Raw genomic sequence first — 72,089 nt, forward strand, 5'->3', positions numbered from 1 at the left:
ACAGACGAAGCTTGCTTTCATGTATTGCAGAAGGTCAACCGGCACAATGTGAGGATCAGGGGCTCTGAAAACCCCCACGTGATCATTGAACACAAACGAGACAGTCCAAAGGTCAATGTGTGGCGTGACCTTCTCTATGACCACTTGGTGGGTCCGTTTTTCTTTGCGGAGGATACAGTGACCTCAACAATTTACTGTTGGAAGGATTTGCCTTCCCATAGATTGAGGACCTGCAACCCGATATCATTTTTCAACAGGACGGCGCTCCCCCTCATTGGGCCTTAGTCGTTCGAGCCGTCCTGAATGAAAATTTTCCAGGTCGCTGGATTGGCCGAGATGTACCAACCGCCTGGCCCCCACGATCACCTGACACAATGCCTCTTGATTTTTTTCTGAGGGTTTGTCAAAGATGTTGACTGCAACATCAAGGTGGCGAACCTGCAGGATCTTCGGTATGGGATCACAGCCGCATGCCCACTGGTGGCCTCAAACATGCAGAGCAGAGCCGAACATGGCAAGAACTCGTCGTGTACCACCTTGATATCCTGTGCGCGACAAACCGAGCTCACATTGAAATGTATTGATGGTGTGCACTTGTACTCCAAGATGGCGGATCGCAAATGTGATGACGTCACACGCACACCCTCAATTTAGAATGGTGTGGCGGACACAAAAGCCCACTGGCGTGGTGACATCATTCCACGCACCAAGTGGGCGGTGGCCACGCCCGAGGGGTAGGCGTGGCCTCATGATATACCCCGGGCGACCAGCCCGGAGGAGTACAGTGTTACAGTGTAGTCTTACAATAAAGACGTTTATATGTTACCGCTTGTCCGCTTCCTCCTTGCTCACAAGCAGCGCGCGTAACGCCGCGCTTTACTGGTGACCCTCGACGTTGGATCTGCCGGAGCGATCCTTCCACACGCGACGCCATCGCCATGGCCGCCTTCGTCAAACTTCCGGAATTTTGGGAGGCTCAGGCCGAAGTCTGGTTCGTCCAGGCCGAAGCCCAATTTCAGCTTCGGCACCTCACCGGCGATGACACGCGCTACTGCCACGTCGTCGCCTCCCTCGGGCCCGGCACGGCCGCTCGAGTTGTGTCCGTCCTTCGCCACCCACCGGATGGCCACAAGTACGAGGCACTCAAGCGGCTACTCCTAGCCACGTTCAGCCTCACGGACGACGCACGGGCCGACCGCCTCCTGGATCTCCCCGAGCTCGGTGAGACGCGCCCGTCGGTCCGAATGGACCATATGCTGTCACTGTTGGGCGACGAAGCCCCCGGTTCGCTATTCCGGGCGCTTTTCCGTCGCCAACTTCCAGCGCAGGTTCGCCTCGCGTTGGCCGGGACCGGGCTAACGGAACCCCGAGCATTGGCGGCCGAGGCGGACAAGTACTTCGCCACTTCGGACACGCGGGCGAGCGTTGGCGTGGCCGTCACGGCCTTCGACGCTGCTGTTCCACAGCATCATCTTCTACAGCACGCTGAGTTTCAGCAGCATGCTGATACGCACCTCGTGAACGCCGCCACGCCCCGCCCACCGCCGCGGCGAAAACCGCCACCGCGGGGAAACCCGTCGACTCCACCGGCCTGGCGGAGCCAGCCGCGCTCCTCCAGCTCCACCACCTGGTGCTGGTTCCACGCCAAGTTCGGCCACGAAGCTCGGCGGTGTCATCCGCCGTGCTCCTTCAACGGGTCGGGAAACGCCCGGGCCGGCGCTCAATTGTGGCGATGAGCGCCGGCCGTTCGAGCAGCCTGCTGTTCATAACGGACACCTTCTCCGGGCGCCGTTACCTGTGCGACACGGGAGCACAGGTGAGTGTCATTCCCGCCGGCACGTCAGACAAGCACGCCGCGGGTGGGGGCCCCGCGCTGCTTGCCGCAAACGGGACGCCCATCCGTACGTACGGAAAACGCTGCCTCTCTCTGCGGTTTGGAGGGCAGGTTTTCCGATGGACGTTCGTCACCGCCGACGTGCCCATGGCACTGCTTGGCGCGGACTTCCTGTGCGCTAATGGGCTCCTGGTCGACGTCAAGCGCAGACGGCTTGTCCAGGCCGAGACGTTCAGCTCGCTCGCATGTGCGTTGCCCAGCTCAACGAGCGGCTTGCCAAGCGGCTTGCCGAACGATTCGGTTCCGGCCACGTTGGTCTGTACGCTTCCGGCAGCGGACGCATTCACCCGCCTCCTCGCCGGCTTCCCGGCCCTCACGCGGCCCACCTTCTCGGCGGGGGCCGTCAAGCACGGGGTGGCCCATCACATCCCCACCGTCGGGCCACCGGTCTACGCCCGGGCACGCCGCCTCGAGCCGACGAAGCTGGCGGTGGCAAAAGCGGAGTTCGCTACCCTGGAGCGACTCGGCATCGTTCGGCGCTCAGAGAGCGCTTGGGCGTCGCCGCTGCACATCGTGCCGAAGCCCGGCGGGGGATGGCGACCGTGCGGGGACTATCGCCGTCTCAATGACGCCACGACTCCCGACCGCTACCCCGTCCCCCACATTCAGGACTTTTCCGCCCGTTTGGCGGGCAGGTCCTTCTTCTCGAAGGTGGACCTCATACGCGGCTACCATCAGGTCCCCGTCAGGCCGGAGGACGTCCCGAAGACGGCGGTCATCACGCCATTCGGACTCTTCGAGTTCCTGCGCATGCCCTTCGGTCTGAAGAATGCGGCTCAGGCGTTCCAGCGACTGATGGACAGCGTCCTGCGCGACTTGGATTTTGTCTACGTCTACCTGGACGATATCCTCGTCGCCAGCGCGTCCCGCGAAGAGCACCTACGCCACCTCCGCACGCTCTTCGAACGCCTGGGCCAGCATGGCCTGATTGTGAACCCCGCAAAGTGCCGGTTCGGCGCCGCCACAATCGATTTTCTGGGGCACCGTGTCACCAGGCACGGAGCCGTCCCCCTGCCGGCCAAGGTGGAGGCGGTGAAGGGGTTTCCGCGCCCCCGCACGATCAGAGGGCTGCAGGAGTTCCTGGGCATGGTGAACTTTTACCATCGGTTCCTGCCCCGTATCGCCCAGCTCCTGCGCCCCCTGCACGAAGCTCTCCGAGGTAAGCCGGGCAAAGGCGACGTTACCTGGACCGAGCAGATGGACACGGCGTTCACGGGCGCGAAGCTCGCCTTGGCTAACGCCACCATGCTCGCGCACCCGGCGCCCGATGCACCGATCGCCCTCACCACCGATGCCTCGGACTACGCGGTGGGCGCGGTGCACGAGCAATGGGTGCGTGGAGCTTGGCAACCGCTGGCGTTCTTTAGCCGGCAGCTTCGCCCGCCCGAACGCCGTTACAGTACCTTCGACCGCGAGTTGCTCGGACTTCACTTGGCGGACAGGCACTTCCGCCATCTGCTCGAGGGCCGGGCGTTCACTGCCTTCGTCGACCACAAGCCGCTGATCTTCGCGATGGGCAAGGTCACCGAGCCGTGGTCGGCCCGGCAGCAGCGTCACCTCTCGGCCGTGTCCGAGTACACGACGGACATCCAGCACGTCGCGGGGAAGGACAACCCGGTGGCGGATTGCCTTTCCCGGGCCGTCGCCCACGCAGTCCACCTCGGCATCGACTATGCCCGGATGGCAGCGGACCAGGCCGCTGACCCCGACGTCCAGGCCTTGCGGACCGCCGTCACGGGCCTCCGCGTCACCGAGGTGCCGTTCGACGGCGCGGGCGCGGCCCTCTTGTGCGACGTCTCCCTCGGGCGTCCCCGCCCCATTGTGCCCGCGGGCTGGCAGCGCCAGGTGTTTGACGCCATCCACGGCCTGTCCCACCCGGGCGCGAGGGCCTCCCAAAGGCTGATCTCCGACAAGTTCGTCTGGCATGGCCTCCGGAAGGCCGTCCGCGGCTGGGCCAGGACATGCCTCGCGTGCCAGCGCGCCAAGGTGCACCGGCACACCCAGGCCCCGTTGGCCCCGTTCACGGTGCCGGAACGCCGGTTTGACCACGTCCACGTGGACCTGGTGGGACCTCTGCCCCCCTCGCGGGGTTTCACCCACGTCCTCACCATGGTGGACCGCACCACCCGGTGGCCGGAGGCCGTGCCGTTGGCGTCCACAACGGCGGCCGATGTCGCGCAGGCTTTCATCGCCACCTGGGTCGCCCGGTTCGGCGCCCCCTCAGACATCTCATCCGACCGCGGCCCCCAGTTCACCTCGGAGCTCTGGGGGGCGGTTGCGCAGGGGCTCGGGGTCCGGCTGCACCGAACCACGGCCTACCACCCCCAGGCTAACGGCCTGTGTGAGCGATTTCACCGCTCATTGAAGGCCGCGCTCCGGGCCACCCTCCGCGACGGCGGCTGGGTCGACAGGCTCCCCTGGGTCCTGCTGGGCCTCCGGACGGCGCCCAAGGAGGACCTGCGCGCATCCGCGGCGGAGTTGGTCTTCGGGCAACCGCTGCGGGTGCCGGGCGAGTTCCTCCCCGACTCCACGGCACCATGGTCCACGGCACCAGCGCTCCGCTCTGCAAGAGACCGCCCAGAGGTTCGCCCCGGTGCCAACGGCATGCCACGGGCACCCACCGACGCACGTCGCCCCGGAGCTTCGCACGGCGGAGTACGTCTTCGTCCGCCACGATGCCCATCGGACACCACTGCGGCCCCCGTACGACGGGCCTTTCCGCGTGCTGGAGACCGGGGCGAAGCACTTCACCCTGGACATCGGCGGTACTCCTGACCGCGTTTCGGTAGACCGCCTCAAGCCGGCCCACCTCGATGTGGACCATCCACCGCCAGTGGCCCGACCCCCACGTCGGGGCCGCCCTCCTGCGGGCGGACCCCCGGCACCGCCCAGCCCCGCCGCCACGCCGCCCCCCGGTCCTGCACCCATCCCAGGAGCAGCCAGGGGCATCCCACCTGGCATCCCTGCACCCCGGACGCCGCCGATCGCCAGGGGGCGCTTCGGCCGGGTCATTCGTCTGCCCCGCAAACTGGCCCTCCAGGTGCGTGGGAATTCTGGGGGGGCGCGTGTGGCGGACACAAAAGCCCACTGGCGTGGTGACATCATTCCACGCACCAAGTGGGCGGTGGCCACGCCCGAGGGGTAGGCGTGGCCTCATGATATACCCCGGGCGACCAGCCCGGAGGAGTACAGTGTTACAGTGTAGTCTTACAATAAAGACGTTTATATGTTACCGCTTGTCCGCTTCCTCCTTGCTCACAAGCAGCGCGCGTAACGCCGCGCTTTAATGGATGCATTTTCCAAATTACAGGCTTAATTACATCATGTTTAACGAAGTATAATTGAACAAAACCATTTAACTTTGTAATAACCAGAACACATTAACCACTACGAACCGCTGTTCAACCAATGTGAAGGAAAAAAATGGGACTTTTTATTTTATTTATCATTTCGTACCTTTCCTGGAATAAGGAAACTGGAGATTAGGGAGGGGAGAGTTTAAACTTGAGGGGAGCGGGTTTCCTCCATGAACTCAAAAATCACGAAATGAAGAACAAATTCGCTACCGTAATCATCTTTGGAGATGACGTGACGAACGTGGAGAATCTGCCGCTTTGAAACCGTGAATAAGGTCGTTTGGAGAAGTAACGCGTCACGTGGTTCACTTTCACCGGAGTCCGGAATAATTCACGGTCGCCACTCGTGTGTCAAAGTGTACGCTACGACACTCCACCTTACAGTCCTCTCCGATGCGCCATGAACGAAGATCTCTCCGGTGATCACAGATCGAACCCCCCGGGATCCACGAGCGGTTCCGATGGAGGAAACTCGGTCGTTCCGGGAGATTCTCCCTCAGATCGCGGGTCCAGGGTCGGTCCACCCGAGGATGAGGACCCGGGACCCGGTACGTATCTTTCTCTCCGCACCTTGCTCTTCACGTTACCGAGTCTGGTTCGTGCTGTGTACTATTTGAGAAACTCACTTAACTCACTGAAATGTGGAATCTCATTATGGCCTGTGTCCGGGAAACTGAGGTAAAAATAAAAGGGTACAGAGATTACCGTGTCATACTGATGTAAAACTAAAAGGGTACAGAGGTTACCGTGTAATACTGTGATAAAAGAGCACTGCGATTACCGTGTAATACTGATGTAAAACTAAAAGGGTACAGGGGTTACCGTGTAATACTGTGGTAAACGAGTACCGAGATTACCGTGTAATGTCGATATAAAAGGGTACTGAGATTACCGTGTAATACTGAGGTAAAAGGGTACAGAGATTACAATGTCATACTGAGGTAAAATGGTACAGAGATTACAATGTCATACTGAGGTAACAGGGTGCAGAGATTACCACGTAAAACCGAGGTTAAAGGGTACAGAGATTACCATGTAATACTGAGGTTAAAGGGTACAGAGATTACCATGTAATACTGAGGTTAAAGGGTACAGAGATTACCATGTAATACTGAGGTTAAAGGGTACAGAGATTACCATGTACTACCGAGGTTAAAGGGTACAGAGATTACCATGCAATACTGAGGTTAAAGGGTACAGAGATTACCATGTAATACCGAGGTTAAAGGGTACAGAGATTACCATGTAATACCGAGGTTAAAGGGTACAGAGATTACCATGTAATACCGAGGTTAAAGGGCACAGAGATTACCATGTAATACCGAGGTTAAAGGGTACAGAGATTACCATGTAATACCGAGGTTAAAGGGTACAGAGATTACCATGTAATACTGAGGTAACATGGTGCAGAGATTACCATGTAATACCGAGGTAAAAGGGTACAGAGATTACCATGTAATACTGAGGTAACATGGTGCAGAGATTACCATGTAATACCGAGGTAAAAGGGTACAGAGATTACCATGTAATACTGAGGTAACATGGTGCAGAGATTACCATGTAATACCGAGGTAAAAGGGTACAGAGATTACCATGTAATACTGAGGTTAAAGGGTACAGAGATTACCATGTAATACCGAGGTTAAAGGGTACAGAGATTACCATGTAATACTGAGGTAACAGGGTGCAGAGATTACCATGCAATACTGAGGTAAAAGGGTACAGAGATTACCATGTAATACTGAGGTAAAAGGGTACAGAGATTACCATGTAATGCCGAGGTTAAAGGGTACAGAGATTACCATGTAATACCGAGGTTAAAGGGTACAGAGATTACAATGTCATACTGAGGTAAAATGGTACAGAGATTACCATGTAATACTGAGGTAACAGGGTGCGGAGATTACCATGTAATACCGTGGTTAAAGGGTTACAGAGATTACCATGTAATACTGAGGTTAAAGGGTACAGAGATTACCATGTAATACCGAGGTTAAAGTGTACAGAGATTACAATGTCATACTGAGGTAACAGGGTACAGAGATTACCATGTAATACTGACGTAACAGAGTGTGGAGATTACCATGTAATACCGAGGTAAAAGGGTACAGAGATTACCATGTAATACCGAGGTAAAAGGGTACAGAGATTACCATGTAATACTGAGGTTAAAGGGTACAGAGATTACCATGTAATACTGAGGTTAAAGGGTACAGAGATTACCATGTAATACTGAGGTTAAAGGGTACAGAGATTACCATGTAATACTGAGGTTAAAGGGTACAGAGATTACCATGTAATACCGAGGTAAAAGGGTACTGAGATTACCATGTAATACCGAGGTAAAAGGGTAGAGAGATTACCATGTAATACCGAGGTAAAAGGGTACAGAGATTACCATGTAATACTGAGGTTAAAGGGTACAGAGATTACCATGTTATACCGAGGTTAAAGGGTAGGCTGGTGTTGGCTTTGCGGTTAGGGTGCCGGCTTGGGATCCTCGGATCCTGGGTTTGAATCCCGGTCGATCACTGAATTAACGCCAGGGGGGTTGACTCAGCCTGTTCATCCTTCCGAGGTCGGCAAATTGAGTACCAGTTCACTGGTAATTCGCTGTGTGCCGCAAGAGGTGACTAACAGGGTTGGTGGCAGGAAGGGCATCCGGCCATAAAACATTGCTTCAACAAAGGGGACCATGGTGCCCAAAAAAGACCAACCCCTGCTCTGCGGGGAAAAATGGCCTCTAAAGGTGGTACTGGTACCGAGGTTAAAGGGTACAGAGATTACCGTGTTGTGCTGATTTCAATGCAGTGAGTCATTCCTTGTCACTGTCCTTCAACTTTGTGAATGAGGATGATTTTCTGTCTCCTCGAACTGCTCTCCAGTGCTTGTCCGAGTCTACATCAGATTGCAAATCGACAGCACCTTTATGTACCACAGAGACAGATCTGCCAGGTCTACATTCCAGGCATTCATTTTCCCATTCTTCTCAACCACTCCGAAAACATGGGAATTTTGTCTTTATTTCTGCAGTGAATTTGCACTTTCGCTTTGTCATTGTGAAGAAGAAGATCAAACATGTACAAGTATAACGATACGGACTGAGAAAAGACACCGACTGAGCACGCCGCTGGACTCTCTCACTGCGAGGTTGGACAGGAAGCGTACGCATGTTGTTTGAACACGTCCATTACGACATGACAGAGTAGTGCAGACCTGTACCAAGCTGTTGTCGTCTAAATATTACATAACCACATTTTATCACCATAAGAAAATGTACAAAAATGGTTGAACTGTTTAAATAAGACAAAATAAGTATCCCAAATCTTAAAATTGATCCCTTCGAAAATGCAAAAGCACGGCGAAAAATGGCAAAGGCGAAGGCTTTATGTTGTCTTTGAATTTGCATATTAGGTCACATAATTAATTCACCAATCAAAAGCGAGAAAAGGATTTATTTATTTTCGATCAAAAGATCAAAGGTTAAGGCTGCATCAGATTTATCAATTTTCATTTTGTATCTTTTTAAAACGGTTTTCGTCATGTTTCGCTAATGGGAGAAGACGTCTGAATACAAACGGATGTGGATGGACTTGCTTTCTAGTTTGATTTTGGGGTCAAGAGGTCAAAGGTCAGAGTGAGTCTACAATAGCAACTACAGACAATCAGCAACTACAATCAGTCTATAGTGCAACTACAGACCAATCAGCTTGCTCCCAATAATCAGCAAGGTCATGGAATCAATCATCGCATCTGACGTCAAATCCTTTCTCTTCTCCAATGGCTTGATCTCTGATCATCAATTTGGGTTCAGACCAGGTCACTCTACTCTGGACATGAAATATTCCTACAGGTAGCACAAGATCTGCCTGCAACCCTCTTATGGTTAAACTGCCAAAATCAAGACTCTCTGCTCACCTTCACTCCTTCATTCCTCTTTTCTCCCGCCTCTAGAACAAACTCCCTCACTCTCTTCAATCCCACTCCTCCCTCCAGGTCTTTAAAACAGCTGTTCACCACCATCTCTTATCTTCCCCCATCCAAAATTTTGATCTTTTCTACCCCCGTTAATTCACCCCAGAGCCACTTTTTTGAAATACCAACTTCTTTCCTGTTTTCCTTCTCAAATGCTCTACTTGTGTGCTTCCCTCTCTCTCCCCATCTTGTCTTCCGCTCCCTTTATCTTATGTTTTATGTGTCGGTTTGTCTTTTTGTGATTAATGTTAGTTCTTACACGAGCCTCGATCTTGTATTCAAAAAAAAAAAAAAAAAAAAAAGGGTTTATAACTTGAGAACGGCTGAAGGGATCCAAGTCAATCTTGGTACAGGCATGTATAATGATGGAAAGATGAACTGATTAGATTTTGGGGTCAAAGGTCAGAGGTCATGTTCAGTAAAAAAAAATCATGTTACCGTGATAACTTGAAATAAAGATTTTTTTTAAAACAGTGATTTGGATTTTGACCAAATTTGGTACAAGTACGTATTATGATATGCCTGGTGTTTGCTTAACAGTTAAGGTGGCTGTCTTGAAATCTCAGGGTCTTGAGTTCAGGCCCCTGTCATGCCATTGAATTAACACCAGTTGGGTTGACTCAGCCTGTCATCCTTCTGAGGTCGACAAAATGAGTACCAGCTTGCTGGGATGAATGAGCCATTCGAGTATCCTGCATCAGAGTGGCGACCTGTCCAGGATTGTGCCCAATAGTCTAGGAAACTGCTGACAGCACTATGCATCATCACGATGCAAAAAGGAGTGGTCATGTATTATCCTGGAGTTGGCCAAATGGTTAGGGCGGCGGGCTTGTGATCCTAAGGTCCTGAGTTCGAATCCCATTCAGCTGTTGAATTAATACCAGGTGGGGTTGACTCAGCCTGTCACCCTTCCGAGGTTGGCCAAATGAGTACCAGGGTACTGTGTCCTCTCTCAAGGAGGTTGGTGGCAGGATTTGCACTCTGGCTGCCGTAAAAAAAAACACCTCTTTCCATAGCACACACAGTGGTGTGTGTCGGGATGGTGCTGAGGAGTCGTCCAAGGACGCAGTGACGTTCTGATCCAGCATACGCTCCCATATACGAGGTGTGTTCAAAAAGTATCCGACCTTTGTTCATAAAAAATACTCGTATCCAGATACAACAAACTTACACTAATCTCCTTCAAAGTAGTCCCCTTGGGCTGCCACACACTTCTCCCAACGGTTCTGCCACTGTCGGAAGCAGCGCTGGAACGCCTCTTTTGGGATGGCGCGCAGCTGGTCCGTCGCATTCCGCATGATGTCTTCTTTGGACTGAAATCTGGTCCCTTTCAGGGGCATTTTCAGCTTGGAGAAAAGCCAGAAGTCACACGGAGCCATGTCGGGAGAGTAGGGAGCCTGACGAAGCACAGGTGTGTTGTGTTTGGCCAAGAAACTCTGTATCAAATGTGAATAATGGGCGGGTGCGTTATCGTGATGGAGCTGCCAATTGCCCGCTGCCCACAGGTCCGGCCGTTTGCGTCGCACAGCGTCACGAAGGCGACGCAGAACCTCTTGGTAATACTCCTTGGTGTAGTGATGGTTGTGCCGTGTGGTGCGTACTCGTGGTGAACCACGCCACTGGAGTCGAAGAAGACGGTCAGCATGACTTTGACATTGCTGCGGACCTGCCTTGCTTTTTTTGGCCTCGGGGATGTTGGATGCTTCCATTGTGATGACTGCAACTTGGTTTCTGGGTCGTACCCATAAACCCAGGACTCATCGCCAGTGATCACAGTGTTGAGGAAGCTGGGATCGCTGTTCACAGTCTCCAGCATGTCCTGTGCGATCTCCAAACGGAGTTGCTTCTGCTCAATCGTTAGCAGCTTTGGTACGAACTTCGCTGAGATTCTCCTGAAGCCCAAATCCTCCTTCATAATGGAAGGAACGGATCCAATGCTGACGCCCACCTCGTCTGCAAGTTCTCTGATCGTGATTCGACGATCCTGCATCACCAGGGTCCTCAATTGGTCAATGACAATCTCATTTCGGGATGTTGAGGGCCTACCCAAACGTGCTTCACTCTCCACTGATGTGCGGCCATCTTTGAAGCGGTTGTACCACTCCTTTATCTGTGTGGTGCTCATTGCTTCGTCCCCGAAGGCCTGTTGAATCTTGCGGATCGTTTCCACTTGGGAATCGCCAAGCTTTACACAAAATTTGATGCAGTAGCGTTGTTCAAGTTTTTCCGTCATTTTGTCAAAAACGAAAATCCGACGGCGCTCACTTACACTTCCTCACTCATCGGCGGTCTGCCGTCGAATGACGGCTTCTGCAGGTGGGAAAAAATTCACGCGTGCGCATTAGGATCGCCTACATATGTGCACCAATCAACGCCTCCCTAGCTTAATTTGTTTACGCACGACAAATTAAGGTCGCATACTTTTTGAACACACCTCGTATATATATGATGACATAATGTGACATCGGCCATGATAAAGCTCGCGGTGTTAAGTGTGGAAAAGTTCTGAGGAGATTGCGGCTGGCGCATTAGCGCAATGGGCTGATGACGCGTTATCAACGGAGGTCCATGGTTCGAGCCCCGCATTGAGTCAGAATTTTTTCACACTTAGCCCCTCGCAGGAATTTGATTCCTGTTTATAAAATTGTATATGAATTAATCTCCAATGCATTTTTTTTTTTTTTTTTTTTTTTTTTTTTTTGTATACTGAATCGAGGCTCGTGAAAGAGCTAACATTTACTTCACAAACAAATCAACCAGACAAACAAAATATATAAAAAGAGGGAGCGGAAAACAAGATGGGGAGAGAAGGTGAAGCACACAAACACAACATTTGAGAGCAGGGAGATGTGTGGAAGGGAGAGGGCTTGGGGGGAGGAGGCATGGGAAGGGAGGGGGGGGTGGAGGGAGAAGTATAAAACACAAGGACACCAATGACTTCCAGGACAGAAGTTGGTATTTCAAAAAAGTGGAATTGGGGTGAAATTAGCGGGGGTAGAAAAGATCAAGGTTTTGGATGGGGGAAGATAAGAGATGGTGGTGAACAGCTGTTTTAAAGACCTGGAGGGTGGAGTGGGATTGAAGAGAGTGAGGGAGTTTGTTCCAGAGGCGGGAGAAAAGAGGAATGAAGGAGTGAAGGTGAGCAGAGAGTCTTGATTTTGGCAGTTTGACCATAAGAGGGTTGCAGGCAGATCTTGTGCGACCTGTAGGAATATTTGCGGGACAGAGCCCAGAGAGAGCTGGGGGGGCAAGGCCAGAGAGGAGTCGGTAGAAGATGGAAAGACCACCAACCTGCCTGCGGTGAGTGAGTGAGAGGCCCTTGGAGTTAGCTTCATCGCGGGAGATTCCAATGATTCTGAATGCTTTGGTTTCAACAGCGTGAAGACGAGCTAGGTGTGAAGCAGGAGCACCAGCCCAGAGGGGAGAGCAGTATTCCATTGAGCTGCGGATGAAAGCCTTGTATGTGGTGAGGAGCTCAGGTGTGCCAAGGAAGGACTTCGCACGACGGAGGATGCCCAGTCGGCGACTGGCTTTGGAGGCCAGATTTGAAATGTGGTTTTCCCAGGAAAGATCATGGCAGATAGTGAGACCCAAAAGCTTGAGTGACAGAACTTCTTGGAGAGGATTATTCAGAAAGTGGATGGGAGGGTTGTCCAGTCGGTCTTTTCGGAGAGACATCGTAAGAGTGTGAGATTTGTCAGGATTGAAAGACATGTTCCACTTGTTTGCCCAGTCTGTGATTTTGTCCAGGTCTGCAGAGAGTGAGGAGGCAGCAGACTGCCGATCTGAGGGATGAAGAATGGAGCGACAGAGAGTAGAGTCATCAGCAAAGAGATACAGAGGATTTTCAAGAGAGTCAGAGAGATCATTGATGAAGACCAGAAAAAGGACAGGGCCTAGAACACTGCCTTGTGGAACTCCAGCCTGAACAGGAAGAGGAGATGAGAGAAACCCATTCAGGGCCACACGTTGACTACGACTAGAGAGGAAGTCCGCCAGCCATGCGTGGAGATTTCCATGGATACCAAAAGAGGAGAGTTTGGTGAGCAGAGCGGGGTGCCAGACCGTAACGAAGGCACGTGATATGTCAAGGGAGACTGCTCTAATTTCCTGTTTGGCATTGAGGACCTCCATCCATTGTTGAGAAAGCAGAAGCAGCATGTCCAGAGTAGAGTGTCCAGGTCTGAAACCAAATTGATGATCAGAGATCAAGCCATTGGAGAAGAGGAAAGATTTCATATCTGAAGCAATGATGGATTCCATGACTTTGCTGATAATTGGGAGAAGGCTGATTGGTCTGTAGTTGCTGGGATCTGTTTTTGCACCTTTTTTGTGCAAAGCGGTGATGTTGGCAGATTTCCAAGCAGATGGAAGATGACCTTGAGCAAAAGAGAGGGTGAAGAGAACAGAGAGAGGGAGTGAAAGAGCGGAAGAACAGGATTTTAGGACCCGTGGGCTGATGCCGTCAGGTCCAGTTGCAGAATCCGAGTCGAGGGTTGACAGAAACTTTTCCACCTTGTCAGGAGGAAAGGACACAGAGTCCAGGAGCAGCTGGGTACGACTGGGTACGGTGGGTACAGAGAGGGATGGGTTTGGGACACAGGATTTAGAGGCAAACACAGAGTTGAGGCATTCAGCTTTTTCGCGTGCGGAGTCAGCCGTGTGGCCATTTGAGGTGAGGGAGGGGATGGAGGGGGAACAAACACCAGAAACAGATTTGACCAGACGCCACCAGGATTTGGAAGAGGGAGACAGATAAGAGAGTTCGGTCCTGAGAACGGAGAGATATTGTTTCCTGGCTCTCCTGAGCGTGGACACACACTTGTTTCGGGCTTTGTGAAAGGAAATGAGATTTCCTTCCGTTGGATTTGCTTTCCAGGAGACGAAAGCAAGTTGTTTCTGGGCAATAGCCTCACCACAAGATTCCGTGTACCATGGACGGGAGGAAGGGTATGACAACAGAAGACGAGATGGGATAAATCTGTGCATGAGAGAGAGCAATTTACTTTGGAAGAATTCCCAGGATGAGTTGATGTCAGAGGAGGTAGAGATGGGAGACCAGTCCAGATGATTGATGGCTGCTTGAAGACCATGCCAGTTGGCCTGAGTGAAATGCCAGACTCGTCGACGCTGAGGAGGCTCTCTGAGAATGGTCAGAGAGATGTCCACTTTAACAAGCACATGATCAGAAGAGCCGATTGGAGCAGAAGAAGAGCAGCAGACATTTTCAGGGAAGTTAGTCATAACCAAGTCCAGAAGAGAAGATGCTCCGTTGACTGAAATCCGGGTCGGGAAATTGACAGTTTGTGTCAGTCCCAGTGAGTCACAGAAGTCCTTTGCTGAAGAGCCATGGCTGGTGAGAGAGGTACCCACACCCAGCCAACTGGCATGGTGACAGTTGAAATCACCACATATGAGGAAGAGAGAGTTGGGATGGGTAGATAGAAGTTGGTCCATACTGCGATTTGTCCTTATTCACACATACATACACATGCATATACTTACGCTAACATTCGGGGTCTGCCTCGCAGGCATGTAAGACATCGGCCATGATAAAGCTTGCAGTGTTAAGTGTGGAAAAGTTCTGAGGAGATTGTGGCTGGCTCAATAGCGCAGTGGGCTGTTGACGCGTTATCAACGGATGTCCGTGGTTGGAGCCCCGCATTTAGTCAGAATTTCTTCACACTTAGCCCCTCGCAGGAATTTGATTCCTGTTTATAAAATTATATATATATATATATAAAATGTTTGTGGGGATAGTGATATGTAGAGCCAGGTAGATTCGTATAGGTAGGTGCTCCGGATGTCAGGTAAGAACCACCACATGTAATAAGTTCTGTTTAGCCGAATGTCGGAGTGAGGTGTGTCTTTGTCCCCATCACGAGGGGGCGGGGCATGTTAACTAGCTGAGGGGATGAGGATAAATTATCCCTTGTAAGTCTTACCCTATGTGATTTATTCTTTGGCTCTTTTGGCACCGCAATAGACACTAGTGAGAAATGCCATTAATTGTACTAAATAATAACCATAAAACCAACCGGAAGCCAGTTCTGAACACTGCCATTTGGGACGTACCAGCTACATCGCCACGAAAGACAGGCAGGCCGAAGACACGCCCCGAGGAGCCGTGATTGGCCAGGGCGGAGCAAGAAGCGACTCGCTATTGGGTGGGAGTCGACCAACTGGAAGGCCAGGGTAATAAGGGACTCATGATTGGCCAGGGCGGAGCAAGAAGCTACCCGCTGATTGGTGGAAGGAAGGCCGAGGAGAAAGCAGAGCACCGATTGGCGAAGACTACCGATGACGTCAGGAGCGAGCAAGAAGCGGCGTGCTGGTTGGTGGAGAAGCGCTGATTACGTCACGACCCGAAGTTTAAAGAACTCAAGGACTGACATTTTCTCTCTTACCCTCTGATCTTGCCCTGTTCTTGCCCTCCTCTGGTTCCCTTGTTCTTCTCCCTCGCGCGTTTGTGCTTGGACCGGCCGCCGTGTTCAGAGACGCCACCGGAGACGTGCAGAATTTTGCAGGCGGAAACGATGCGCGGCTGGCCACTTCAGCGTGACGAGACCCCGTGCGAGCGCTGCAGCGCGAATGAGTGCAGCGAGGCCGAGTCCCCACCAACACACGCGCCACGCCGGCCAGACTTCCGGAGCCTTGGATTCCTGGCGAGACCCCCCTGAGCTGATCAGAGCTAAGTGCACGATAAATGACACATCATTATTTTCCAGTTTATTTTCTTCCTGTGTCTGTGTTACAAGTCTGGTGTGAAGGATCCAATAGGAATATAGTTTTACCGTCGTGTTTTCTTGTTATCGGCATTTCTTTTAATAAATCCTTTCATTATTTTCTGTACATTTATAAACCCGGTTTTTGTTTGAATTTATTTTCCGCAGGTTTGAGACTGCCCGGCGGGATCGCTCAGGTAAGCGCTTCAGCTTCCTCTTCTTCTTTCTTCCTCCCGCGCATATATCGTGAAATCCACTATTTTAACTGAACGCCTTGGAGTTAAAGCTGGCTTTCGCTGTCCGTGACTCTCCCGGTATTAACCAAGGGGAGTCACACGACAATAAATAAACAAGAAGACGTCATGCGTAGCACGATACTTGCAAAATCTGCCGCCCCCCTCCCACCCCCCACCCAAAAAAAGTTTTCCAATGATACAGCAAATTGTCCATTTCATGAAGATTAAAATTTACAATCTTGATCAAAGCTCGGGTCAACAGGATGAAAAGTGATGATTTTTCAGATGAAAAATGATGATTTTAGAAGGTTGACCTTGAGTTGACCTTTGATCTTTTGACCTCAAAAATAATTAGTTTCCTTATTTAGTGACTCAATGTGCAAATGCTGTTCAATTTTCAAGTCAATCGGATGAAAATTGAGGATATTAAAAATTTGGTGTATGTTGACCTTTTGGCCTCTGTTGATCTCAAAAATAGATGGTGGTTGAATTCAGTGACAATATATATAAATCCTCTTAGAAGTTCAAGTCAATCAAATGAAAATTGGTGATTTTAGAAATTTGGCCTATGTTGACCTTTTGGCCTGTGTTTACCTAAATTATAATACGTGGTTGAATTCAGTGACCAGATATGCAAGTCCTCTTCAAATTTCATGTCAATTGGATGAAAATTGAGGATTTTAGAAATTTGGCCTATGTTGACCTTTTCACCTATGTTGACCTCAAATATACTTGGTGGTTGAATTCAGTGACCAGATATGCAAGTCCTCTTCAAATTTCAAGTCAATTGGATGAAAATTGAGGATTTTAGAAATTTGGCCTATGTTTACCTTTTGGCCTATGTTGACCTCAAGAATACTTGGTGGTTGAATTCAGTGACCAGATATGCAAGTTATCTTCAAATTTCAAGTCAATTGGATGAAAATTGAGGATTTTAGAATTTGGCCTATGTTGACCTTTTGGCCTATGTTGACCTTTTGGCCTATGTTCACCTAAAATATAATTTGTGGTTGAATTCAGTGACCAGATATGCAAGTCCTTTTCAAATTTCAAGTCAATCGGATGAAAATTGAGGATTTTAGAAATTTAGCAAATTTGGTGACCTTTGGCCTAAGTTGACCTTTTGACCTATTGACCCCAAATACCGCTTGGTGAAGTTTCGTGAAGATCGGTTGAAAATTGTGACCTGTAGGCCGGTGACAAACAAACAGACAAACAAACAGACAGACAGAACCACAAACACAACCGACCAATATACTTGAAAAATCTTCGATTTTGCAAGTAATAAATATATATATATATATAATATATATATATCTCTATATCTGTGCAGCGTCTGTCCTGTCCTGTGTTGTGTTGTGTTGTCCTGTGTTCACTGAACTACTTTCTCAAACCTTTGTGAAATCGTACCAAACTTCTGGAATGCACATATCTCTCCCGTCGGTATGTCCTAAGGGTATTTTTTTTGAAAATTTTTCCAATTTTTTTGTTTTTTTGGGGGGAATTTTTTGGGGAATTTTTTTTTCCCCAACTTCAATTGTTTATAAAATGTGATATCACGTATATTACAAATACATTTGTGCAAAATAATTGTTTGAATTATGATTGGTTTAGACCATGACAAAACGGCAACTCGGGTACAGTCATTTATCTATACTAGGGCATGCCCGTACTATATATATATCTAAAATTATATCCCCCCCCCTCTATTTACATGAAATGGTTTGGTCCAAAGCGAACGGCTTGCGAGTACGGTGACAATCCCCCCCCTCTATTTACATGAAATGGTTTGGTCCAAAGCGAACGGCTTGCGAGTACGGTGACAATCCCCCCCCCCCTCTATTTACATGAAATGGTTTGGTCCAAAGCGAACGGCTTGCGAGTACGGTGACAATCCCCCCCCTCTATTTACATGAAATGGTTTGGTCCAAAGCGAACGGCTTGCGGAGTTTGGTAAAGAAATCGCCATAGCTCGGTAACTACTTGTCCGATTAATATGAAACCTTGAAAAGGCACATCCTCAGGTCCCCAGCAATATACCTGGCAAGTTTCAAGTATATCGGACCCGTGGTTGTCGAGAAACAGCGGTCACAGACAAACATACAAACATACAAACATACAAACATACACACAGAGATTACTGGAATTATAGATAGATATCTACACATCTGGGCAGTGTCTGTGTTCTCACTTAACGACTCCCTCAAACTTTTGTTTCCGTGGTTGTGAAGTGTTTTTAATAACGTTGTGGTGGTTTTGAATCACGTGGTGGTGAGGTATTTTGAATTATGTGGTGGTGAGGTGTTTTTAAATGACGTGGTGGTGAGGTGTTTTAAAATCACATGGTGGTGAGGTGTTTTGAATTAATTGGTGGTGAGGTATTTATAATTATGTGGTGGTGAGGTGTTTTTAATTATGTGGTGGTGAGGTGTTTAGAATTCGTTGGTGATGAGGTGTTTTGAATTATGTGGTGGTGAGGTGTTTTGAATGACTTGGTGGTGAGGTGTTTTTAAATGACGTGGTGGTGAGGAGTTTTTAATTTCGTGGCTGTAAGGTGTTTTTATTACGTGTTTTATGGCTATGAGGTGTTTTTATTACGTATTTTATGGCTGTGAGGTGTTTTTATTACGTGTTTTATGGCTGTGAGGTGTTTTTAATTTCGTGGTGGTGAGGTGTTTTTAATTTCGTGGTGGTGAGGTGTTTTTATTACGTGTTTTATGGCTGTGAGGTGTTTTTATTACGTGTTTTAAGGCTGTGAGGTGTTTTTAATTTTGTGGTGGTGAGGTGTTTTTATTACGTGTTTTATGGCTGTGAGGTGTTTTTATTACGTGTTTGATGGCTGTGAGGTGTTTTCAATTTCATGGTGGTGAGGTGTTTTATTACGTGTTTTATGGCTGTGAGGTGTTTTAAATTACTTGGTGGTGAGGTGTTTTGAATTACGTGGTGGTGAGGTGTTTTGAATTACATGGTGGTGAGGTGTTTTGAATTACTTGGTGGTGAGGTGTTTTGAATTACTTGGTGGTGAGGTGTTTTGAATTACTTGGTGGTGAGGTGTTTTGAATTACGTGGTGGTGAGGTGTTTTGAATTACGTGGTGGCGAGGTGTTTTGAATTACGTGGTGGCGAGGTGTTTTGAATTACGTGGTGGTGAGGTGTTTTGAATTACGTGGTGGTGAGGTGTTTTGAATTACGTGGTGGTGAGGTGTTTTGAATTACGTGGTGGTGACGTGTTTTGAATTACTTGGTGGTGAGGTGTTTTGAATTACGTGGTGGTGAGGTATTTTGAATTACTTGGTGGTGAGGTGTTTTGAATTACGTGGTGGTGAGGTGTTTTGAATTACTTGGTGGTGAGGTGTTTTGAATTACTTGGTGGTGAGGTGTTTTGAATTACGTGGTGGTGAGGTATTTTGAATTAATTGGTGGTGAGGTATTTTGAATTACGTGGTGGTGAGGTGTTTTGAATTACTTGGTGGTGAGGTGTTTTGAATTACGTGGTGGTGAGGTGTAATCGTCCCAAACTTCCAGTCTGCACCTACCCCTCCCCTACGTATGTGCTGAGGGGTTCTTTCTTGAAAAAAAAACATTCAACCTAAATCTTCAACCTAAAACCTAAATTGCCTTTAAAAATGTAATATCACAAACACAACAAATACATTTGTGCAAAGTAATTGTTTGTATTATGATTGGTGAAAATCATGACAACACAGCAACTCAGGTACAGTCATTAGCCTCAGTTAAAATAAGCCCGTTCCTCAGTATCGACGCGCGAGCCGAGCCAAGCTAGTATATATATATATATATAGTGTGTGTGTGTGTGTGTGTGTGTGTGTGTGTGTGTGTGTGTGTTTGTGTGTGTGTGTGTGTGTGTGTGTGTGTGTGTGTGTGTGTGTGTGTGTGTGTGTGTGTGTGTGTGTGTTATGATGCAAAGATTAACTGATTTAATCGTCAATTATAAGGGGTCAAGACGTCAATTCAACAGTCTGTGACGGGACAAATTGATTAGATTTTGGTGAAGAATTCGGAATCGTTTCCAAATTTTAAGAATCGCCCAATCCTAATGCTGATCAAGTTGGGTGACAAGGATTAATTGATTAGATTTTGTTGAAGATCCAGATAATATCATTTTTTAAGTGATTCTTCCCCCATCCAGAGATAGGGCCAGATAGCACGATATCTCAAAAAGTTGTGGACCAATTATGAGAACTTGTTGGATGAGTTGGTTAAGTGACAAAAATAAGCCGATGACATTTTGGTTAAGGTGTGGAAGCAGATCTGGCCTATCAGTGGGATGCAAAACTGTTCAGCCTGGCAGAGGTATGTGCTCTTCTGAGTGTCGTTCTAGTTTTGAAATGACATTACGGATGGTGTGTAGAGGATTGTCGGCCATGCCCTGCGTACTATCTTGCCAATCCTTTCGGAAAGTCCCACGAAGTTTGTCAGTGCACAGTGCCCAAGCATGTCTTGCTCCTTTCGCTCTGTACGTTTTGGTTCTTTCACAGTGTGGAGTATACCTTTGCTACACCCATTATTGAGCAGGAATCCACAAACTAATCTCATTTCTTTCATTACATCGACGATGGAAGATGAGACGGTCCATCGCCACACTGCAGAGACAGCCCGTGCACAAAGTCCATGCCACACGTCCACTGCGTTTGTGGGTGAACGGATTGCAGAAGTTAAAATGTAGTAATCGTTGGTGTGGCTTGGTTTCCTGTAAACCGACATTTTCAGGTAATCAGGTTTTAGGTAAACCTCCACATCGAAATAGGAAAATTTGCTTTATTTTTCAATTTCATTTGCAAAGCAAATGCTGGGCAATACTCGGCCAAGTTGCCCAATAAGGTGATCAACCATGTCTCTATGCACAATGGCGAAAGAGTCCTCCACGCACCTGTTCTCGCAGCGTCGGAGCCAATTCTCGTTAGATTCAAATACATTTTGCTCAAGTTCCTCCATCACCAAATTAGCCAAAAGAGCAGTGAATGGAGAACCTGTAGCTGTTCCAAATGTTTGTCGATAGAGTGTCCCGTGGTAGATTAAAGTCGTGCTATTTCGACAAGCCTTGTGGATTAAAGTCGTGCTATTTTATTATGGTATGTCTCCTTGTCCATTACTGCTACCGCTCTGCCCTTGTCTGCTGGTGCAGTAGTTTGTCCAGTTTCCTTGTGTTTGTGTGAGATACAAACTCCCATCCGCCACTGCATGGTCTGCTGCCATTCCGAGTGGGTGGTCGAACAGAGCTCCATCCACGATTCCACTAAGCTTCTCTTGTAAGCCTCCTCCAGCTTTGATGAGATGCCGAAGTCTGCGATGTCCGTCTTTGATTCTGAGTCTAATAAAGCGAAAAACCGTCCCTTGCATATGGCTGCTTACCTTGAGGCTTTCCACAAGGGGTCGAGATTTCAGTGAGGGGGGCAGCAGGTTGGCCTGGAGGAAGACTTGATTGAATCACATCGTGGACAGAACAATAATCACACTAACAACTAGAACGGCACTCAGTAGAGAGCATACTTCCGCCTGGTTGGCCATATCACTCAATGGTGAAGAATCACTTAAAATTTAAATAATCCTCATATCCGAATCCATATTCAGATCTTCACCAAAATCTAATCGATTCTTCCTTTTCACACACACAACCTGTCCACCACGTTTTGTCCATATCCATCCATAACTTTTTGAGATATCCCGCAATGTATAGTTTTTGGCCCTATCTCCCAATGATGAAGAATCACTTCAAAAATTAAATAATTCTCATGTCCAAATCCATATTCAGATCTTCACCAAAATGTAATCGATTCTTCCTTGTCACACACACGTGTCCACCAAGTTTCGTCCAAATCCGTCCACAACTTTTTGAGATATCCTGCTATGTATCCTTTTTGGCCCTATCTCCCAATGGTGAGGAATCACTTTAAAAATTCTGGTAGCCGGATCTGAATCCGGATCTTCACCAAAATCGTATCATTTCGTCCTGGTGACATACGCTACATCTCTGCCAAATTTCGACCGAATCCGTCCACGACTTTTTGAAATATTTTGTTCACAAACAAACGAACAAAAAATCGGTCAGAAACCGAGGACTTGCCGGAATGTACTTTTTTTTTTTATCGGCCATTTTGGATCAAAATGGGGGGAAATCTATATTTATGCATGTATACTCCACAGACATATACATTTTTTGTTCTCAAATACTCTTGCCGGCGGTGTATAACTAGCAGCCTAGCCAGCATCGCTATTTGGGCGGTGTATAAACTAACAGATCGCTGTCTCCATCGATCTTGCCAAGGCCGTAATACCTATCGGCTCAAAATCCTTTTAACTGTTGACTTGGTAGTTTTTACAATGAAAGAAACACGTATCAGGAGTACATACGACATAGCGATTGTGAATGTGACAGCTCTGAGGCGTGTTTCGCTTCGCAGCAGTGACGGCGAGCACCAACATGGCGGCTGGAAGATTAAAATCTAACGATTTTCACGTTTTGGGTGACCTTGAGCTTGACCTTGGGCCTAGAGAGTTAAAAATTGGGCACAGTCTATTACAGGGCAAGGCAAATATGTATGTGAAGTATGGCGATGCTACAGTCACGTGAAAAAGTAAGTACACCCCATGTAAAGTTTTGACTTTTTCAACACATTTCAACATACAGCTATTTGATCTTCATTTCAACATTATTGATAGATAAAGGTGATATAATATAACAAATATCATGAAACATTTACATTTTGTAGTCCATTGTATCTATCTATAATTCCAGCAATCTCTGTGTGTCTGTGTGTCTGTGTGTCTGTGTGTCTGTGTGTCTGTGTGTCTGTGTGTCTGTGTGTTTGTCTGTGACCGCTGTTTCTCGATAACCACGGGTCCGATATACTTGAAACTTGCCAGGTATATTGCTGGGGACCCGAGGATATGCCTTTTCAAGGTTTTAAATTAATCGGAGAAGTACTTACCGAGCTATGTCCAAAAAACGCTTCAACCAATCAGAGAGCAGCGAGCTATCACGTGTGCCGAACGTGGCGATCAGACTCTGCCTCGGACGGCACATTTGACAGCGTATTCATTTATTTCACGTTGGAAAACTATGTTGCCGTTAAACTATGTTTTAAAACGATTTCAAACTGCGATTAAATTAAAACGATTCATCGTAACTGCGATTTGCGAACTTCCGGCAGCCAATCACAGAACGCTTTGTTGCGTAGGCGTGGCCGATGTGAGACGAGCGGAGCTGAGCGCGTTACGAGCTGACCGCCATTACGGTACGTAATTCGATTTCTTATGCGCATTATTTCTCCCAATTCAGTCAGAGCGAAGGGCGGAAGCGAAGAGCGTTGTTTTTTTTGTTTACGGGCGTACGGGCGGGGTAGAGCGTACGGGTAGCGTTTTTTTTTTTTTTTGGCAAGGAACGGGCACCCACGTACGGGCAATGCCCTAGTAATTTAAATAAACATAAATGCAAATTTCACATGTGGAAAAAGTAAGTACACCCTTGGCTCTAATAGGTGGTATTGCCCCCTTTGGCAGAAACAACCTCAAGTAGGCGTTTCTTATAACTGTCTAGCAGTCTCTGACATCGACTGGGAGAAATTTTTGCCCACTCCTCCATGCAGAATTCTTTCAGCTGTGCGATGTTTGAGGGGTTTCTTGCATGCACAGCTCGTTTCAAATCCCCCCACAACATCTCGATGGGATTTAGATCCGGGCTTTGACTTGGCCATTCCAGAACCCTCCATTTCTTTCTTTTCAGCCATTCCTTTGTGGATTTACGGGTATGTTTAGGGGTCATTGTCATGTTGCAAGGTCCACCTTCGGTTGAGCTTCAACTTTCTGACAGATGGCCTCACATTATCCTCAAGCACCCTCTGGTACAATGAAGAATTCATAGTGGATTCTATGATGGTGAGCTGCCCAGGCCCTGATGCAGCAAAGCTGCCACTAACCATAATATTTCCACCACCATGCTTTACAGTTGGTATCAGGTTCTTGTGGTCAAATGCTGTCTTTGGTTTTCGCCAAACATGTCTTCTGGTACTGTGGCCAAATACCTCTACCTTTGACTCATCTGTCCGGAGCACATTGTCCCAGAAGTGCTGGTCTTTGCCTCGGTGTTCATTGGCAAACTTTAGTCTTGCCCTGATGTTCTTTCTGGACAGCAAAGGTTTCCTCCTGGCACACCTCCCATGTAGATCAAATTTGTGCAGCCTCTTTCTAATGGTAGACTCGTGCACTTTGACATCAACAGCGGCAAGAGCTACCTGTAGGTCCCGTGATGACATTCTGGGGTTCTTCGAGACTTCTTTCAGCATCTTGCGGTCTGCTCTCGGGCTGAACTTGCTGGGGCGGCCTGGCATGAACAAGTTGGCAGTTGTTTGGAATCTTCTCCACTTGTAGATGATCTTCCGGACAGTCGAATGATTGATTTCAAATTGTTTGGAGATCTTTTTAAATCCCTTCCCAGACTCGTAGGCATCTGTAACCTTCTTTCTGAAGGCCTCAGAGAGCTCTTTTGATCGAGGCATGGGGATGCCGCACACTTCAACAACAAAGAGCAAACCAAACTAAATGTCTGAGGTTTAAATAAGACAGGTTCCTCCAAGATCCTCTCTAACGATGTTCCAATCATTTGCACCTGAGCTGGTGCACCTGATTCTAATTTTACGTATTTGAAGTAGTGATAAATGTCGGGGTGTATTTACTTTTTCCACTTGCGAAATTTGCATTTATGTTTATTTAAATTATACAATGGACTACAAAATGTAAATGTTTCCTGATATTTGTTATATTATATCACCTTTATCTATCAATATTGTTGAAATGAAGATCAAATAGCTGTATGTTGAAATATGTTGAAAAAGTCAAAACTTTACATGGGGTGTACTTACTTTTTCACATGACTGTATGTGCAACGATGTAGATGTAGTACTGCGCACAAACAAACCAACCAACCAACCAACATACTTGCCGGAATCTATTCCAGCAAGTAACAAACAGACAGGGATGAAAACATAACCTCCATCCACCTTTGGTGGCGGAGGTATTAATCAAAAGTTAATGTTGAGCTTTGCCTGCTTTCACATATTTTCAAATGCAGCTCGGGAAGCAGCCTCCGTAAAGGGGAAAGATGAAAGCACTGACAGACAACATGGTTCGCAATATTAAATTGATACACATCCTTTAAAGGACAGATTTGCTTTGGGCCATTAGTGCCCATCACAAAAAGTACTCCGCGTCCGGCGCAGCATCGTACCGCCATTTCATTGTCTTGCGTGAGAGAGAACCAGCATTGCGCCTATCTGACTCGGACGTTCCACCAAAGTACAGTAGCATGCAAAACAGGCCTGCTGTACTGCTTTGAGTGTCCGAACCGACAGACTGGCGTGCCACTGACAGTAGTTTGTCAGGATTTGGATCAGGCAACTGGGCCGTCCCAGTTGCCTGTCATTGCAACAATATATTGTAATAAAGGCTTTTTGTTGGAACCTTTAATTTAAACTTTTCTATTTGGTTGAAATGGATTCTTTTTGTTTCAGATTTTATTGCGAAATTGAAGATGAAGTCTGAGTTTGTTGATGATTCGTTCCCTCAAGATGAAGGTTTGACCCACAAACACCTTAGTTTTTTCCTCTGGGTGGGTAGAGTTCACGCATTACTTACTGAAAAATAAGTAGTCTATGTTTTGCAAGCAGACTATTTATATTTGTGTGGTGTGAGCCGAAAAGGTTCTCGATGGTCTAAAGATCCATAGGGTATGTTCCAATTGTAGTTAGGGTCTAAAGGGTCCAAGGTGTTGAAAGGATCTCATCTCAAAAGCATGTAAATGTCACCACCGTATATCCGGTACTTGTTAATTCTCCCAAGATACAAATCTCCATCAGTTTTGGTGTTGAATTGTGAATGAAAATCCCCACCACGTTGTTCATGTTTACTTGAGTTTCTGCCAAATTCCTGTTTACTTGAGTTTCTGCAAGTCAGGAATACCAATCACATTCCAAATGGTAATAATGTATTGTTGATCCTGAACATTTGAAGGACATTCTACAGTCACGTGAAAAAGTAATGACACCCCATGTAAAGTTTTGACTTTTTCAACATATTTCAACATACAGCTATTTGATCTTCATTTCAACAATATTGATAGATAAAGGTGATATAATATAACAAATATCATGAAACATTTACATTTTGTAGTCCATTGTATAATTTAAATAAACATAAATGCAAATTTCGCATGTGGAAAAAGTAAGTACACCCTTGGCTCTAATAAGTGGTATTGCCCCCTTTGGCAGAAACAACCTCAAGTCGGCGTTTCTTATAACTGTCTACCAGTCTCTGACATCGACTGGGAGAAATTTTTGCCCACTCCTCCATGCATAATTCTTTCAGCTGTGTGATGGTGAAGGGGTTTCCTGCATGCACAGCTCGTTTCAAATCCCCCAACAACATCTCGATGGGATTTAGATCCGGGCTTTGACTTGGCCATTCCAGAACTATCCATTTATTTCTTTTCAGCCATTCCTTGGTGGATTTACTGGTATGTTTAGGGTCATTGTCATGTTGCAAGGTCCACCTTCGGTTGAGCTTCAACTTCCGACAGATGGCCTCACATTATCCTCAAGCACCCTCTGGTACAATGAAGAATTCATAGTGGATTCTATGATGGTGAGCTGCCCAGGCCCTGATGCAGCAAAGCTGCCCCAAACCATAATATTTCCACCACCATGCTTTACAGTTGGTATAATGTTCTTGTGGTCAAATGCTGTCTTTGGTTTTCGCCAAACATGTCTTCTGGTACTGTGGCCAAATACCTCTACCTTTGACTCATCTGTCCAGAGCACATTGTTCCAGAAGTGCTGGTCTTTGCCGAGGTGTTCATTGGCAAACTTTAGTCTTGCCCTGATGTTCTTTCTGGACAGCAAAGGTTTCCTCCTGGCACACCTCCCATGTAGATCAAATTTGTGCAGCCTCTTTCTAATGGTAGACTCGTGCACTTTGACATGAACAGTGGCAATAGCTACCTGTAGGTCCCGTGATGACATTCTGGGGTTCTTAGAGACTTCTCTCAGCATCTTGCGGTCTGCTCTCGGGCTGAACTTGCTGGGGCTGCCTGGCCTGAACAAGTTGGCAGTTGTTTGGAATCTTCTCCACTTGTGGTTGATCTTCCGGACAGTCGAATGATTGATTTCAAATGGTTTGGAGATCTTTTTAAATCCCTTCGCAGACTTGTAGACATCTATAACCTTCTTTCTGAAGGCCTCAGAGAGCTCTTTTGATCTAGGCATGGTGACGCCGCACACTTCAACAACAAAGAGCAACCCAAACTAAATGTCTGAGGTTTAAATAAGACTGGTTCCTCCAGGATCCTCTCTAACGATGTTCTAATCATTTGCACCTGAGCTCGTGCACCTGATCCTAATTTTAGGTATTTGAAGTAGTGATAAATGTAGGGGTGTACTTACTTTTTCCACATGCGAAATTTGCATTTATGTTTATTTAAATTATACAATGGACTACAAAATGTAAATGTTTCATGATATTTGTTATATTATATCACCTTTATCTATCAATATTGTTGAAATGAAGATGAAATAGCTGTATGTTGAAATATGTTGAAAAAGTCAAAACTTTACATGGGGTGTACTTACTTTTTCACGTGACTGCATGTATATTTATAATGTTACGTGCTTCTCGGCTGGGTCAAGAGTGGTCTCTCTTGGAGCCGCTTCCTGACCTTTTACCCTGAAGCCGATCAGCCGCAGGTAACTCGGCGACATGTCAGGTTGCAAAGCTGGTCCGGTCCCCACACCCAAATCTGACGTTACCTTCCCAGTGATTTAGTTATCCCAGATGGGGAACCGTGCTCAGCAAGATGTCCCAACTTTATCTATTAATTATGTACGGCCGAGTGGAACCATAAGTGGGATGTAGGCTTGTCTGGCGTAGCAATTCAGTGGAGCGCAACCTCTTGTCTATTTATTACTCACTATCCAACCAATTGAGAAAGCAGGCGAGCAAGCAGGTTTTGAAAATGTAAATTATTTTTTTAACAAAGGCACATATGTATAAGAAACAGTGTCACAAAGAAACAGGCTTAACTCTCCAGGCCGTGAGCTGCGACCACATAATGTGTCTAGAAAATGTTTTTTTAATCATAACTATTCGAAAGGAATAAAGTATGGATACTGTATGTTTTAGAATTCAACATCAAACGCCTCTTTTATATGCTTCGTCTCGGCTCTTATAGAGCTAACACATAGAAACATATAAAGGGAGCAGGAGAAAACAGGGAGAGAGAGGGAAGTACAACAACAGTAGAGAACAGGGACATCTGTGGAAGAGAGAGGGCTGGGGCGGGATAAACAATATGGACACGCGATAAACAATATGGACACGTGACAAACAATATGGACACGTGACAAACAATATGGACACGTGATAAACAATATGGACACGTGATAAACAATATGGGCACGTGATAAACAATATGGGCACGTGATATACAATATGGACACGTGATAAACAATATGGACACGTGATAAACAATATGGACACGTGGTAAACAATATGGACACGTGATAAACAATATGGACACGTGATAAACAATATGGACACGTGATAAACAATACGGACACGTGATGAACAATACGGAAACGTGATGAACAATATGGACACGTGATAAACAATACGGACACGTGATAAACAATACGGACACGTGATAAACAATACGGACACGTGATAAACAATACGGACACGTGATAAACAATACGGACACGTGATAAACAATACGGACACGTGATAAACAATACGGACACGTGATAAACAATACGGACACGTGATAAACAATACGGACACGTGATAAACAATACGGACACGTGATAAACAATACGGACACGTGATAAACAATACGGACACGTGATAAACAATACGGACACGTGATAAACAATACGGACACGTGATAAACAATACGGACACGTGATAAACAATACGGACACGTGATAAACAATACGGACACGTGATAAACAATACGGACACGTGATAAACAATACGGACACGTGATAAACAATACGGACACGTGATAAACAATACGGACACGTGATAAACAATACGGACACGTGATAAACAATACGGACACGTGATAAACAATACGGACACGTGATAAACAATACGGACACGTGATAAACAATACGGACACGTGATAAACAATACGGACACGTGATAAACAATACGGACACGTGATAAACAATACGGACACGTGATAAACAATACGGACACGTGATCAACAATACGGACACGTGATCAACAATACGGACACGTGATCAACAATACGGACACGTGATCAACAATACGGACACGTGATCAACAATACGGACACGTGATCAACAATACGGACACGTGATAAACAATACGGACACGTGATAAACAATACGGACACGTGATAAACAATACGGACACGTGATAAACAATACGGACACGTGATAAACAATACGGACACGTGATAAACAATACGGACACGTGATAAACAATACGGACACGTGATAAACAATATGGACACGTGATAAACAATATGGACACGTGATAAACAATATGGACACGTGATAAACAATATGGACACGTGATAAACAATATGGACACTGCAGAAGCATTCAGGAAAGAAAACAGGGAATTTGAAGGATTATGAGTTTGGGGTGGATTAATGGGGGTAGAAAAGATCAAGGTTTTGGATGGGGAAGATATGAGATAGTTTCTTGAGATAGGTATATTATAGAAAGTATTTTGCTTCAGTCATACCATTGTATAGTTTTAATGAGATTTTTTTTTCAGGTTTTATTGTTAAAGTGAAGGTGAAGTCTGAGTTCATCGATGAATCATCCTTCCAAGACAAAGGTGTGAACCACAACAACATTCTGCTTGTCCTATTGACGGGTGTACATTCTCCAATTGATGTGGATGTAATGCTCAAATTTTCACCATCATCTCATATCTTCCCCTATCCAAAACCTTCGTCTTTTCTACCCCCATGTATCCACCCCAAATCCACCTCCTTCAAGTTTTCTTTCCTGAAAGTCCTAGTAGTGTCCATCTTGTTTTTCCCGTGTACCCCTCTCCAGCCCTCTCACGTCCACAGATCTGCCGATATCCCTGTTCACCACTGTTGTTGTACTTCCCTCTTTCTCCTCCTCTTGTCTCCCATTCCCTTTATTATATGTTCTATGTGTTAGCTCTTGCACGAGGCTCAACTTGGTATACAAAAAAGGTCAATGTTGGTGATATTGATGTCACGTTGTTCGCGTTCTTGTCAGTATCACGTTGGAAATTGTCCCATATTGCTTCTTTGTAATGGGTGAATATTGTACACCGCTCCTTTCCTCTGCCATCTCCTGGTGCTGCATGACGTCATTGTCAGGCTCCAAAGGGAGCCTGGCAATGACATGCACCGAAAGGGAGTACTCAGTTTTCACTCCGGTTTCTTGTTTGTTTGTTGTACACCGCTCCTTTCCTATGCCATCTCCAGGCGTTGCATGACGTCATTGCGGGGCACCGAAGGGGGCCCGGCAATGACTTGCACTGAAAGGGAGTACTCAGTTTTCACTCCGGTTTCTTTCTTTCTTGTTTGTTTGTTTGTTTGTCCGGGCGATATCTCAGCCATCCTTTGAGCGAAGAAGCTGAAATTTCGGCACAATCGTGAGTAAGTGCTTTGGCAAAAACGTTATTATTTTTTTTTTGAATAATCAATTGATTGCTTAGTTACTTAATTATTATCGATTAATTAAGTGCTTATTTATTTCCTTTCTCTTCTGGGCATTATCTCAGGCACCTTTTGAGCTCAGAAGCTGATATTTGGACACGACAATGACCAAGTGATTAATCTTTTTAAAGTTACAGATTTGGGTGAAACGGTGGTGGTTTATTTATTATATTAGTCAATTATTTCATTATGTTATGATTATTTATTTATTTATTTTTCATTTTTTTTTCTTTCTGTATACTGAATCGAGGCTCGTGAAAGAGCTAACATTTATTTCACAAACAAATCAACCAGACAAACAAAATATACAAAAAGAGGGAGCGGAAGACAAGATGGGGAGAGAAGGGGAAGCACACAACCACAACATTTGAGGGCAGGGAGAAGTGTGGGAGGGAGAGGGCTTGGGGGCAGGAGGTGTGGGAAGGGGAGTGGGGGGGGGGGGGGGGGGGAGAGGTATAAAACACAAGGGGACCGAAATTAGCGGGGGTAGAAAAGATCAAGGTTTTGAATGGGGGAGGATAAGAGATGGTGGTGAACAGCTGTTTTAAAGACCTGGAGGGTGGAGTGGGATTGAAGAGAGTGAGGGAGTTTGTTACAGAGGCGGGAGAAAAGAGGAATGAAGGAGTGAAGGTGAGCAGAAAGTCTTGATTTTGGCAGTTTAACCATAAGAGGGTTGCAGGCAGATCTTGTGCGACCTGTAGGAATATTTGGGGGAAAACAATTTATTTTCATTATTAATCATTTATTTATTTTCTTTCTCGTCTGGGCAATTTCTCAGGCACCTTTTGAGCTGGGAAACTGATATTTGGACATGATAGTGACCAAGTGATGTGGCTATAAAGGATGTTTTTGATTTATTGATAAATCACTTAATTGATTAATTATGTAATTATTTGATTAATGACTTCAGTAATTAATTTTTTTAAAGTTACAGATTCAGATAAAACGGTGACAGTTCAGGTATTCTATAAGCCAATTGGTTAATAATTTAATTATTTTTACCTTTTTTTTTTTTTTTGCATTATTAAGTGTTTATTTATTTTATTTTTCATCTGGGCAATATCTCAGGCATCTTTTGAGCTAGGAAGCTGATATTCGGACACGACAGTGACCAAGTGATGTGGCTATAAAGAATATTTTTGATTTATTAATCTATAAATCGATTTATTATTTATTGATTAATCAATTCTTTTTCTTTTTTTTCCTGATTAATGACTTATTTTATTCATTTTCAAAAAGTTACAGCTTCAGATGAAACACTGGTGGTTGAAGTATGCTATTAGCTAATTGGTTAAGAAATTATTTTACAATTACCAACAACAACAGGCATTTTAAGGCCATTTTCCCTGCTCGAGTGGGGGTTAGCCTTGCGGGCCCCATGACAATCTTCTCCATTTTGCCCTATTTTCTGCATATCCCCTTGTTAACCCCCTTGCCCGCATTTCTTCTTCCACCACCTTTAGTCAAGTCTTTCTCGGTCTTCCCTGTCCTCTACTTCCTTCTGCATTCATTTCCATCACTCTTCTCAACCAGTCACTTTCATCCTTCCTCAACACATGACCAAACCATCTCAACCTGTTTCTCTTCACAGCATCCATCACAGGCTCTATTCCCATCATCTTTTGCAATTCATCATTTGCCTTCTTCTCTCTCAACGATACTCCACACATCCACCGAACCATTCGCATTTCCACCCTTTCCAGCCTTCGTTGCTGCTCTACATTAATTACCATGTCTCGCTCCCATAAATCATAACACTTCTCACACATGCAGCATACACCTTTCCCTTCAGTTTCAACGACACTCCCCTCCTCGTCAGCACGCCACTCAGTTCCCGAAACTTCTTCCATGCACATCTCACTCTAGCAACCGTTGCCGAGTCTGATCCACCTTCTCCATTCAGCATGTCTCCTTCCAGCTTCACTCCGTCTCCAAGATCCAACTCAACATTTCCTCCATCTGCAGCTCCCTCTGTGCACACCTCACACTTGAATGTAGCTGCCATAATGGTTAATGACCCTCTCAGACCATGACATTTTTGATGAACCCACTCAGCGCACATTGTACATTGAATGGAGTTCACTCCGACACCCTTCCTGCACACAGCACATGGCCACTTCCCAGTTCTTTCCACCTCACCACATGCTTTACCACTTGCCATCACCTTCGTTTTTCTGATATTCACCTTCAGACCTTTTGTCTCCATACATTCCTTCCACTTGTTCATCTTCTCCTTCAGTCCATCCATATTTTCCCCAAATCAACACCAGATCATCTGCATACAACAACTCCCACGGTAAACCCTCCTTTGCATTCCGAGTAACAAGCTTATTATCTGCTTTCTGGAACTGATTATTACAAATCGACAAATCAGCTCCATCAGCAAACTCCAAAATCCTTTCACCTTCTCCATTCCTCACACCATATCCGTAACCCCCATGAACTCCGTCAATACCGTCTATACTCCTTTCCACATGTCCATTTAGGTCTCCTCCTACCACAACAACTTCCTAATCTTTCACGTTTTTCATCAGCTTCTCTATCGCACATCAGAACTTGTCCCTCTCTTCATCGCTCCGACCGACCTGCGGAGCATATCCCGAGATGACGTTCACCAAGAGCTTTCCAATCATCATTTTCACCATCATCAACCTTTCACTCACTCTAGTCACACTCACTACACTGTCTACAAACTCCTCAGAAAGCAGGACACCAACACCATGCACGCCTTCCGGGCACCATTGCCACACAAACTTGTATTTCTGTCCCTGCCTACCCTTCACCATTCTCACACCACTTCCTTTCCATCTCGTCTCCTGCACACAACATATGTCCACTCTTCTTCTGACCAATACTTCCACCACTTCTCCTGATCTCCCTGTCATTGTTCCTACATTCCATGTCCCAAACCTCAGAAACCGATCTCCACGTCGGGCATCAGACGTTTCGCCGTCATAAATGGTGTGATTTCCACCCTTGTTTCGATCGGGTTCCCCACTTTGAGTGTCGACGAGAGGGAGTGAGGTCCCTCACGGGGTACTTCGGGCTGTACCCTGCCCATATGTAGTTGTAATTGTCATGGTTCCCTTTTTGAGGCAATGTTTTTATGGCCGGATGCCCTTCCTGACGCCAACCCTTTTAGTCACCTCTTACGACACGCAGGGATACGGTGTACCTCTTCTAAACCGGGGTACACACCGGTGAATATTTTATAATTTACAATTACCACATTTTACAATTATTTTACAATTTACAATTACCGGTTTATTTTATTTATATTTTTATTATTATTATTTTACAATTACCATTTGTATTTTGCAATTTACAATTACCATTTGTTGATTTTAATTATGCAATTAAGCAATCAATTATTGTACACCTCTCCCTCCCAATACTGTCTCTTTGTGTTAAATGGCATCATCGCGGACGCCGAAGGCGCCCCTGCAATGCCACGTTGGAGAATGTTATTTATTTATTTGGCATGGGGGCAGTGTACTTTGAATGTATCTGTACTTGTTTTCTTTTTGTTTTGCATTGAGATCTATAGTTGTGTTTATGGTAATGAATTAAACTCTCTGGAAAATGTTTGGGAGGGGTGGAGGTGATTTAACAGGTGTATAAAAGATCATGATTGTGGATGAGGGATGACTTGAGATAGTGGTGAACAGCTCTTTTGAAGGCCTGGGGGGAAGAATGAGATTGAAGAGAGTATGAAAGGTGGTTCCACAGGCAGGAAAAAAAGGAATGTACAAGAAAGGTGACGTGCAGAGCACAATATTTGCAAAATCCAACCCCACCCCAAAATAAAAGTTGCCATGTATACATCAACTTGTTCATTTCATTAAGATTAAAATTAACGATTTTAATCAATCCCACTCCTCCCTCCAGGTCTTTAAAACAGCTGTTCACCACCATCTCTTATCTTCCCCCATCCAAAACCTTGATCTTTTCTACCCCCGCTAATTCACCCCAGATCCACCTTGTTTGAAATTCCAACTTCTTTCCTGGAAGTCCTGGCAGTGTCCATATGTTTTATACCTCTCCCACCGCCCCCTTCCCATGCCCCCCCCCCAAAGCCCTCGCCCTCTCTCAGATCTCTCGATGTCTCCATGTCTCTCGGTCCCTGCTCTCAAATGTTGTGTTTGTGTCCTTCCCCCTCTCTCCCCATCTTGTCTACCGCTCCCGATGTTATATGTTTTATGTGTCGGTTTGTCTTTCTGTGTGATTAATGTTCGCTCTTTCACGAGCCTCGATCTTGTATACAAAAAAAAACAAAAAAAAAAACGATCTGAATCAATGCTCAGGTCAATCAGATGAAAATGTATTATTTTTCAGATGAAAACTGATGATTTTAGAAGTTTGGCCTTGAGTTGACCTTTTGACCTCAAAAAGAGTTGCTTTCCCAATTTAGTGCATTATGCAATAACTGTGTAATCCCCAGGTTAATAGGATGAAAATTTACGATTTTTCAGATGAAAATCGCTGATTTTTGAAGTTTGACCTTTGACCTTTTGACCTCAAGAGTTGGTTTCCCAATTCAGTGAGGCACTATGCTATTGCTGTTTAATTTTCACGTCATTCGGATGAAAATGGACGATGTTTCAGATAAAAATTGATGATTTTATAAGTTTGACCTTGAGTTGACCTTATGATCTCAAATAGTTGGTTTCCCAATTCACTGAGGCACTATGCAATTGCTCTTTCATTTTAAGTCAATCGGATGAAAAATGACAATTTTAGATATTTGACCTCAAGATGACCTTTGACCTCAAAATAAATAGGCATCTCAGTTGTGACTACCTCGACAACCTGGTAAAGTTTCATGACGATCGTTTTAGAATCGTGACCTGTAGGCGATAGACAGACAGACAGACAGACAGCCAGACAGACAGAATAACGCACAAGACCAACCAAGAACTTGAAAAAAAAAATCCTCGATTTTGTAAGTATTAAGTGGTGAGCTGTGGTTCGGGATTTAGGCAGTTTCACTAGGAACGGGGATGCTGGTGGACCGTGTGCGTCTTGCAGATACCCGAGGGTGACAAAGCACAGAGAGCACAGAGAGTGCAGAGGGTGCAAGTCCAGACAAGGTGCTACCAGGTTGTAGAGGACGAAGACAAGTTTGAAAGCTCATTCTTGAGATTGGCCAGTGTTGTTTTCTGGCTCTCGAGAGAGTAGACACACTTGTGCAAGCTTTGTGGAATGATCTGAGGTTGTCTTCAGTTGGATTTGTCTTCCATGAGGAGAGTGCCATTTGTTTTAAAGCAACTGCCTCACCACAGGATTCAGAGTGCCAAGAGCGGGAGGATGGGTAAGGTAATCGAAGAGATGGGTGAATCTGTGCATAAGATAGAGAGCAGGTTTCCGTAAATGAATTCCCAAGCTCAGCAGCGGCGGTGGATATTGAATACCAGTCCTGATGTGTTTAAAAAAAAAATAGATCTGAGAATTTTTTTTTTTCAGTGATTCTTCACCATTGTGAGATAGGGGAAAAACGGTGTATATCACGATGTCACAAAACGTTGTGGACGGATTCGGCTGAAACTTGGTGGACAGGTTAGATGTGTGACAAAGAAGAATTGAATCAATTTTGGTGAAGATTCGAATCCAGATCAGAGAATTTTTTAATTTTGAATTTTTCAAGTGATTCTTTCTTCACCATTGAGATGGGGCCAACAATGATATTTTGCTCGATATTTTAAAAAGTTGTGAACCGATTTAGACAAAACTAGGCGGATGAGTTGGTCAGGTGACAAGAACAGGTCAATTCGATTTTGGTTCATGTCTTGATCCAGATCCGGGTTTAGAGGAGGCAAAATCGGAGGGATACAAAACATAAACTGTTCGGCCTGGCCGTACGTGCTCTACTGAGTGCTGTTCTTGTTATTCATTGCTCATTGTTAGTTAAAATAAGTGCATTTTGTAGTTGATGCAGAATAGCATTGTAATTGCCAAACCTCTTGATTACTTTTTTGTGGTTATGAGGTTTGAATTATTGTGGTTACACTTATGAGGTGTGACCATTTCATTAAAAAAAAAATTTTTTTGATTCATTCTGTCTCCTTCCTGAGATGACATGAGATCACATTATTTGCAGGTCTGGTTCATCCGGTGAAGAAAGAAAAATTTAAAAGTGACTTATACCAGAGTTCTCAGAATGCTTTGAGTAATGAGTGTGTAAAGCAGGAGCTTTGTGATTCTCCTCCCATGGAGACAAAGAATGCTCCTCGACTGCTTGAACGTGGTAAGCATAGCCATGCACAGAGCATATACCACTGCCCCACTTACGATGAAATGCTTTACCTGCAGTATATGCCTTTTCACACAATTTCCTGGAGTCTTTATCCAAAATGCCTTGGTATGCCAGTGCCCTATAGCAATTTATTTACGGTGTACTTTCAAGCTTATTCAAAACCTATCACAAGTTATTCAAAACAACGTTTTGTAGCCAATTTTATTTCATGTATGTGTTGCTATCTCTATCTAGAGGATATTTGAAAAAAAGTTTTGGGGCATTTTGTGTGTTCCCTTTGTGTGAAGAGCAGCATTTTCTTCGGTAGATCTGCACTCTACATCTTATCATACTAAAATACGCAATTTGCTGTCTGTCTGACCGCCATACATTTGGTAGTTACTTACCTAATTTCAACCAAACTTGATAGAAGGATTATGGGTCACACGATGGACGTTGTAGCGACTTCATTTGCCCCTTAGCAAAAGGGGATTTCCACCTTGGGCAAACTCAGTGTTGACATGTATTAATAACTTATCATGCCGTTTTTACAAGGCCACTATCCCTCCTCCCCAAGGGGTTTTTATGGGGGATTAAAAGGTATTATAAACCACAAGCAAGTACAATCACCTTTTTAAACTGTCACTACTGCTACTTAACACTAAACTGAAAGAAATTTGGAGGAATCCATCACAGACGAACGCACCTGAGCCTAGATCTACTGTAATCTATATACTACAAAGAGGCCCACAACATGACCATTCCTGCCGCTTCCGTGGGGAGTGGGTGTATGTGTACCAGTTAAAAACAGTCCACAATCCTTCGATTTATTGATCTTTTATCCTGAAATTCTTGATCTTGGTCTTCAAGCTGCCTAGCAGACGAGAAGGAAAGTTTTTTTTTTTGTTTGTTTTTTTTTTTTTTTTATATCGGCCATATCGGCACCATTATCAGCTGATGCTGATAAACTCAAAATACCAGATATCGGTCTGGCCGATATATCTGTCGAGTTTTCAACACGTGAAAACTCCATTTAGAATAGCAATCACTTGACGTTTTTACACACGCGTTTTGGAGATAAGAGTTCAAGTCGTTCAACCTCAAATTCAAGCTTCCAAATACCGCTCAGCTTGTTTGCAGGCCACAGCCCGGTGGGCCGGGAGTAGGACCTAGGGTCGCTGATGTCACCACATGTAACACTCGTAGTCAGTGATTTTTGGAACCCTGGTTTGAATCTGTCACCCGTAACAATATGCAGCTTCTGCCTTGTGACAGATGAGTACAGATATAGGACCAATTCTAGATCAAAATAGAGTACATTGCACTTTTTTGTTGTTGTTGCTGCATGTTTCATCGTACTAATGATTTTTTGATGCTTTTTTGAACTGTCTTTGCAGAGAGTGAATTGAAAATGGTTTCTTGCTCCAAGTCAAGTTCCCGGTTATTTGACAAAGAGGTTCCTTTCAATCAGATCATGACAAAGACTTCTTATCAGGAAGTCAGCAAATATACCCGTATTCGAAACAAGAACAAATGTATTACCACATTCAAAAAAACGGATAGGAAGGAGAAGCTGCACAGGTGTTCTGTGTGCAAGAAAACGTTTAGCTCATTAGAATCTTTAAAGAGATGTCAAGCAATACACAAGTGTGCGATGCCACACAAGTGCACTGTGTGCAGCAAGGAATTCTATTGGTTATCATCTTTGAATTATCATCGAGTAAAACACACAGGAGAGAAGTCTTATAAATGCCCTGTGTGCAGCAAGGATTTTGCGCATTCATCATCTTTACGTCAACATCACAGAATCCACACAAGAGAGAAGCCCTTCAAATGTTCTCTTTGTAATAAGGATTTCGCCTATTTATCACGATTGAAAATGCATGAAAGGATACACACGGGAGAGAAACCCTACAATTGTCCTGTGTGTTGCAAGGCTTTTGCGAAGGCTTCATATTTAAGAGAACATAAAAAAATACACATGGTAGAAAATCCTTTCAAGTGTTCTGTTTGCAATAAGCATTTCTCCTACTTATCACGATTGAAAATGCATGAAAGTACACACACGGGAGAGAAACCTTACAGATGTCCTGTGTGCAGCAAGGCATTTGCACATGTTTCATACCTGAAAGTACATGAAAAAATACACATGGGAGAGAATCCTTTCAAGTGTTCTGTTTGCAAAAAGCATTTTGCCTATTTATCAAGATTGAAAATGCATGAAAAGATACACACAGGAGAGATGCCCTTCAAGTGTTCTGTGTGCAACAAAGGTTTTGCACGTTCATCACTTTTATCGCAACATCAAAATGTACACACAGGAGAGACGCCCTTCAAGTGTTCTTTCTGTAATAAGGCGTTTGCTCTTCTTACACATTTGAGAACACATCAAACGATACACACGGAAGAGAAGCCTTTCAAGTGTTCTCTTTGTATCAGAGTGTATGCTTCTGCGTCATCTTTAAATAAGCATAAAAAAATCCACGCAGGAGAGAAGGCCTTCAAGTGTTCTGTGTGCAGCAAGACGTTTCCTCTTGCTTCACGTTTGACAACACATCAATTAATACACTTGCGAGAGAAGCCTTTCAAGTGTCCCGTGTGCAACAAGGCGTTTGCTCTTGCTTCACGTTTGACAACACATCAATTACTGCACAAGGGAGAGAAGCCCTTCAAGTGTTCTTTGTGTAGCAAGGCATTTGCTCTTGCTTCACGTTTGAGAATACATCAAAATATCCACACTGGAGAGAAGCCTTTCAAGTGTTCTCTTTGTATCAGAGTGTACGCTTCTGCATCATCTTTAAATACGCATAAAAAAATCCATGCAGGAGAGAAGGCCTTCAAGTGTTCTGTGTGCAGCAAGACGTTTCCTCTTGCTTCACGTTTGACAACGCATCAATTAATACACTTGCAAGAGAAGCCTTTCAAGTGTCCCGTGTGCAACAAGGCGTTTGCTCTTGCTTCACGTTTGACAACACATCAATTACTGCACAAGGGAGAGAAGCCCTTCAAGTGTTCTTTGTGTAGCAAGGCATTTGCTCTTGCTTCACGTTTGAGAATGCATCAAAATATCCACACTGGGGAGAAGCCTTTCAAGTGCTCTTTTTGTAGCAAAACGTTTGGTTCTTCATCGATTTTATATTCCCATAAAACAATGCACACAGGAGAAAAGCCATGTAAATGTTCTCTTTGCAGCAAGGAATTTGCTCAATCAGGAACTTTGTATGCACATCAAAGAACACACACAGGAGAAAAGCCGTATAAATGTTCACTTTGCAGCAAGGCATTTACTTCTTCTTCATATTTGTATCAACATAAAAGAAGACACACATGTGAGAAGCCATTCAGGTGTTCTGTTTGCAATGAGGATTTTACCCATTTGATGTCATTGAAAATACATCAAAGAATACATATAGGAGAGAAACCTTATAAGTGTTCTCTTTGCAGCAAGAAATTTCTTCATTTAGGAAGTTTGCATACACACCAGAAGATACACACAGATGAAAATCCTTACAAGTGTTCTCTTTGCAGCAAGGTATTTACTTCTTCATCATATTTATATCGACACCAAAAAATCCACACCAGCAAATGCAGGATACAACACTGGAAAATGAAACAGAAACAAATACAGCCCCAATGATCTCAAATAAGAAAAATAAAAACTACAAAAATATATATCAGCAGATATACCCTGACAAATGGGAGAATGACAAAAGAGCAGGAAGTTTCAACAAAGAGCTTGACAAACCATGGATTGACAAGGAAGGCTCATTGGAATGGATAAGAAGAGGTCAAATTCATTGGGATGGAGAACATGTCATCATAAATGCCCAAGACCAGGACACAATACTAATTGCTTAAAGAAAATGGCGGGATTGAGCCAATCGGACAAATGCAGGTTTTGTGGGGTAGAAACAGAAAGTACAAGTCACCTTCTTACGGGATGTAAAAAACTCATGTCGGAACAGTTTGTACAACCTGAACAGAAAGACTTGACAGCGTCTGTAGAGTAATCCACCGGCACATCTGTAAGCATTTCAACCTCCCCATTCCAGAACAATCATGGAAACACAAACCAAATCCGATCCTTGAAAATAAACATGTAGTGCTCACGCATGACAAGATGAGCCCATCAAGTGTGGACGTTGCAGGCAGAGCATTGCTTCAGGACATAGTGCTTAAACACAAAAAGGAAAAGATGGCATTGTTGATTGAGGTTTCAGTTCCCAATGACTTTGGACCAAATGCTTCAGAAAACAGAAAAATTATCAAATACCAGGAGTTGAAAAATGAGGTCAAGAGGACATGGAAATTGAAGAAAGCTGAAATTGCACCGGTGATGGTCAGAGCAACAGGGATGATCAAGAAAACCCATTTTTTTTTTTTTGTTTGTTTTTTTTGTATACAAGATCGAGGCTCGTGAAAGAGCGAACATTAATCACACAGAAAGACAAACCGACACATAAAACATATAACATAGGGAGCGGTAGACAAGATGGGGAGAGAGGGGGAAGGACACAAACACAGCATTTGAGAGCAGGGACCGAGAGACATGGAGACATCGAGAGATCTGAGAGAGGGCGAGGGCTTTGGGGGGGGGGGGGGGGGGCGTGGGAGAGGTAAAAACCATATGGACACTGCCAGGACTTTCAGGAAAGAAGTTGGAATTTCAAACAAGGTGGATCTGGGGTGAATTAGCGGGGGTAGAAAAGATCAAGGTTTTGGATGGGGGAAGATAAGAGATGGTGGTGAACAGCTGTTTTAAAGACCTGGAGGGAGGAGTGGGATTGAAGGGAGTGAGGGAGTTTGTTCCAGAGGCGGGAGAAAAGAGGAATGAAAGAGTGAAGGTGAGCAGAGAGCCGAGATTTCGGCAGTTTAACCATCAGAGGGTTGCTGGCAGATCTTGTGCGACCTGTAGGAATATTTGGGGGACAGAGCACAGAGAGAGCTGGGGGTGCAAGGCCGGAGAGGAGCCGGAGAGAGAGAAGACAGAAAGACCACCTACCTGCCTGCGGTGAGTGAGTGAAAGGCCCTCAGAGATAGCTTCATCGCGGGAGATTCCAATAATTCTGAAAGCTTTGGTTTCAACAGCGTGAAGCCGAGCTAGGTGTGAGGCAGGAGCACCGGCCCATAGGGGAGAACAGTATTCCATTGAGCTGCGGATGAAAGCCTTGTATGTGGTGAGGAGCTCAGGTGTGCCGAGGAAGGACTTCGCACGACGGAGGATGCCCAGTCGGCGACTGGCTTTGGAGGCCAGCTTGGAAATGTGGTTTTCCCAAGAAAGATCATGGCAGATAGTGAGACCCAAAATCTTGAGCGACAGAACTTCTTGGAGAGGATTGTTGAGAAAGTAGATGGGAGGGTTGTCCAGTCGATCTTTTCGGAGAGACATAGTAAGAGTGTGAGATTTGTCAGGATTGAAAGACATGTTCCACTTGTTTGACCAGTCTGTGATTTTGTCCAGGTCTTCAGAGAGTGAGGAGGCAGCAGACTGCCGATCTGAGGGAAGAGGAATGGAGCGGCAGAGAGTGGAGTCATCAGCAAAGAGATAGAGAGGATTTTCGAGAGAGTCAGAGAGATCATTGATGAAGACCAGAAAAAGCACGGGGCCCAGAACACTGCCTTGGGGAACTCCAGCCTGAACAGGAAGAGGAGATGAGAGAAACCCATTCAGGGCCACACGTTGACGACGACTAGAGAGGAAGTCCGCCAGCCATGCGTGGAGATTTCCATGGATACCAAAGGAGGAGAGTTTGGTGAGCAGAGCGGGGTGCCAGACCGTGTCGAAGGCACGTGATATGTCGAGGGAGACAGCTCTAATTTCCTGTTTGGCATTGAGGACCTCCATCCATTGTTGAGACAGCAGAAGCAGCATGTCCAGAGTAGAGTGACCTGGTCTGAAACCAAATTGATGATCAGAGATCAAGCCATTGGAGAAGAGGAAAGATTTCATATCCGAAGCAATAATGGATTCCATGACTTTGCTGATAATTGGGAGAAGGCTGATTGGTCTGTAGTTGCTAGGATCTGTTTTTGCACCTTTTTTGTGCAAAGCGGTGATGTTGGCTGATTTCCAAGCAGATGGCAGTTGACCTTGAGCAAAAGAGAGGGTGAAGAGAACAGAGAGAGGGTGAGATAGAGCAGCAGAGCAGGATTTTAGGACCCGTGGGCTGATGCCGTCGGGTCCAGTTGCAGAATCAGAGTCGAGGGTTGACAGAAACTTTTCCACCTTGTCAGGAGGAAAGGACACGGAGTCCAGGAGCAGCAGGGTATGACTGGGTATGGTGGGTACAGAGAGGGATGGGTTTGGGACACAAGATTTAGAGGCAAACACAGAGTTGAGGCATTCAGCTTTTTCACGTGCGGAGTCAGCTGTGTAGCCGTTTGAGGTAAGGGAGGGGATGGAGGGGGAACAAACACCAGAAACGGATTTGACCAGACGCCACCAGGATTTGGAAGAGGGAGACAGATAAGAGAGTTCGGTCTTGAGAACGGAGAGATATTGTTTCCTGGCTCTCCTGAGGGTGGACACACACTTGTTTCGGGCTTTGTGAAAGGAAAAGAGATTTCCTTCCGTTGGATTTGCTTTCCAGGAGACGAAGGCAAGTTGTTTCTGGGCAACAGCCTCACCACAAGATTCCGTGTACCATGGACGGGAGGAAGGGTATGACAACTGAAGACGAGATGGGATAAATCTGTGCATGAGAGAGAGCAATTTACTTTGGAAGAATTCCCAGGATGAGTTGATGTCAGAGGAGGTAGAGATGGGAGACCAGTCCAGATGATTGATGGCTGCTTGAAGACCGTGCCAGTTGGCCTGAGTGAAATGCCAGACTCGTCGACGCTGAGCAGGCTCCCTGAGGATGGTCAGAGAGATGTCCACTTTAACAAGGACATGATCAGATGATCCGATCGGAGCAGAAGAAGAGCAGCAGACATTTTCAGGGAAGTTAGTCATAACCAAGTCCAGAAGAGAAGATGTTCCGTTGACTGAGATCCGGGTCGGGAAATTGACAGATTGTGTCAGTCCCAGTGAGTCGCAGAAGTCCTTTGCTGAGGAGCCATGGCTGGTGAGAGAGGTACCCACACCCAGCCAACTGGCATGATGACAGTTGAAATCACCACATATGAGGAAGAGAGAGTTGGGATGAGTAGATAGAAGTTGGTCCATATCATCAGACAGCGAGATGTAGATGGAGTCATCACTGTTTGGTGGACGGTACAACACACATATGAACAAGAGGTGGGAGCGAAGGGGAAGCCGTAGCCAGAGGTATTCCTGGGGGTGAGGTGGAGAGAGTGCAGTGCAGGGCGAGTGAGGAAGAGAGTTTTTGATAAAGATAGCAACCCCGCCTCCAGGACGAGGCTCAGGTCTATCATACCGGAGGAGGGAGTAGCCCGGGAGAGATACTATGGAATCAGAGACATCATAAAGGAGGAAAGTTTCTGTTAAGCAGATCACGTCTGGTTTGACAGAAGCAACCTGTATGGAGAGATCAGTTAAGTTTGAACGAAGGCCCCGGATGTTTGAGGTCCATACCGTTAATGAAGAGGAAGGGGGAGCATCAGATACAGAACAGGGGGGAGGAGGGGTAGGGTAAGATGTGGAAGAGGTGGAAGAGGTAGGGAGAGCTGTTGAAGGTGTGTCAGAGATTTCAGAATAGCTCGGAGAAAGGGAAGGATGGGGCGGACAGAAGGTTTGATGGTGATTGGGTGAGCCACAATGAGGTGTTATTTGAGGAGGGGGAAGAGCGAGGCAGAAGGTTGGGGGAGATGGAGGTGAGAGTTTGAAGGGGGAAGAAGCGGGGAGGACACTTTGAGGAGGGGGAGTGAGAGGGGGGAAATTGAGAAGCAATGAGGGTGGGGAGATTTGAAGGGGAGGGGTGAGGGGGGAGTTTGGGAGGGAAGGGACAAGGGGAGGGATTTGAAAGGGATGGGATATGGGGGAGATTTGGAGGGGAGGGGTGAGGCAGGAGTCTAGGAGGGGAGGGGCGAGGGGGCGTCTTGGCGGGGAGGGGTGAGGGGGTAGTTTAGGAGGGAGGGGGCGGAGTCTAGGAGGGGAGGGGCGAGGGGGCGTCTTGGCGGGGAGGGGTGAGGGGGTAGTTTAGGAGGGAGGGGGTGAGGGGGTAGTTTAGGAGGGAGGGAGATTTGAAAGGGATGGGTGATGGGGAAGATTTGGAGGGGAGGGGTGATGGGGAAGATTTGGAGGGGAGGGGTGAGATTGGATTTTTGAAAGTGTACGATTTATGGGAAACGAACATTTATTGCAAAATGAGTTTCTTGTGACCTTCGAGTTAAAAATACGTTTAAGGACGCTGGATGGAGGATGGAGTGCAGGAGAGTTTAGGGAATGTAGGAAAAAGGCACTATAGGAGATGGATATTTTTTTTGGGATGAATTGATTTGGTGAGCAAGTTGAAAGCAGCCTTTTAAAGAAGAAGAAGAAAAAGGTGTTATAAAATATGACGGAATACATAACTTGAGGGGAAAGTGTAAACATTGAAGGTTAATGAGTGAAAACTATCTGGGGAAATGGGGGAGAAACACGTGGTCGAAGAACGAACGAACGAATAAGAATGAATAAACGAATGAGAACAGAGAAGGGAAAAAAAATTTTTTTTTTTTTTTTTTTTTTTGAGTTGAGATTTACACAAGGAAGTAGGTAGGCTATGGGTGAAAAGACTGGGAATACAGAGAACGAAAGTTATTGGATCACAAAAGACGGACCGCTGAGAAAAACAAAGCCTCAAGGTTGTACAGTGCACACTGTACAAGGCCTCAAGACACGACACGAATTAACACGATTTTCAATACAGGTATGAAAGATTTGCACCGAAAAATCTTCGTCGGGACACAATATACGTACAACACCATAAATAAATACAGTTTTAACGAAAATACAAATGGGAACAATCACTTAACTTCGATTTCAAATCGTCCGCGACGCGGCAAAGGCCTTGCTCGCGACACGGCAAACAGACGATCAATTTATGAAAGATAAACACCGAGAAACAACCAAAGTTGCACACAATAACTTCACACACCGAAAGATAAATACAGTTTCGACAAAATACAATTGTGAACAGACTTAACTTCGAAAAACGTGGAGACCGTGTGGAGCTTCGAAAATCCCTGCCGCCGTCTCCAAGATCTCGCGAGATCTCGCGAGACCCTTCCTGAGTACTTTTGAAAAGAGGATTTTGAAAAGATCCCTTGGAACAAAGCCTTGAGAAGGAAGTTTCACAATCTGGTTCATGCATTATGATCCTTTACCGAAAAAGGAGGTGGATATTTTGACTTCTGGCAGAACTTCCTCCCACATCCGAAAGCCCGCATATGGAAATAACGACCAACGAGAGAAGAAAACATAAATACCAATACAGCACAATAAATCACAACAATACGGGTGCTAGACAACGAAGCATCATACCTCTTAGTAGAAGAGGGTCATCACACATATGACACAGTTGCCAAGGAATACCGACGTAGAACGACGCTAATCCTAAAAACATTTCTCCCCAAGAAGAAAAATCAAAGCCACAAACCAACTCGCAGTCCCAGTGTTCCAATGCAGTTGCGGAATTTTAAATTAGCCGCAATCACAAATCAACAGGGTAGAAACAAAACAAGGAAACTCCTCAGTATCCACAAAATCTTCTGTTAATATAATCGGTGTATCCCGAGAATGTACCTGTCGAGAAGAGAAGGAGTAGGATACGACCTGATGGATCTCAACCAAGTGCGAAGGAGGAGTAGAGAAGTAGAGAAGTACGAAGGAGTAGTACGAATACGAAGAGAAGTAGAGAAGTACGAATACGAAGGAGTAGAGAAGGAGTACGACCTGATGGATCTCAACCAAGTGCACCCAACGGCGAGTGTAGGATTGGCTGAGAATGTGAAAAGCTCAAGACACTACCGAATCCAATTTGTTCCCAACCATTGCAAATAAAACAAGAAAGTGCAATCGGAGATTGCAGACCATCGCTAGGACCTGTTTTGTGTGGCAAATAAATGGAAGGATGTACTAAATGAAAGGTCATTGATTGCAAATGAAAGGTCGAAAATCAAAATGGTCAAGTTGTAAATGTAAAATATCTGAAAAGTTGTAAAGGTTTAATGATCTGAAGGTCTAAAGTTTGAAAGGTCTGAATGGGTCTAACGGGGCAAAATAGTCTGAAGAGTCTTAAAAGGTGTAAAAAGGGTTTAAAGGTCAAAGGGTCTGTCGACAGGGTATTCAAGGGTGGAAAGGAGTCTAAGGGTTTTTGGGTTTCTAAAGTTTCTAAGAGGTCTCACGGTTCTAAAGGGTGTTACAGGGACTAAGGAGTCTACAGGGTCTTAGGGTTCTGGAAGGTTTTAGGGTTCTAAAGGGTCTTTGGGTTATTAGAGGTCTAAAAGGTCTTCAAGGTCTTAATGGGTGTTAGGGTTCTAATGGGAGTTAGGGTTCAAAAGGGGGCTGACTATAGGGGTCTTAAACATTGTTAGGAATAATAGCAAAATGAGAATTGTGGTACACTCCCCACTCCCAATTTTACATGCAAGTTCAATGCTTCGAGGGCATCTAATGAATAAAATTCATCAAGCTTGTCTGTCTGTTTGTTCTCGTTTTTTGCAAAGACTGCTGGGCCGACAACCACCAAATTTGGCACACAGGCCAAGTCTAACCCGGAGATTGTCCTAAGGGTATTTTCATCCACCACCTCAGCCTTTTAAGGCCACTTTTCCGGCTTTTTCATTCATAGGCAATCTCATTGGTTGACAGCTATTACGTGACACATAAAACGGGCTAAGGCCAGCATATATAATTAGCCGAGCTGTTTCTTTCACCCATTGGCTTGCTGCACAGCTGGCCTGGCTCCATGCACAATTACAACCTAACTAAATAAATAATGCTTTCACCATGTTCGTTGCTGCAAAGTCATCTGCTGCGGTAAGCCAAAGTCATCTGCTACAGTAAGAGATGTACAGTACACATACCTATTCGTAATCGCCATGCCTTCCCTCGAAGATGTATAGTTTTTAAAATGGCGTTAATTGTATACTTCTGTAAAGGATTAATTTGCTTTGATAAATGGAACTATACAATGCTTGTGGATCGGGGCTACAAAATGTTTATTTTTGTGCTTGGAACATTTGACAGAGCACTCTTATGAAACAATGGAGATCTTTTTCTCCATTTTCTCCATTTCATAAACAAATCTTATGAAACCCACCACCTCCCCTTCACAACAGCGATGGCCATAGATCTTGTGGTTATCTGACACAATTGAGAGAGGATACCACCATGACAAGTGAAAGAAACAGACAAGTGAAAGAAACAACCGTCACTTTAAACGAAGACCATCCAGCACCACCACCCCACCTCCGCAATCCCCCATCAACCGTCACCCTAGCTGACAATACACATGACCACCCCAAACCCCTCTTCCCCCACACCATCACCCCCACGAAACCCACCACCATCCCACACAACCCTCCACAAATCCCCCATCAACCGTCACCCTAGCTAACAATACACATGACCACCCTGCACCTCCCCTTCACAATCCCCCTCTACTATGGTGGGACACGTCAAAGCACGACACACACGGACACAAATGGCATCCCGGGAGAGTATGAAACTGGACGATCCTGTAACATACAGGACACAATGGGTCAGCCTGTGAAGGTGGGACAAAACATTAGTCACCTATTTGGTTTGTGGTGTCCGAGTGTGCATGGGTGGTGTCCAAATGCGCATGAGTGGTGTCCGAGTGTGCATGGCCGGTGTCTGTGCTGTGTCCTGCCGTATTTATTCTGGAGTAATATAACTGTTTTATCGATTAATACTGTTACGTTTATGGGGGATAGGCAATGCAATACCTTAGTTCAGGTAGAATTTTACAGAAGAGGGTGCTCTGAATGTTGCGATGAAGAAGAAGAACCCCCTGTACCTAAGTAGGGACTTGTCGGATGTCGTGTAAGAGTGTATCTTTGTTCCCATGACGAGGGATGGGGTTATGTTAATTAGTTAGGGATTAAGGGTAAATCCCCTGTATGTAAATGGCCTCTGTGATTTCTCCTTTGTTCGTTATAACACACACCACACTCGCCATGCACTCCACACCTAAAAATAACACTAAATAAAAGTAGCAGGAAACAGGACATTCAACTACCGCTGATAACACCTTCCAGGTGATCACAAAGGACGGTAAGTGGCCGTGAGGCCATGCCTCGAAGAACCATTGGTCAGGACGGCCATAGAGCAATGAGATGGCATTCACTAATAGGAGTGTGCGTGGAAGTCATCGGATGACGTAAGAGCCCGGGGGAACAAAAGGCTGTGTCCCGGCATTTTCTTTTCTCTTTGGGTCCCGAGCTGATGAAAAGCGGTCACAGTTCGTCTTCTTCTTGGTTCTGGATTTCATTGCGAACATTCACATTTTCCGACCTCTTGAGCCAAGGACATTGGTGTCAGACATTTGTGCTTTTTGGTCTGGGCGATAGGCTCAAGCGGCCGCATTTTCCTTTCCCTGGCTCATTGGTGCTGATGGTGCGGCGGCTGTCCGCTCTGAGAGACCACGGTGCTGTGTGGAGCAGACTGCGAGTGGACGGGCGCTGCCTGCTTGCTTCGCGCTCGGCGGCTGGAGGAACGAACCGCGCCAAGGCCTGTTTTCCCGCGCACGTACTCGGAGACCCGTGCTGCAGCTGGCGGGTGAATGAACTGCTTGCCAAGGCGTGTTTTCCCATGCAGGGAAGCGGGGTCTCAACGATCTCAGACGATATTCAAGAGCCGCTCAAAGCTGAGTAGACTACATTTTTACTTTCGTTTATTTTATCATCCCCTTGTGTTGTATACGAGTCTGTATGGGAACGCTCCATTTAGGACTTTTAGCTTACTGTGTATTTTTGTTTCCTGGCCTTTATTTTAATAAACCTTTTTATTGTTGCTATTGAATTCCGTGTCGGGTTGAGTTGATTACCAGAGTCAGACATCCAGTGGGATCCGTACAGGTAAGAGCTTCGCTGCCTTCATCCCCCACGCGTATTCACACTGCCATTGGATTGAAAGCCTCGGAGTGTTAAGCTAGGTCGGCTGCCTGTTACCTTGGAGGATCTTAATCCCCAGGAACACGACAATACTAAATCTACTATATAAGAGAGGCGTTGGTCCGTGTGTCTCTGTGTTGCCATTTTTCTCAGACATACCTGAATGGATCCTCGTCAAACTTTCACAGGTTCATCAGTGAGTGCCTGGACGTGTTTTAGGCAAAAAAAGTTAGTATTTGGGGATTTTAAAACAATGCATAAGCCTGATATGAATTCTGATTTGGATGCAATTGCTTTTCTATTTTATTTGCCCTCATTTCAAATTTGTTAACGTTTCTTTTTCGCTTGAGCAACGCCGGGTACTCCAGCTGTAAACACATATATACTTTACTTCGGGTACAAATACAACTTTGTCGGGGGGAGGGGGGGGGGGGACATAGGCGATGTGGCCGCTGCCTCGTGTGGGGGGCCGCGAGAGGGCCGTAAATTCTCTATGTAAATGTGTACCGTGTAGCGCCACCTGGTGATGGTGGCAGAGGGTATTAAAATTTCCTTTTTTACCTGTGCAACACAGGTTACGAAGCACTCTGCATGGGAAAAAATTTCCTCCTTCCCTTTCCCCCCTCCCCCAAAACGCAGGGGCCTGTCAAAGCCACCCTTGCCCCTCCAAAAATAGTATGTAGTATATCTTTCCCCTCACCTCCCACTCCCCTCCCTCTTCCACTCCCTTCCTCACCCCTCCCTCTTCTGCTTCCTCTCCCCTCCCCCCCTCCCCCGGGTACTCCTGCCAGTCCCTGATTGAATGGAAAAACAAAACCCACCAATCTGCAGTGAACATGCGACCGGCATTTTCATCTGCCCTACTAACATAACACCTCCATCTTCACGAACATCATCTTCGGCTGAATCGCTCACATGGGATCAAAACGATACAGCTCCATAATTCCCCTGGAAGCGTTTCCATCACTAATTTTGTTTGCAATAGTTTCTTCAAAATCCCACTGATCAGTTTCAATATACTGAGTACCTTTCGAGTTGCTAATGGTGGGATCGGTATCAGAATCCAAGCTCAACATGCACAGATTTCTATGTAAACCACCACGAGGATCAAGGTGAGTTTGTGTGATGTCACTGGCAAAATCGACACCCGATGGCTTTTTTCGACACTTTGTGATTGGCACAAAAATTTCAAAAAAAATTCCACTTAAAATTAAATCATGATTAATGATTTTCCATGGTTTTCATGAAACAAAAATTGCATTTGAGTTCCCCTTTAAGATCCCCAAGACCCGTAAAACTCTCACCGTAGGCAGGTTGGTGGTCTTACCATCTGCTACCGACTCATCTCCGGCCTAGCCCCCCGCCCCCCTGCTCTGTCTGTGCTCTGTCCCTCAAATATTCCTTCAGGGTGCACAAGATCTGCCAGCAACCCTCTTCTGGTGAAACTGCCAAAATCAAGACTCACTGCTCACCTTCTCTCTTTCATTCCTCTTTTCTCCCACCTTTTGAACAAACTCCCACATTCTCTTCAACCCCTCTCCTCCCTCCAGGTCTTTGAAACAGCTGTTCACCACCATCTCTTATCTTCCCCCATCCAAAACCTTGATCTTTTCTATCCCCATTAAAACACCCCAAATCCACCTCTTTCAATCTCAAACTTCTTTCTTGAAATTCCTAGTAGTGTCCATTTGCTTTATACCGTGTACTGTACACCCCTCCCCTGCCCCAGCCCTTTCCCTTGCACAGATCTACCGATGTCCCTGTTCTCTGCTGTTGTGCTTGTGTGCTTCCCTCTCCACCCTCCCTCCCCCCTCTTGTCTCCCTTTCTCTTTATTGAATGTTTTATGTGTCAGTTTATGTTTTTGTGTTGAATGTGTTTGCTCTTACATGAGCCTCGACTCTGTATACAAAATAAAAAAGACCCTCTTTGACCTCAAAGGCCTTTAAGACTCTTGAGACCTTTAAGACTTTGAAAACCTCGAAGACTTGAAAACCTCGAAGACCCTTCAGTCCCCAAATGCCTGTAAGACCCTGAAGACCCTTTAGCCACAGGCATCACCTCGACTCACCATTTAAACCCAAACCAGCATTGCCTGAACTCACCACTTAAACCCAAGCTGGCATCGCCTGAACTCACCATTTTATATAAACCCAAACCGGCATCGCCTGTACTCACCATTTGATATAATCCCAAACCGGCATCGCCTGAACTCACCATTTTATATAAACCCAAATCGGCATCGCCTGAACTCGCCATTTGATATAATCCCAAACCGGCATCGCCTGAACTCACCATTTTATATAAACCCAAACCGGCATCGCCTGAACTCACCATTTTATATAAACCCAAACCGGCATCGACTGAACTCGCCATTTTATATAAACCCAAACCGGCATCGACTGAACTCACCAGTTTATATGAATTCACCAGTTTATATCTCGTGTGCGATCGTGAGGAGAACTTTTTGGAGCCACATTGCGATTCGGAGGGAGACGAGAGCGAAAGAGGACTGGCCGCACGAATTACCTCACGTTCGTGGCGACACGGAAAGCAACTTCGTGCCATCTTGTGCGTTTCCCGCGTGAGTGGCTTTGGTCCACCCTGCACTGCCGACTTCGTTCAACGATCTCGTTAAGCAAGCTGAGTGCCGGCCGGCTTAAAACATTTTATTTTATCATTCCCTGTTGTGTATTTGTGTCTGAATGGAGACGTCTGAAATTAGGATTTAGTTTCACCTCACCTTTCATTTTCACCACTTTTGTATGATATTTACTTTTCATTCAATCATCTACCTTCTTTTGTTATGTCGTGTGTGTTTATTCGTTGTAGGTTTCGGGAATCGACCCGTGTGCTTCGTCCAGGTAAGCACCTCGCCGCCTTCTGTCCTGCGCGCGCCACAAGAACCACCGCCATTATTCGGCCGTTTGCCTCGGGAATTAAGGACCGTGCCGCTATCCATCCCATGGACTTCACAATATCTTGACTCTTAAATATCTTAACACATATCCATAAGGGAGGGTGTCAATTTCGTTTTCTAAAATTTATCTTTTATCATCATCCGCATCCACAGCGTTTTGTTTACCTGCCCAGCGTACAGTTGATGATTATAACTTCTGATGGCATTCATTTTTCTGTACTCTTCTTTCTTGAAAACGAAACAGTTGTAATAATGTTCAAAATTTCTTGTCTCTTTGATTACGTTCCTCTTTATCCCTTTCAATTTTTTATCACATTTAGAAGCTCCATCCTTTTAAGAATAATATTTACAAGCAAAAGCCTTAGCTCTCAATCCTCGAAATTCACTCATTTTATTGCTCCACAAAACGAATCTTTAAATTTTTCAATCACCTTTTTCTTTTTTGTAGAGCATAGACTACTCTCAGCTCACATGGAACTTCAGGGGAGTTGAAAGCTCATGCGATGGAACCATTGAAAGCAAAACAAAATCTTATCTAAGATCTGCCACATCCTGACCTCACTGGTAAGTTAATCCTAGAAAAGGAAAGGATATTACTGAAGGAGCTGGGGCTCCCACGTCGATCGGAAGAATGGACGCGACAAAAAGCTGGAATTCATCCGAGTTGCTTTAATCAAACCAAACACTCAGGTACTCTGAAAAGCCCGTTTATCGGGCAGCAATATATTGTTACAGACGCGGTTTTAGATGTTAGTTTACCGAGCGGTTTGGTGTTACCGCGTCCGCACAGTTACTCCCCGATTAGAACCCTATCCCGCCCGATTCCACTCGACGTTGACCAAGTCGCGCTATGCTAAATCAATGAAGGAAAGGACACAACGGCTGGGATTAATGCAACGACACAAGGGGTACAGTTCTCAAGACCTCCGGAGGAGGATATAATATTGGTGATGCAGAAACGGGTAGATTACACGGTAAGAGGTAAAGCACAGAAAAGATGGGCACTTAGACACAGTCTTATCTTATCCCCGACAGACCACAGACAAACGGGACAAGACTGACTTACACAGGGATTGATGGCAAGGAAGGGCAGGCAGTCGATAGCTCAAGGTGCACCTTGGCTCAGGGACAGGATACAGCTCGGTCCAGTCCAGAGATGCGGGGAGGTATTCAGCGCTTGGAGGTGGCGTCTTCTCTCTCCGTGGTGTGGGCGCATCTCACGTCACCTCCCTCTTCCTGCGCATGTCCAGCGGGGAGTGACACGCCCTCGGCTCGTTAGCTCCGCCCCAGATGGAATCGGTCCGCCGCTTCTTATTGGGTGCGGGGGGTTACCGGGCTCCGCCCTTGACGAGGAGCTGACAGCGAGCCCCTGCGTGGTAACCCCGTCGGAGCACATGTTCAATGGCGGCTAACCAAGCCGGAGTGAGGACGCACACTCCCCGCGCCGCCGCCGCTGTTGTTGTAGTTGTTGTACCATGAGGAAGAGCTGCGGGGAGGTATTGGGAGGTCCTAAACTTTCTAACGGTGCCATACAATCACATTCTGGTGCAACGAAGAGTCAGAATTAATGGAAACGAGTCCTTAACTGACATAGACTAAGAATAACTAGCAAGATGTCCTATAGTTGTCTTACATGAGATGCGGTGAACCTGGGCACGTCATTTAATGGGGGAAATAGGGGAAGGTCGGTTCTACAGAGTGTTGTTTACAGAAAATGGGACTAGGGAATGGGGGATTGGGGATAGTTGGGAAGTATTGGGGAAATAGGGGAATATTTACAAGCGGATATGGATGGAGGCCAAATCCCATATCCGCAACAATATATACATATTGTTACGGACACGACTTAGATGTTGCTTGACCGAGCGGAATGGCCGCCGTGTTCGCACAAGTTACCCGATTACACTCGAACGTTGGCCGAATCGCGCTACGCTAGATCAATGAAGGAAAGGACACAACGGCTGGGTTAAATGACACGACACCAGGGGTACAGTTCTCAAGACCTCCGGAGGAGGTTATAATATGGGTTTGCAGAATGGTTAGATTACACGGACAAGAGGTACAGCACAGAAAGGTGGGCACTTAGACACGGTCTTATCTTAAACCCGACAGACCACAGACAAACGGGACAAGGCTGACTCACACAGGGATTGATGGCAGGGGAGGGCAGGCAGTCGATGGCTCAAGGTGCACCTTGGCTCAGGGGCAGAATCGACCCGGTCCGGTCCAAAGAGGCGGGAGGTATCCAGCGCTTGGAGGTGGCGACTTCTCTCTCCAAGCTGGGGGCGCATCTGACGTCACCTCCGTCTTCCTGCGCTTATCCAGCGGGGAGTGACACGCCCTCGGCTCGTTAGCTCCGCCCCAGATGGAATCGGTCCGCCGCTTCTTATTGGGTGCGGGGGGTTACCGGGCTCCGCCCTTGACGAGGAGCTGACAGTCAGCCCCTGAGTGGTAACCCCGTCGGAGCACATGGTCAATGGCGGCTAACCAAGCCGGAGTGAGGACGCGCACTCCCCGCGCCGCTGTTGTTGTTGTTGGTGGTGTTGTTTCATGAGGAAGAGATGCGGGGAGGTATTGGGAGGTCCTAAACTTACTACTGGTGCCATACAATCACATTCTGGTGCAACGAAGAGTCAGAATTAATGGAAACGAGTCCTTAACTGACATAGACTAAGAATAACTAGCAAGATGTCCTATAGTTGTCTACGTGAGATGCGGTGAACCTGGGCACGACATTTAATGGGGGAAAAAGGGGAAGGTCGGGGCTACAGAGTGTTGTTTACAGACAATGGGACTAGGGAATGGGGGATTGGGGATAGTTGGGGAGTATTGGGGAAATAGGGGAATATTTACAAGCGGATATGGATGGAGGCCAAATCCCATATCCGCAACATTGCACCCTTCTCTACCTCGGGGCGTCCCGACCCGATAAATTTTTACCTACTTTAGTGTGGCACTCAGATGTAGTTCCCTCTACTATTAACTCTACCCTGAGTGCGACAGTTTTACAGATGTTCACAAATGAGTAAATATGTCCCCCTGCGACGTTGCACCCTTCTCCTCACAGAAACACACCCACAGGATAACCGAATCGCGGAAAGAATCCTCAAACTAAACATACAGCCGGTAGGGAGCATTATTTACAATTGACGCTACTTTATTTACAAGACTAACCCAGGACCTGTGATTGTTCTTTCTGGGGGGGGGAGACAGTCTGCTCTGCATCAATGCACCATTAAAGCACCCAAAAACGCACCAAAGCACCCTCAAGCACCAATCGGTGCAGTCACCATTGTTCATGAAAATAAAAACAACAACCCCTAACCCTGCAGGTGTCTCTTGCTCTTCGGCTCCCTCTGCTGGTTATTATTATTGTCTTCCAGTTGTCTTTCTTTCATTTTCTTACTGGCGGCCTATTTGCAATAAAGTGTGCCCCATGTGTCCTTGTTATTTTCTTTATTTATGGCCCACAGGGCCGACTACGTGTGGTTCACCTGTGGGGCATCGGTGCCCTGTGGCCAAGGTCCGCCAGCAAGATTTCGGGCCCTCATGGCCGGTTCCAGCAGAGGGGCCATGCCCCAACCCATGGAGTCCATCAGTGGTGCTCGGCCACAGGCATGTGGTCCATAATGTGGTGCATCGATGCAGACAGCTGGTTCTGAGAGTGCCGGGCGCACAATGGCCGACTCACGCACGCTCCCCTCGGCACCCAATGGCGCACAGGTCATGTGGGAGACAAAAGGGGAAAGACAATGAGCGAGGGGTAAGGTCACAAGGGTACACATCAATAAGGCAATGCAAGGCGAAATGCGTACGGAGGGCGAAGTGAGAAAGCTCGTCCCTACCGTACGTCATCCCCCTGTCACCTACCCTACCCTTGCCCTTACCCCATATGTACAAAAATCTACACATTTACAAATTCGTCACTACTGTCACGTCTTCCCCATATTTCCCCTATACCAAATTCGTCTCCACAATCCCTCTATCCAAAATTTGCCATCACCAAATTCATCATCAATCCTCATAAGGAGGAAGAGATGGAACAACAAAACACAATGTCACACCCACGTCATGATGCGTCTCACATTCCAAACATCTGCACAATAAAATAACAAAACATGGCATGGTGTGGAGGTACGTCATCTCAGGTGAGTGCATGTAGATGGTGCGAGGAGACTTCAATCCTAACTATCCTCTAAATGACATTAACACACTTTACACTACCCGGGGTCTTTCCCTGCCAATCCATTGGCCAACTTACTCTCTGGGTTCTAAAAACCAATTCCCATTGACCAAACTGTGGTGCCTCTCAATTTGGGGTCTCACTCCCCCGATTCATCTCCCGGTGCCTTCGCACAATTTCTGGGCTGTGACGTGTAGCTCTCCCAGCAGGTCTACCCACCTGCACACCTCCACCACTGCAGTTGCCTCCGAGCTTACCTGCTCCTTACCCTAACCTAACTACCTGGGGAAGGCCCTCTGGCACTCTCCCCACTCGGTGCCCTCTCTGGCACTGGGCTACCCGGGTCCGTCCTCCGGATCCTCGGGCCCCATCCACAACTCTACCGGCTCCCAGAGCCCACCTGCGGCCTCACCTGGCCGACATCCTCACAGTGGTGGAGTGCCCAACCAACTACACACACTAACAGGCTACACGCCCAGCCATTTCCACAACACTAATGCACCCATCCACAATACCATTCTGCAACCGCACCACAAATGCCAATATCCAACCACAATTTACCTATACCCTCTACCTAACACTTACACTACCCGCCCCGGGTACTCGTGAAAGGGGTCCACTCTTCCCCCATCCACACCTTCGCACCATGCACACCACCCCGTACCACTTACTCCAACTCTCTCCACACCACTCATTCTCTGCTCCATATATTCCACACACCTGTACTTGCACACCTGTGCTCTCACACCTGGTGCCACCTGCACCCTTCTCTCCCCAAGCGCATTCGCGCTGATCCACAACACTCACTACTCATACACTGCTCCACACTGCTCCACACACCTGTCCAGTTCTCACACAGCATCATCTCATCTAACTACTCCCCTCTGAAACTCGCGCTTCCCAGTCATCCCTTTAAACTATTGCGCTCCCTCGTCATTATAATCCACACTAATCTACCTGCGTCCCCACTACAGGTATCAAGTCTCCTACTTAAATCTTGTCACCTGATGTCATCTTCTAAGGCCCTATCAATATCCTAACCCACCCGGGCTAGTTTTCACTGCCATACACCCCATAATCTATAGCTCCTTTGCCCCACCATGGGAAGGGTGGCAGGGATGCCACCCTTACCCACCGGGCCCATCGCTCATCAATCCCCCAGTCCTCTGGCACTAATAAGCCCCCCTTATTCAGAGGTACTGGGTCCCGCCTCGGCATCTAAAGCCGAGGCAATCCACGGGGGTGCCTGCTCACCGGTGTAAGGCCTTATCCGGTCGGCGTGGACGATCCGAGGGAGGGCTCGTGGCCCCATTTTGATCTTAATGACCACGTCACAGATTTGCGACAGGACGACTCCTGGGCCTTGCCAGGGGGAGGTGAGTTTTGGGCACCTTCCCTTCCGCCTCCGGGGATTAAAGAACCAAATCTTCATCCCCGGAGCGTATTGACTCCCCTGGCTCCGGTCGTCGTACCTGCGCTTCATCTTTTCCCCCCGCCAGATGGAGTTGGCGGCGGGCGAAGGCATGGACTAGCTCCATGCCTTCCTCTAGGTGACGTGCGTACCCCTCCCTCGGCGGGTTAACCACTGTGTCTGGCACGGGACCGCATAGCAAGTCGGCGGGAGCCCGTAACTCCCGCCCATACATAAGCAACGCTGGACTGCATGCGGTGGCCCCGTGCTGGCTGGTTCGGTAGGCCATGAGCAAATAAGGGAGATGTTCGTCCCAGTCATCCTGACGGGTGGCGGTGAACAGTGCCAGTTGTTGGATTAAAGTTCGGTTGAATCTTTCCACCATCCCGTCAGATTGAGGTCTTAAAGGCGTTGTTCTGGTTTTCCGAATTGACAGGAGACTGCACACATCTTTTAGCAATTTGCTCTCAAAATTTCGTCCCTGGTCGGTGTGCAACTCCTGTGGAATCCCATGCCGGCACACAAATCCTTCCACGAAGGCCTGCGCTACCACCCCTGCTTCTTGGTTGGGGAGGGCGTAGGCCTCCGGCCACTTGGTGAAGTAGTCCATCACAACGAGGATGTACTTATTACCTAGGCGGGTGCGGGGTAGTGGGCCTAGGATATCCATGGCCACCCGCTCTAGGGGGGCCCCCACCTGGTGTAATTGAAGGGGGGCCCTCATCCTCCGTGCTGGTCCCTTTTTGGCAGTACAGGCGTCGCATCTCCGACACCAGTCCTGTATGTCGCGCCCCATATTCACCCAATAAAACCTCCGGCGTACCTGCGATGTCGTCTTTGTCCTGCCCAAATGGCCGCCGGGGCGGGTACCATGCACCTGTTGCAATATATCGGTCTTAAATTTATTTGGGACTACCACCAGCCAGGAAGTTTTATCAGAGGGAACCTCCACCCACTTGCGATACAAGATGTTATCCTTCAATTCCAGGGTCTGCCACTGAGCCCAATATGCCTTTGTTTTCGTCCCGAGGGGGGTGACCTCTTCCCCCTTTGGTCTTTGCCCCAATTTGACCCAATTGAACACTGGCCCCAGGACAGGATCCTCCTGCTGGGCCGTGCTCCATGCCAAAGTTCCGAATTCCTCATCTGCGGTTAGTGGCAAAATTGGCCCTCTCACCCGGGTTGCCCGGACAACGAGGGTCGGGTCCGAATCGCCCAATTGTTCCCTCTCCTCGTGTCTCGCACAAAATTTGCAGTTTTCCCCCAGACAAGGACGCCGAGAGAGTGCGTCCGCATTACCATGGGCCTTCCCGGCTCTATGGGCCACATCAAAATCGTACTGCTGCAACTTTTCCAACCACCTTGCAATTTGGCCCTCTGGTTCCTTGAACCGAAGGAGCCATTGCAAGGAGGAATGGTCAGTTCTAACCAAAAATTTCCGCCCGTACAAGTACGGGTGGAAATGGTTCATGGCAGCCAGCATAGCCAATAACTCTTTGCGAGTGACGCAATAATTTCGCTCGGGCCTACTTAAGGCACGACGATAATAACCAATCACTCTCTCCACGCCCTCCTGTGTCTGAGACAAAACTGCGCCCAATCCTTCCTGGCTCGCATCCGTGTCCAGGGTAAATGCCCCGTTGCTAGTGGGGTACGCTAGAAGGGGTGCGGATGTCAGACACCCCTTCAATTTTTGGAAGGCCTCGTGGCACTCCCGTGTCCAATTAAATCGCGTCCCCTTCTCCGTAAGCCGGTGGAGGGGACGGGCCAACTCCGCAAATTTCGCCACAAAGCGCCGGTAGTAGGAGCAGAGTCCCAAAAATCCCCGCACCTCTTTGATGGTACGTGGTGCGGGCCACTCCTCTACCGCTTTAATTTTGTCTGGGTCCGTTTTTACCCCCTCGCGGCCGATCACGTGACCTAGATAGGCCACCTCTCTTGCAAACAAAGTGCACTTACTCGGGTTCAGCTTCAACCCTGCCTGTCTGAGGCACCCGAACACCTGGTCCAAATTAGCTACTGCCTGGGGGAACGTTTTGGCATGTACTAGGACGTCATCCAGGTACACCAGGCATGATTGCCATGGCATGCCGCCTAGTACATGTTCCATCAATCTTTCAAAGGTGGCGGGGGCGTTACACAAACCAAACGGCATCACAGTAAACTGATACAGTCCCTTACCTGTGGAAAATGCCGTTTTCTCCTTCCCTGCCCTATCCATTTCCACCTGCCAATACCCACTCTTGAGGTCCAAAGTCGAGAACCAATTTGAGCCTGCAACGGCATCGAGGGTGTCATCAATCCTTGGCAGGGGATATGAGTCCTTGAGTGTCACGTTGTTTAGCTGGCGATAGTCCACGCAGAACCGCGTGGTCCCATCCTTCTTTTTGACCAGCACAACAGGTGACATCCAAGGACTTCCCGAGGGCTCGATCACGCCTGCGTCGAGCATTTTTTCAACCTGCTCGTCAGCTTCCGCCCTCTTGCTCCAAGGGAGCCGTCGGGCGGCCTGACGAATAGGCCGGGCCTCACCGGTGTGGATCTGATGTTTCACCAGGCCCGTACGTCCAATATCCTCGGTGGACAGGGAGAAGAGGTCCAAATGGGACCCAACCAGTTTGTGTAAGGCCTCCCTCTGGGTACCTCCCAACTCTACGCTACTACGATTTACCATCTCGCAAATGGGATCGGGCCAATTCCTACTCCTTATTGAAGGCTCCCCCCGGGGTCGGCTCGGCTGGACGTTCTCGCCCCTCACTGTCGCGACTTCCTCAACTGGGGTGCAGCCAGCTACCCTCGTGCCCCTTACTATAGTGCGTGGTTCTGTACTCATATTTATTACTCGGACGGCCACTACCGGTCCGTCCGTTTTTACAAGGGTGCGGCCCACGATTAAACCCGGTATGGACTGCGCTGCCACCGGTTCGACCAGGCCGCAGGACTCCTGCCATGTTGGGCGAGCTGCCCACCGGGCCGGCACTATCGCCTCGGCCCTTGGGGGGATGGTCACGGCCTCGGAAGCCTCCAGCTCCGCTCTCTCGGCCGTGCTCACTCCCCCTAACGGCAGCTCTTCTACTCCCACCTGCAGGATCCCCCGGCACAAGTCGATTTTACAACCGCTGGCAGTCAACAAATCCAACCCTATTAAACATGGGTCGCACACCTCCGCCACCCAAACATCTATCTCCCTCCTTACCGACCCTAACTTGAGGGTCACAGAACCACGCCCTATGATCGGGGCCGTTACCCCGGTAGCAAGTTGCAAACTATAATTTTGCAGGCGCTGGATCTTATCCCAGCCACCTGCGCTCGAATCAAGGACCACAGGGCTGATGATCGTGGCGCTAGCTCCTGTGTCCACTACGGCGTCTACCCCCACGCCGGCAATTTTGCATCTGATTGTCAGGCTACCGGTTCCAATTTGGCCACAATAAATGACCTGTCGCGTCAATGAGGGCTCTCCTCCATCCTCTTCTGCCGAACACCGCCCTACGTGCCCGACACCTTCTAGTTTCCCGGGGTCTGGCGGGGGGGTGTCTGGGGTCGGCTAACCCGCTCCCCTCTGGGCGGAGTTGAGGACCTCAACCGCCGGGGATCATCCCGGCGCGTGGCTCGACAGTGCCGCGCCAGGTGACCCAGACGGTTGCAAGTATAGCACCTCACAAGGTGCTTGTCTCCGGAATTCCAAATTTCCCCCCCTGTCGGTCCGAATTGGATTACCCGCTCGTGGTCCACCGCGGGCCACCTCCGGGGTCGCCTGCCATGGTCCAGGTCCCGCCAGGCGCTGGTCCACCAGCCTCCGGACCATGCCCGCCAGGTCAGGACTCACATCGGGGGCGGGCCCCCTAAGGGGTCCGCCCTCCATCGGGGGTCCCACCTGGCGGACCGCCATTGCGAGACGCTCGCCCCCCCGGGCCAGGGGCCTCGCTGCTTCCCAACGGGCCGCAGCGTCAGCCGCCTGGCTCAGAGTCTGCGGGCGCCACATGGCGAGCTGTTGCCGGAGCTCAATATCCGGGAGGGCCTGGATAAAATGGTCCAGCGCCAGGCTTTCCCGGGAATCCGCTGCCATGCTAGCATGTGCGATCCCCACTGCGCGGCGAATGTCGTGGGCAAGTTCCCCGATGGCTTCCTGGGGCTTGCGTTTTCGCAGCGCGAGCTGAGCTTTAACAAGCTCGCTCTGCTGTTCAATGCCGAATCGATTAATTAGGGCGTCGCGGAGGGCTGGCAGGGTGAGAGCACCCGCTGGTAATGCCGTCAGCACCTCCGCCGCCCCGCCGCGCAATGCGGCCACCAGGTGTACTCCACCTTCGTCCTCACCCCAACCGTTGCCCTTACACACACAGTCAAACTGCGCCAGGTACGCGCGTAGATCACTCTTGCCGTCATACGGCGCGAGTGGGACCTTGTGGGACCACCTCGTATGCGAGTCGTTGCCCGCCTGCCGGACCCCGTGCGTCGCCCCTTGCGGGGTCAGCGCGGGGCCGAACTGGCCGGGCCCCCACAGTACATTACCCCCAAGGGGCTCTCGTGCCTCCCCGGTCCCTCCAACAACTACCCCTGTTGGTGTCGATGCATGGGTCACACCTCCGCAACCCGCTACCCATTCCATACCACCACAACCTTGCTCACCCACACCTCGCACCTCTCGTTCCATACCCTCCGGACCAGCCATACACCTCACTCTTGGCCTCTCACGAACATCCGGGTCTATCTCGACCCCCAAGCTTATTAAATCACCTGGCGCATCATACGCACGACCATATTGGTCACCACTTACACCGGGTCCTCTTTCTCTTCGCTTCTCCTCCATCACCTGCGAATCCCTCATCCGGTTAATGAGCACATCATCACGATCCGAACACAGACTTTGGACCAATTCTTTTATTTCCTCCTTTATCTCTTTCTTATCCTCTCTCCGTCGCTTCTTAATTTCGCTCACCCCTTCTTCCACTTCTTCTAATTTCTGCTTCACCTCCTTCATCTCCTCGTGCGCCCCTTTAAGTTCTTCCTCTAACTCCACTTTATTTTTTTCTATGTGCTCCCGCACCTCCCGCTCTTTAACCTCCATCACCTCTACCACTTTGTTCATTTTCCTCGTCAGGTCCTCATGTACCGTCTGACACTCTTTTTTAATTACCCCTACGTCCTTTTTCATCTCCTTCTGTGTCGATTTTAAACCCTCTATTACCGCTGTGTTCTTCTTTACCTGGTCCCCCAACTCCATTTGTCCCACTGTCAGTTGTTCTACTCCCAGCGTCAACTCCTCTATACCCCCTTGCAATTTTACAGTCCCCTTTCTCACCTCCTTCTCCATGCGCTCCTTACAGTGCCTCACCTCCTCGCGCACTCCTCCGACCTCCTCACTCACACCTCTTCTGATCTCCTCTCCCATCACTTGCATCTCCTGCCCAGATGCCACCCTCATCTGCTCCATTTCCTCCCTGTGAGCATCCAGTTTAGTTTCTACCCCCATTCTGACCCCCTCTATCTGCTGCCCCATTTGTTTAACTTCCCTTTCCGCTTGGTCCCTCATGTCCCTCAATTTGCCTTCCATCCTGTTTTCTAACCCCTCTAACCCCTTTTGCATCCCTTCCATTTGATTCTCTTGAGCGGCCATTCTGTTTTCTACCCCCATTAACCCCTCCTGTATTTCCCCTAATCTATTGTCTAATTTCCCAAATTTCTTGTCTAATCCCTTAAAATTATTGTCTAACCCCTCACCGGTACCCCTCGCTTCGTCCCTCATTACCCCCATTTGGTTTCCCAAGTCATTCCTCAGGTCTTCACTTGTCTGGACCATGAGCGCCTTTATTTGTTCCATAAATAGGCCCCAATCCATCGGCGGCGCTGCTACGGTCACGGGCGCGGCTAAATTTGGCGCCACAATAACCATGTGTGCGAGGCCGCCATTTTGTGCGTCTGCTACCCTCACTGCTTCGCTCTCCTCATGTCCCTCAATTTGGTCCTGGATCGACCCTGCCTCACTCTCCTCTACCGGAACCCAGCCGTCTTGATCTGCCATTGCGCGACTTCCAAAATTCGGGTTTTTTTTTTTTTTTTTTTTTTGTAAAACACAATCAAATTTCGCTGTTATAATTTCGAGCGCGTGAAACGCGCTCCGGGACCGATCCCACTTCCCGACACCAATTGTTACGGACACGACTTAGATGTTGCTTGACCGAGCGGAATGGCCGCCGTGTTCGCACAAGTTACCCGATTACACTCGAACGTTGGCCGAATCGCGCTACGCTAGATCAATGAAGGAAAGGACACAACGGCTGGGTTAAATGACACGACACCAGGGGTACAGTTCTCAAGACCTCCGGAGGAGGTTATAATATGGGTTTGCAGAATGGTTAGATTACACGGACAAGAGGTACAGCACAGAAAGGTGGGCACTTAGACACGGTCTTATCTTATTCCTGACAGACCACAGACAAACGGGACAAGGCTGACTCACACAGGGATTGATGGCAGGGGAGGGCAGGCAGTCGATGGCTCAAGGTGCACCTTGGCTCAGGGGCAGAATCGACCCGGTCCGGTCCAAAGAGGCGGGAGGTATCCAGCGCTTGGAGGTGGCGACTTCTCTCTCCAAGCTGGGGGCGCATCTGACGTCACCTCCGTCTTCCTGCGCTTATCCAGCGGGGAGTGACACGCCCTCGGCTCGTTAGCTCCGCCCCAGATGGAATCGGTCCGCCGCTTCTTATTGGGTGCGGGGGGTTACCGGGCTCCGCCCTTGACCAGGAGCTGACAGTCAGCCCCTGAGTGGTAACCCCGTCGGAGCACATGGTCAATGGCGGCTAACCAAGCCGGAATGAGGACGCGCACTCCCCGCGCCGCTGTTGTTGTTGTTGGTGTTGTTGTTTCATGAGGAAGAGATGCGGGGAGGTATTGGGAGGTCCTAAACTTACTACTGGTGCCATACAATCACATTCTGGTGCAACGAAGAGTCAGAATTAATGGAAACGAGTCCTTAACTGACATAGACTAAGAATAACTAGCAAGATGTCCTATAGTTGTCTACGTGAGATGCGGTGAACCTGGGCACGACATTTAATGGGGGAAAAAGGGGAAGGTCGGGGCTACAGAGTGTTGTTTACAGACAATGGGACTAGGGAATGGGGGATTGGGGATAGTTGGGGAGTATTGGGGAAATAGGGGAATATTTACAAGCGGATATGGATGGAGGCCAAATCCCATATCCGCAACAATATTATCCCGGAGCGTTTGCCCAGGAAAGGTGAGAGGGGGCGTGGCCCAGCGTCCTGGCTGCGGCCTGGCAAGTTGAGGGCGAGCCTGCCCGGGCATGCCCGGGCGTCCTGGACGAGCCCGGCATGGTGATCGCTCCGCGTCCTTGATAGGTGCAAGGCGATTGTGAAAACCCAGCGGTAGCCGCTACACACGTCCCCCCAGAATCGACTTGCACCGGCAGGGTCAATTTGAGGGGGGTCCTGATGACCCGGCCGAAGCGACCCCTGGCGGGTCGTGGGAGGGGGTCCGGTGTGGTGGTGGGCGGTCGAGTGGGGGGCACCGTGGACGGGGGGCGGCCTCGCCGCGGCGGAAGGGCCACCCGTGGTGGGTGGTCGACGTCCACGTGCGCCGGCTTGAGGCGGTCCACCGCAATCCGGTCCGACCTGCCGCCGATGTCGATGACTAACGACTTGTCGTCCCGTCGCAGCACCCGGAAGGGCCCGTCGTACGGCGGCCGAAGTGGCCCCCGATGTGCGTCGTGACGCACAAAAACATACTCCGCTGTGCGAAGTGCTGGGGGGACGTAGGACTGGGGGTCACCGTGGTGGGCTGTTGGCACGGGGGCAAACCGTCGGGCGGCCTCCTGGAGGTCCGAGCGCTGGTGAGCTGCGGACCAGGGACTGGTAGCGTCGGGCACGAATTCGCCCGGGACGCGTAGCGCCTGGCCATAGACAAGCTCGGCAGTGGATGCCTGGAGGTCCTCCTTGGGGGCCGTGCGGAGGCCCAAAAGGACCCACGGCAGCCGGTCGGCCCAACCGCCGTCTTGAAGGCCAGCCATGAGCGCGGCCTTCATGGAGCGGTGGAATCGCTCGCACAACCCGTTTGCTTGGGGGTGGTAGGCCGTAGTACGGTGGAGCTTGACCCCCAGGTTGCGGGCGACCGCGCCCCACAGCTCAGAGGTGAACTGTGGTCCGTGGTCTGACGAGATGTCCGCCAGTGCGCCGAAGCGGGCGACCCAGGTGGCGATGAAAGCCTGCGCCACGTCGGCGGTGGTGGTGGAGACGAGGGGAACGGCCTCCGGCCACCTGGTGGTCCTGTCCACCATGGTGAGCAGGTGTGTGAACGCCCGTGACGGGGGGAGGGGGCCCACCAGATCCACGTTGACGTGGTCGAAACGTCGTTCAGGCACGGTGAAAGGTGCCAGCGGGGCCTGGGTGTGTCGGTGGACCTTGGCCCGTTGGCAGGCCGTGCAGGTGCTGGTCCAATTGCGGACGTCCCGACGAAGGCCGTGCCAGACGAATCGCGCCGACACCAGCTTCTGGGAAGCTTTCCGGCCCGGGTGGGAAAGGCCGTGGAGGGAGGCGTAGATGCGGCGTTGCCAGGTGACGGGCACGATGGGGCGAGGCTGGCCTTGGGAGACGTCGCAGAGCAGGACAGTGTCCGCGAAGGGGATGTCGGCCAGGCGGAGGCCCGTGTCCGCCGCCCGGAGGGCTTGCACCGTGGTGTCGGTGGTTTGGTCCGCCGCCATAAGCGCAAAGTCCACGCCCAGGTGGACCACGTTCGCGCTGGCCCGGGAAAGACAGTCGGCCACGGCGTTGTTTTTGCCGGCGACGTGCCGGATGTCCGTGGTAAACTCCGACACGGCGGAGAGGTGGCGCTGTTGGCGGGCTCCGGTCTTGGGCAAGTTCCCCGATGGCTTCCTGGGGCTTGCGTTTTCGCAGCGCGAGCTGAGCTTTAACAAGCTCGCTCTGCTGTTCAATGCCGAATCGATTAATTAGGGCGTCGCGGAGGGCTGGCAGGGTGAGAGCACCCGCTGGTAATGCCGTCAGCACCTCCGCCGCCGCGCCGCGCAATGCGGCCACCAGGTGTACTCCACCTTCGTCCTCACCCCAACCGTTGCCCTTACACACACAGTCAAACTGCGCCAGGTACGCGCGTAGATCACTCTTGCCGTCATACGGCGCGAGTGGGACCTTGTGGGACCACCTCGTATGCGAGTCGTTGCCCGCCTGCCGGACCCCGTGCGTCGCCCCTTGCGGGGTCAGCGCGGGGCCGAACCGGCCGGGCCCCCACAGTACATTACCCCCAAGGGGCTCTCGTGCCTCCCCGGTCCCTCCAACAACTACCCCTGTTGGTGTCGATGCATGGGTCACACCTCCGCAACCCGCTACCCATTCCATACCACCACAACCTTGCTCACCCACACCTCGCACCTCTCGTTCCATACCCTCCGGACCAGCCATACACCTCACTCTTGGCCTCTCACGAACATCCGGGTCTATCTCGACCCCCAAGCTTATTAAATCACCTGGCGCATCATACGCACGACCATATTGGTCACCACTTACACCGGGTCCTCTTTCTCTTCGCTTCTCCTCCATCACCTGCGAATCCCTCATCCGGTTAATGAGCACATCATCACGATCCGAACACAGACTTTGGACCAATTCTTTTACTTCCTCCTTTATCTCTTTCTTATCCTCTCTCCGTCGCTTCTTAATTTCGCTCACCCCTTCTTCCACTTCTTCTAATTTCTGCTTCACCTCCTACATCTCCTCGTGCGCCCCTTTAAGTTCTTCCTCTAACTCCACTTTATTTTTTTCTATGTGCTCCCGCACCTCCCGCTCTTTAACCTCCATCACCTCTACCACTTTGTTCATTTTCCTCGTCAGGTCCTCATGTACCGTCTGACACTCTTTTTTAATTACCCCTACGTCCTTTTTCATCTCCTTCTGTGTCGATTTTAAACCCTCTATTACCGCTGTGTTCTTCTTTACCTGGTCCCCCAACTCCATTTGTCCCACTGTCAGTTGTTCTACTCCCTGCGTCAACTCCTCTATACCCCCTTGCAATTTTACAGTCCCCTTTCTCACCTCCTTCTCCATGCGCTCCTTACAGTGCCTCACCTCCTCGCGCACTCCTCCGACCTCCTCACTCACACCTCTTCTGATCTCCTCTCCCATCACTTGCATCTCCTGCCCAGATGCCACCCTCATCTGCTCCATTTCCTCCCTGTGAGCATCCAGTTTAGTTTCTACCCCCATTCTGACCCCCTCTATCTGCTGCCCCATTTGTTTAACTTCCCTTTCCGCTTGGTCCCTCATGTCCCTCAATTTGCCTTCCATCCTGTTTTCTAACCCCTCTAACCCCTTTTGCATCCCTTCCATTTGATTCTCTTGAGCGGCCATTCTGTTTTCTACCCCCATTAACCCCTCCTGTATTTCCCCTAATCTATTGTCTAATTTCCCAAATTTCTTGTCTAATCCCTTAAAATTATTGTCTAACCCCTCACCGGTACCCCTCGCTTCGTCCCTCATTACCCCCATTTGGTTTCCCAAGTCATTCCTCAGGTCTTCACTTGTCTGGACCATGAGCGCCTTTATTTGTTCCATAAATAGGCCCCAATCCATCGGCGGCGCTGCTACGGTCACGGGCGCGGCTAAATTTGGCGCCACAATAACCATGTGTGCGAGGCCGCCATTTTGTGCGTCTGCTACCCTCACTGCTTCGCTCTCCTCATGTCCCTCAATTTGGTCCTGGATCGACCCTGCCTCACTCTCCTCTACCGGAACCCAGCCGTCTTGATCTGCCATTGCGCGACTTCCAAAATTCGGGTTTTTTTTTTTGTTTTTTTTTTGTAAAACACAATCAAATTTCGCTGTTATAATTTCGAGCGCGTGAAACGCGCTCCGGGACCGATCCCACTTCCCGACACCAATTGTTACGGACATGACTTAGATGTTGCTTGACCGAGCGGAATGGCCGCCGTGTTCGCACAAGTTACCCGATTACACTCGAACGTTGGCCGAATCGCGCTACGCTAGATCAATGAAGGAAAGGACACAACGGCTGTGTTAAATGACACGACACCAGGGGTACAGTTCTCAAGACCTCCGGAGGAGGTTATAATATGGGTTTGCAGAATGGTTAGATTACACGGACAAGAGGTACAGCACAGAAAGGTGGGCACTTAGACACGGTCTTATCTTATTCCTGACAGACCACAGACAAACGGGACAAGGCTGACTCACACAGGGATTGATGGCAGGGGAGGGCAGGCAGTCGATGGCTCAAGGTGCACCTTGGCTCAGGGGCAGAATCGACCCGGTCCGGTCCAAAGAGGCGGGAGGTATCCAGCGCTTGGAGGTGGCGACTTCTCTCTCCAAGCTGGGGGCGCATCTGACGTCACCTCCGTCTTCCTGCGCTTATCCAGCGGGGAGTGACACGCCCTCGGCTCGTTAGCTCCGCCCCAGATGGAATCGGTCCGCCGCTTCTTATTGGGTGCGGGGGGTTACCGGGCTCCGCCCTTGACGAGGAGCTGACAGTCAGCCCCTGAGTGGTAACCCCGTCGGAGCACATGGTCAATGGCGGCTAACCAAGCCGGAGTGAGGACGCGCACTCCCCGCGCCGCTGTTGTTGTTGTTGGTGGTGTTGTTTCATGAGGAAGAGATGCGGGGAGGTATTGGGAGGTCCTAAACTTACTACTGGTGCCATACAATCACATTCTGGTGCAACGAAGAGTCAGAATTAATGGAAACGAGTCCTTAACTGACATAGACTAAGAATAACTAGCAAGATGTCCTATAGTTGTCTACGTGAGATGCGGTGAACCTGGGCACGACATTTAATGGGGGAAAAAGGGGAAGGTCGGGGCTACAGAGTGTTGTTTACAGACAATGGGACTAGGGAATGGGGGATTGGGGATAGTTGGGGAGTATTGGGGAAATAGGGGAATATTTACAAGCGGATATGGATGGAGGCCAAATCCCATATCCACAACAATATTATCCCGGAGCGTTTGCCCAGGAAAGGTGAGAGGGGGCGTGGCCCAGCGTCCTGGCTGCGGCCTGGCAAGTTGAGGGCGAGCCTGCCCGGGCATGCCCGGGCGTCCTGGACGAGCCCGGCATGGTGATCGCTCCGCGTCCTTGATAGGTGCAAGGCGATTGTGAAAACCCAGCGGTAGCCGCTACACACGTCCCCCCAGAATCGACTTGCACCGGCAGGGTCAATTTGAGGGGGGTCCTGATGACCCGGCCGAAGCGACCCCTGGCGGGTCGTGGGAGGGGGTCCGGTGTGGTGGTGGGCGGTCGAGTGGGGGGCACCGTGGACGGGGGGCGGCCTCGCCGCGGCGGAAGGGCCACCCGTGGTGGGTGGTCGACGTCCACGTGCGCCGGCTTGAGGCGGTCCACCGCAATCCGGTCCGACCTGCCGCCGATGTCGATGACGAACGACTTGTCGTCCCGTCGCAGCACCCGGAAGGGCCCGTCGTACGGCGGCCGGAGTGGCCCCCGATGTGCGTCGTGACGCACAAAAACATACTCCGCTGTGCGAAGTGCTGGGGGGACGTAGGACTGGGGGTCACCGTGGTGGGCTGTTGGCACGGGGGCAAACCGTCGGGCGGCCTCCTGGAGGTCCGAGCGCTGGTGAGCTGCGGACCAGGGACTGGTAGCGTCGGGCACGAATTCGCCCGGGACGCGTAGCGCCTGGCCATAGACAAGCTCGGCAGTGGATGCCTGGAGGTCCTCCTTGGGGGCCGTGCGGAGGCCCAAAAGGACCCACAGCAGCCGGTCGGCCCAACCGCCGTCTTGAAGGCCGGCCATGAGCGCGGCCTTCATGGAGCGGTGGAATCGCTCGCACAACCCGTTTGCTTGGGGGTGGTAGGCCGTAGTACGGTGGAGCTTGACCCCCAGGTTGCGGGCGACCGCGCCCCACAGCTCAGAGGTGAACTGTGGTCCGCGGTCTGACGAGATGTCCACCGGTGCGCCGAAGCGGGCGACCCAGGTGGCGATGAAAGCCTGCGCCACGTCGGCGGTGGTGGTGGAGACGAGGGGAATGGCCTCCGGCCACCTGGTGGTCCTGTCCACCATGGTGAGCAGGTGTGTGAACCCCCGTGACGGGGGGAGGGGGCCCACCAGATCCACGTTGACGTGGTCGAAACGTCGTTCAGGCACGGTGAAAGGTGCCAGCGGGGCCTGGGTGTGTCGGTGGACCTTGGCCCGTTGGCAGGCCGTGCAGGTGCTGGTCCAATTGCGGACGTCCCGACGAAGGCCGTGCCAGACGAATCGCGCCGACACCAGCTTCTGGGAAGCTTTCCGGCCCGGGTGGGAAAGGCCGTGGAGGGAGGCGTAGATGCGGCGTTGCCAGGTGACGGGCACGATGGGGCGAGGCTGGCCTTGGGAGACGTCGCAGAGCAGGACAGTGTCCGC

The 72,089-nt window shown here is 48.4% G+C and overlaps 1 protein-coding gene across 2 annotated transcripts; it reads left to right on the forward strand.

Annotated features, from left to right (window-relative positions):
• Positions 1 to 5,518: 5,518 nt before the first annotated feature.
• LOC137428151 (uncharacterized) lies at positions 5,519 to 41,646 on the forward strand. Of its 2 annotated transcripts, XM_068118091.2 has the most exons (6): positions 5,543 to 5,798; positions 16,119 to 16,147; positions 25,713 to 25,775; positions 30,001 to 30,063; positions 37,023 to 37,169; positions 38,555 to 41,401. In XM_068118091.2, exons 3-6 carry the CDS (start codon positions 25,733 to 25,735, stop codon positions 40,792 to 40,794), a joined length of 2,493 nt encoding a protein of 830 aa, XP_067974192.2. In that variant the 5' UTR covers positions 5,543 to 5,798; positions 16,119 to 16,147; positions 25,713 to 25,732; the 3' UTR covers positions 40,795 to 41,401. The 2 variants fall into 2 exon arrangements, with proteins under 2 accessions (XP_067974191.2, XP_067974192.2); XM_068118090.2 differs by lacking the exon at positions 16,119 to 16,147 and having other exon boundaries at positions 5,519 to 5,798; positions 38,555 to 41,646.
• The last annotated feature ends 30,443 nt before the right edge of the window (positions 41,647 to 72,089 follow it).

This window comes from Myxine glutinosa, chromosome 5 (genome assembly GCF_964187855.1).
Source record: "Myxine glutinosa chromosome 5, kmMyxGlut1.1, whole genome shotgun sequence".
Lineage (NCBI taxonomy): Eukaryota > Metazoa > Chordata > Myxini > Myxiniformes > Myxinidae > Myxine > Myxine glutinosa.

Bases quoted from the DNA above. Each gene is read 5' to 3' on its own strand.
- LOC137428151 (XM_068118090.2), top strand. From the start codon at position 5,651: ATGAACGAAGATCTCTCCGGTGATCACAGATCGAACCCCCCGGGATCC. The intron at 5,799-25,712 runs GTACGTATCTTT...TTTTTGTTTCAG, and splicing joins GGATGAGGACCCGGGACCCG to ATTTTATTGCGAAATTGAAG. The intron at 30,064-37,022 runs GTGTGAACCACA...CATTATTTGCAG, and splicing joins ATCATCCTTCCAAGACAAAG to GTCTGGTTCATCCGGTGAAG.